This window comes from Anthonomus grandis, chromosome 18 (genome assembly GCF_022605725.1).
Source record: "Anthonomus grandis grandis chromosome 18, icAntGran1.3, whole genome shotgun sequence".
NCBI lineage: Eukaryota > Metazoa > Arthropoda > Insecta > Coleoptera > Curculionidae > Anthonomus > Anthonomus grandis.
The window spans coordinates 5,575,190-5,647,278 of NC_065563.1; the positions used below are offsets into that span (position 1 = coordinate 5,575,190).

A 72,089-nucleotide genomic window follows, 5' to 3' on the forward strand; every position below is an offset into this window, starting at 1 on the left:
ATATCCATTTTTCTACGCACTGACTGATTCCTCCAAGGCAATTTCGGTTCATGGCGTTGAATATAATGTTAGAATGTTAATTACACTGATTCTTTTATTTCATTCGTGACGGTACTTGTATTATTTTATTTAGTTATAGACGTTAATTTACTTGTTTATTTAATGTAATTGTGTGTGATCCGTGTTTATTTGTCAATATAGTAATTAAGTGTGTTTTCACGAGTATTATTCCTTGAGAGTCCTCCGACAAGTACGGAGGACTCTCTGAGGGTTTGTCAGCCATAATCGAAACACACTGTCTTTGCACAAAACTTTATTAACTAAGTACCTACTATGAAGTCACAAACTAACTGTCCACGAATAATAAATATTTTGAATAAACAAAATACAGTTGTAAAAATACAGAGATAAAAAAGATTGGCTTATCGCTAAACGCAGTGATCTCGACGGTAATGCAAAATCGTGCCTGCCTCAGTCCCGTGTGTGCAAGCAGCACTTCCACCACTTCGGTACTTCCCCGAGAATACATTCGGCATTCTCCGTGATTCCACCCAAGCTTGATAAGGCTTGACGTTTAGCAGCCACTACGACATACTTATTATGAACATGTCCGCCGAAAATTATGAAAGTGACTCTCCTACATGTATAAATCCAGTATTCCATGAGAACAACAAATACATTGTCCGTCACTATTTCATCAGAGACGCTGTTCGGAATAATGTCATTAACTTAAAGTATTTGAGTACAGACGAAATGTTGGCTGACATTCTTACTAAATAGGTTAAAATTGTAAATAATTCTAAATTAAGACTAGGGTTGGGTTTAAAAGTTTAGATTTTTTTTTGATCAAAGTATCAAAAAAAGAATGATTTTAGTATATGTAGCGCCATCTTTAGGTTAACTCTGATAATGCATATTGATGTATGGTGGGTTGCCAGTTACGCAGAGTACGTTCTTAATCTTACAAATAAAGTAGTCAGTCCTTGCTATTGAACAACTAAGCATTGTATTATTTCATCTTGTGCCCCAAATAACCTCACTTCAATATAAGACAAAAAGTGAATACAGCGATAGACAAAAAAAGGAGGCTTGGGAAGATATTACCAACATATTTGTAGGAGATGTTTCTTTAGAGGAGAAAAAGAAAACTGGTATATTAATTTTTCACTATTAATTTTAACTTTTTTTTACGTATTTTAGAGTAAATTTACCTATTTAAAAATATATATTTTTAAAATATAATTTCGTATATGTGAGGCAAAATTTTCTCACAAAGTTTTTTGAAAATTGCAGAATCTCTACATTTGAAATGCGCGCCAATGTCTACATAAGTAAACTGCTATCAGTTAAAAACGCTACTATCCGTTAAAAAGGCTATCGTTGATTGAATATTTGGAAAGATACGCAATCATGTGTTTTAAAATGTACCCAGTCGACTAGAATTGACTAGAATTTCTATCAATTGAGGTTTAGTTTCGTTTACTCGGTGCTGCCCTTAGAACATTGAAAGGCTAGAATTAGTAAACAACAACTTTGTTTGAGTCCAACATGTGCACAGAGGCAAGAGGGGTGTGTTGTTTACAAACATATTTGCCGATTCTCTGTTGTCAAGTCGACGCGAATTTCCAACGGAGGAAATTTTTTGCTATATTTTAACAACCATTATAACGTTAATTTAACTTATTTGTGTTGTATTTTATAGGAAAATTTAAATTAAAAAATATAAATACTACAATTAACCTATTTTAAGAATAAATATAATATCCTTAAGCAAAAAAGAAACAAAATTATTAACATTCTTATCCCTAAAACCGTTTCTAAAAAATTTGAAGCGACAACACCGGAACTTAAGCGCCTGAGCCACACGCGTAGTGTCATCTGTCAAACGGCTTTTTGTTTATGTTCGGGATTCGTGTATTTTCTTTAATTTTTTGGTTTCAAAAGGAAAAAGGCCACATTTTAGTGTTTTTTTAAATTGCTAGGATGGCAAAAACTTGTGTCGTTTGTGCCGCATCATGATAAAAAGGTGATTCAAACCGATCTTTTCACAAGTAAGTACCGATACTTTCATAACATCAGATCATGGGGTAACCATCATCATAAACGTAGAATAGGGGATCTTATAGATATAAACCTAATAAAAATTTGAATGTGAAAGTGTGTATAAAATACCAAAATATGTATATTTTTAAATTTAAATATATTTTTAAACATATTCATCTATCAATAGGCTATAAAAAATATAAAACTAGAATTTTGTCCCTGGTTTTATTGCAGGATTTTTATGTTTTTTTTGTTGTTTTGGCAGAAAGATGGCATAATACCCATATATCTATATATAGTTATGTTTTTTAATATAGACATTAGGTAGATAGATGAAATTACTTATTTTTTATTGCCTTTAAAGAATTTTGAAATTTATTTAGATATTGATATCTATGTATAGTTAATTTTGTCTTCGTACTTTACTTTCATATTTCACTTATATTGACTTCGATATAGAGTATCTTATCAAATTTATTTTAAAAAAATGCTTGATATTTTATAAAAGGGGAGCAGTAATATTGTTTAAAGTTTTCGGAAAAAACTGAAAACTTTTATGATATTATAAAGTGATTTTTGCTATTTCTCTATAAGCATTTGGCATCATTGCATCAGAGATGTTGCAAGCAAACAAACCTGCCCATAGTTCCACGGCATGCTACTTCTAGCCTTTCAATGTTCTAAGGTGCTGCTGAAGCGGCAAATACAGAAATCATTTATTTAAGCTGCTGTTGTACTTAAACCCTTAACGGCCTCCACAAATTTCCCAGCACGCCTCTGGGTGGAGGCGTGAATGAGAAATTTCTTACAAATTAAATTTAATAAAAAAATAATTAATTAAAGTCTAGTTCAGAGATCTATTAAAGTCTGTGATGTGTCGCAGGTGCCGCACTTGTTTAAATGTCAAAATTTTAGTTTATCTATGAAATCATTTTAAATATAAGTAAAACCCCTTGTTTTACACTATTTTTTATTTTTCTTTAGAAAATGTCTATTTTTAGAAAAAAATTATATCACAAGAAAATATGATTAAAAAATTGACCGCGGACTAAAATCCAAGCATCTTACAAAATATTTTAAATAATTCCAGCACTCACAGACTTCTCACCTCTTTTCAGCCACAAAGATAAAACATCTGCGTTCTGGCGATTCCTACTTTAGGCTGTGCAAGTGATTGTGTATCTCTCTCTATCCCACTGATTTTGAAGATTACGGGGCCGTACCCAAATAAATTTTTGGGCTGTTTTTGTATTACTTTTGTCGTGTTTTTAAAGAGATCTTTAAGGATGTTGGATGGGTCTATCACCTTTAATAGTTGAGAAGGGGGTCATGTGAGGCTATTATTATTTGATAAGTTTTGCCGGTTTTGATTTTTACACGTTTATGAAAGTAGACAATTTAGAATTTAGCCTGTATTCGTCTAAATTTTTTGCAGTTTTTACTGTGAGGAAGTATGCTTTTTATTTGTGTTTGCGGATTTGTTTTGGTATTATACCTAAAGACCTTAAAATGTTTCAACCCTGGGAAAATAGAAAAATTTGGCAAATGAAGTGTTTGTGCCGGCTTATGGAGACCGTGGGTGCAGAAGAAAGGCAATAACATTTGTGATGAAAACAATAACAGTGATCTGGACCGTGATTTAAACTTACATAGTTCTGACATTTCTTTTTCTAATGCAGTTTTAAAACGTAATTGTTTAAGTACAGACACCAAACAAATTTGTTTAAATGTCTATAACTGAGTATTATTGGATTGGTGGGCTGTATGCTTGTACTTGTCTAGATAAATCACTTGACTATTGTATGAAACAAATAACTGTATTAATTTAAATTGACAAATTAAAAAGAAATTATTGTTCTGACTTGTGCACACGGAAAGTCGTTGTTCTAGTTAATGCTTTCATAATAATTTTCGTAAATGCTTTAGTCTTGATGCTTTCTTCGCACTACGTACTTGGATGCTCGGCTCGAGAGGGTTGTTTTGTTAGGGGTCGTTGCTAATAGCAACGGACGGAAAACTGGTGCAACGTGTCGGTTGCAATGTTGCCGAATTTAATATAAAAGAATTTAATTCATAGTGTTTATTCACTAGCGTAAACATCCCCGGCCTTAAAAGGGGTGCACTTTCAACTCTCTAAAGGAAGAGGACAAATCTTCTGAAAATTCCTCTTGACACATCCAGTGCTTGTGAGAATGGAAGCAATGCGGGAAACTCCATTATCACCAGGATGAAGTTGGACGATTCGACCAAGTTTCCATTCTGTAGGGAGTGCTTGATCATCTTTGATTAGAACTAGAGTGCCCACAGACAACTGGCCTCGGCTAACTTTCCACTTCTGTCGTTGTTGCAATTCGGATATGTAGTCTTGTTGCCAACGTCGCCACAAATCTTCTGGACTAGTTGAAATCTTGATAAACGGTTGGCCTTGATGTCTTCCAAATTCTCGTCTGGAGCAGCTGTGAGAGGGCTTTCAATGGAGAAGTGAGCAGGGGTTAACGGGATTAGGTCATTAGGCTCAGATGAGAGTGGACAAAGAGGGCGAGAGTTCAAGATAGCTTTGATTTGAGATAAAGTATTAGTAAATTCCTCAAAAGTAAGATGCGCATTTGCAAGGACGCGTTTTAAATGATACTTGACGCCTTTAACGCCGCTCTCCCACAAACCCCCCATATGTGGAGAATATGGACAAATAAACTGCCAATCGACTCTAGTGGTCGTTCTCTAGTTGCAGTTTCCTTTAAATCATTTCGATTTAAAGCTAATAGAAAAGAATTGGTAGTTAAACTCCACACAAGTTCAAGGTGCAATGCCTTAATGGAGAAACACACGAATACTGATACGTAACATTTTTCTAGCTTACAAGCACGAGACTTACTCAATCCCTGCCTCACCAAAAACGAACCTGCATAATCAAGTTATAATAATCATAATCTGCACTGATATGAAAAGGTGGAAAGGGAGCAATGCGGTCGCGCGGTAAATTTGCCATGATTGGCTGTACAAAGGCAAGTTTTAATCTGAAGCATCTAATACATTTTTTGACATACTTCTAGCTAAATTACGTCCCGAAATTGGCCAAAATTCGTCTCTTATTGAGGGCAACAAACCCTGAGGTCCAACGTGGAATAATCTAATATGTTCAAGTAAAGAGCAATTTAGTGAATGGATGATTTGAATGTAAAAGTATTGGATTTTTGTCTAGTGAAAAATCAGAAAAACCTAATTTGCGTCCAACACAAATAAGTTTATCCGAATTTAGGAATGGCGTTAACTGGAGAATTTTACTCTTATCGCTTATAGAACGTTTTTCGTGTAAACACAAAAATTCGTCTGGAAAATATTGTCTCTGTACGGCTTTGATTAGACATTTCTTGGCAAGATTTAATTCTTGAATACTAAGCAGACCTTTATCTCTATCAGAATTAATCTTAAAGCAATTATTTTTAAATCGCAAGATATATGCCGTAACGTGAATTATACGAGAAAATTGTGAGAACCTTTCGAAAGAAAATGGGTCGATTTTAGTTATACCAGCAGTGATGAAAAATGTTTTAACTCTGGTACAATATCCACCTTGGTTAACGAAGTCGGCCATTCATCAGGAATGTGTTGAATATTATTAAGAGAGATTCCGTTACCCAATGGTGAACTGGCATTAAAAACGACACGAAGTTTCGTTGTTAAGCTATCCTTTTTCAATACTCCGTGATGAGGCATGAAGTATTCTATCTCAGAGAAACTAGTATTCAAATCCGTAACTGTCATGTGATTGAGTGATTGGTACTTTTAAATTAAATTAACATATTGGACTCTCAGAGACTCGTTTCTCAGGAGCCTTTTCTCGAGGTTGTAAAACACTTTCTCTGCTTACTACAGGACCAGCTGCGACCCACCCAAGTTCAGTTTTTTGAAGCGTAGGGCTGTACTTGCCACCTGACAATCGACTTGCCTTTAACAAACGCCAAAATAATTCACACCCAATCAAGAGTTCGATTGGACCTGGTTTGTTGAATGTCTTGTCGGCGAGTCTTGTAGAGTGTGTGGAAGTTTAAATGAACTTAGATCAACCTCAAAACCTGGAGTAATATTTGTAATTTTTGGGAGAATATAACATGTTAATCTTGCATTAAAATCAGTACATAAAGAACTTTTTTAGATCCTCTAATGTAGGCGTATTCAATGTAATCGAATTTTTTTCCCATTGGCTTACCGTATTTTGATCAAGCTTGGACGTCACCATATAAATTAATAATAGATCCCAAGCTTTAACTACTTGATTTAATTGCTCTAGCGACCTCAGAAGCTTTGATACATCATCTATTATTTTTCTAATTTTGACTGAGGATTCCTTTTGAATGTTTTCTAGTGTAAACAAAGCTTTAATATGGTTATGAATTAGTAATTTAGAATTATTGAAACGATTGTTTAAGGTTTCCCATGCTACGGTATATCCATTTGGCGTAAACTCAATTGATTTTAAAACTTGCGCTGCACTGCCCTCTAGAGAGTAAATAATGATATTTTTGAATTGCTGATAAGGACTCGTTTTCATGAACCAGCGATTGGAAAGTCTCCTTGTATTCTAACCATTCGTGAAATAATACATTAAACTTTGGTAGAGAAATTACTGGTAATTTAACTCCACCTAAATCAAAATTTCCATTGATAGGTGACTTATGACTAGATCTTGCAGTTGAATGCATTGAGTGTATTGACTCTGGGTCTTCGTTTTTAGCACAAAATGTATTTAAAATATTTTTTCAACTGATATAATTTCAAAATATGTCATATCAAATGATGCACGCTCTGCATATTGTTCATCTAAATGGCATATTGGGACATTTGCCTCGATTGTCTTGAAGTCTTATATATTCTTGATACACAATTTCTATTCGCGATAACCTCTCTTGAATTTGAATAATTTCTGTAACACTTAAAACTTGCCCTTGCTCAACGCTTGCCTGCTTTTACTCGATACATATTACAATTAATGTTAGAGAACCCTAGAGCAATCCCCTTTTTGTAGTGAATTTTTCTACTTCTCTCATTTTTATTTGTAAAATAGAACAATTATTAGAATCGTAACAGAAACTTATATGTTAATGCATGAATATCTTGAACCCTTACACTTGATGGAAATAGGAAAAATGTATACTGTAAAAAAATGGATTAGAAACGACTCACCACGTGTAATTCTTCTTGCTTGCCCCTTGCACTACTAGTCAAATAGCACCGGACAGGTGCTTATTAACCAAAACCCACGCTTGGCTGCTTGCTGGCGACGAAAATAAGCCGGTGTTTTGGAAGGAAAATTACTGGATGCACTGTTTTTCCTTTATCTTGTTGATGCGGCTCGTTAGGACTATAATTATTATTGGATTGGTGGACTGTATGCTTGTACTTGTCTAGATAAATCACTTGACTTTTGTATAAAACAAATAACTTTATTAATTTCAAATTAATAAGAAAGAAAGAATTTATTCTTCTGACTTGTGCACACGGAAAGTCGCTGTTCTAGTCGAGCTTGATGCTTTCTTTGCACTACGTATTTGGACGCTCGGCTCGGTTGTTAGGGGTCGTTGCTAATAGCAAAAGACGGAAAACTGGTGCGACGCGTCGGTTGCAATGTTGCCGAACTTAATACAAAATAATATAATTCATAGTGTTTATTCACTGGCGTAAACAATAACAATCTAAGGAATGATCCTCAGTTCACAAATGATTGTATTGCTTTGCAAAAAACAGCGTTTTTAACAGGGGTTCTCTATAGTACAATATGCTATTTTGTAAAAAAAGGGATTGAAGAAAAAAAATTTCGGGAGAAAAGATCCATATATTATTTAGATGAAACATAGTACGGTACACAAGACACGGCAAAAAAGGGTTGGACTAATAATTGTAATAAATGTGTCCTAAAGAAGTGAAAGATGGACTGAAATTGTGTAGCAAAAAAATAGAAGAATGCGATGTGAACTATCATAAAACCATGCATGCAGGAATAATAGAAACTCAGTTTGAGAAAATATTAATTCCAAATTTAAAGGAAAACAGTGCGATTGTTATGGATAATGCATCATACCATTCAAGGCTTTCTGAAAAAATCCCAAACACTTCTTCGCATAGGTAATGGTAAATACCAAATCATGGAAACAGTATGTAGTAGATATCATAGCTAAAAAGTATATCTGTTTGTATATACTGTCTATCCTCAAACTTCCTGTGTATTATTGTAAATTTAATTATTTAATCCTATCGAGTTGATTTGGGGACAACTAAAAAGGAGAATTCGCATGAAAAATAAGTATCCAAAACATAATAAAAATGTTATAAATTTGATTAAGGAGGAAGTTATGAATTAAGGAGAGGAAAAGTGGAGAAGTTGTTCCATATGGTAAGAAAATACTATTTTTATTAATTAAGAGATTAACAAGTTTAAAGTTTTGTATTTTTTCAGCTTACTGCCCCTGTTGTCCTTCAGCGACACAATAAAGACTCCTTCTTCCTCCATTCTCTGGGAAAAGGTCTTTTTTTGCTATGGTAAGAAAAATACTGTTTTTATTAAGAAAACAAGTTTAAAATTTTGTCTTTTACTCTTAAATTTAAAAATAATTTCTGCTGCTCGTGTATACTTTTTAAATCTGTTTTAGTATCCATATGCTTCAGTGCGAGATGAAGTTCGAATCCATAGCGGCAACAGAGAAATTGTTTCTTTCCTTAACGGAAGAAACTGTTAAAGAAAAAAAGCAAAAAACAGAGTTTGAAAAATTGTATTAACTCTTTGGGCCAGATTCAAATGAGTGGTTAAATTTATAAAAGTATTTAGTATCCTCACTGTAATTTTAGGCTAGCTTTAGTTTTTAGTATAAGTATTTATTTTTGTTAATTTTCATCTAATCTCTCCTATTATGCACAATAACTAAATATGAGGCAAACAAATTGATAAATATTACATTCAGGATGCAAAGTGTGTTTTTTCTATGAGCAAAAATAAAGTCTTTTAGACTCATAGATATAGACAGCTAGACGGTTTTTAATGTAAAAGTTTATTTAAAAAAAAATACTTTCAAATGAAGATATTGGTACTAAATATAGCGATGGAGTTTTTATGAGTAAGTTATTATAATAATATATCAATATGTAAAAATTAAAAAATAAACAATAATAAAGGACATTGAATGTGGCAGCCAAAATCCCAGTTAATAATAACCACCAAATAAAAATAAATCTCAATACCCAAAAAAAGGAAATATATAAAAGTTGAAATAAAACCAAAATAGTTTACCCTTTTGTGTCAAAAAGGAAATCTTTAATGCCTTAATCCACAGAATAAATGGGCCTAAGTAATTTGTACCACTCATTCTCTCATCACTTATCATAAACACCCCATTGATAATTCTAAAAACTAAACTTATTAAATTAACATTTTTGGTTAAACTGATTTTACGTACTTAAATCTTATCTTTAAATTAAATATTATTTTGCTGTCAACTATCCTTACTTTCTAACTTTATATAACTAAACCCAAAAATCCCGAATAATAAAATTTAAATACAAATACGCTTTTAAGTCGGACATGTGCAAATTTTCACGCTATGACTGGGACAGAGGTCAGACGTATAACAAAATAGTACGTGGGCGTCTGTAGTCAAATTTTACAAATGTATAAATTAAAAAAAAAATTTAAAAACATTTATTTCTTTAATGGAATGATTAAATATCTCTTGGAAAATTACTTTGTGACTCCTTCCACATAAAATTTTGCGATTTAAACAGGTATGCCATGTGATAATACAAGCAACACCGGCACACGGACTATTCGCGGCACATCAAAGATTCTAATAGATCTCTGAACTGAACTGAACTTTAACTTTTATGTAATTAAAGGCATTTTAAAGCATTTGTAGGTATTTAAACTAATTTTTTTTCTTCCACCCAAATATTATATAAACAATATTGAAAATGGCTTCAACTGTACGGAAAAAAATATAAAGTTTTCCAAAAATTGAGTAGTTTTTAAAGGCAACTAAAGTCTGTTTTAAATGAAAATCCCTTCGAAATAGGTGGCACAATGCATCTTGCCCACTCTAATTTATCAAGCCCAGCAGAACGAAACCCACCCTAACGACAGATTCAAAACAACCCGATTACGATACATTTAGCCCAAATAAAATTAAATCTCAACTTCTTGATGATGTCATATTAGTCCCAGGTAAACACCTGGGATAACACAAACAATACAAATTTGATAAGTACGGATAACATTTCACAAACGCTAGCAACACCACATTCTAGCAGCGATCTCGATAATTTAAATCTGTATACTTATATAAAAAGACTTGTCCTGACTGATAATTAACGTACAGCTCAAACGGTAAAACCTAGAAATATGAAATTTAGGGACAATATTCCTATGGTTATGTAGGCATCCACTAAGAAGGGATTTTTTTAAAATTTATCAGGAAGGGGTTGAAACCACCGCTTATAGCTTCATAGCTATAGCATAGCTTTACAACTATGTATTACTTTTTTTAAAAAGGGTGAAACCCATTATTTTTTTTTATTTTATTTTTTTACCTAATTTCCATTTTTTTGTTTTTTTTTGAAGGGGTTAAAGCCACCCTTTAAGATTTTAACATATTTTTTTTATCATTAAATTGATTGCGTACTATACCAACGTACTATTTTGTTAGACGTCTGACCTCAGTCACAGCCACTCAAGCGTAAAAAGTTGCACACGGCCTTAAAATTTATTTGTATTCAAAATTTTATTATTCTGGATTTTTGGGTTTAGTTTTATAAAGCTAGAAATTCAGGATAGTTGATAGCAACATAATATTTAATTTAAAGATAAGATTTAAGTACGTAAAATCAGTTTAATCAAAAATTTTAATTTAATAAGTTAAGAGAAATTTTAATTTAATTTAATTAGTATGAGAGAATAGATGGTACAAATTACTTAGACCCATTTATCCTGTAGATTAAGGCATTAAAGATTTACTTTTGGACACAAAAGGGTAAAATGTCTTGGTTTGTCTTCAAATTTTATATATTTGCTTTTTTTGGGTATTGAGATTTATTTTTATTTGGTGGTTATTATTAATGGGGATTTTGGTTGCCACATTCAATGTCCTTTATTATTGTTTTTTTTTTATTTCTCTATATTTAGTACCAACATCTTTTGATAAAAAGTCATTGACTACTTAATGACTATACAAATAAATTATAAAAAAATAAATTACTTTATCCTAAAACTACAGCGAGGATACTAAATACTTTTATAAATTTAACCACTCATTTGAATCTGGGCCAAAGAGTTAATACAATTTTCTAAACTCTGTTTTTTTGTCTTTGTTCTTTAGCAGTTTCTTCCATTAAGGAAGGAAACAGTTTTTCTGTTGGCGCTATGTATTCCAACTTCATCTCGCACTGAAGCATATGGATACTAAAACAGATTTAAAAAGTGTACATGAGTTGCAGAAATAATTTTTAAATTTAAAATAATAAATTTACAATAATTTTTTTTTAAATAATTACAACTCAGATGTAAAATACCCTTTTTCCTTTCAGTGAATTATAAAAGAAGTAGTCTTGCCTTTCTGGGGCAGGACAAGTGTGGCAATAATTGTAAAAAAAATAATTAAACTGGTTTTATCGTGTCTCTGTAAGACAAATCATGGACAAAAAACTGTAAAAAACAAAATTTTAAACTTGTTTTCTTAATAAAAATATCGTTTTCTTACTATGGCAAAAAGGGACTATTTCCAGAGAATGGAGGAAGAAGCAGTCTTTATTGCGTCACTGAAGGACAAACAGAGGCAGTAAGCTGAAAAAAAAACTTTAAACTTGTTTAATCAATAAAAATATGTTTTTCTTACTATGGCAGAAAAGTGACATTTTCCCAGAGAATGAAAATCATACATCAATCATAATTGTATCATACCATGTTTCAGCTAAATAATATATAGATCTTTCTTCCTCCCAACATTTTTTAGTTTTCTCCAAATATTCTGTACACCACCTGACAATTCCATTACAGCAGCTCTTTTGTTACCATTTTAAGCTTAAGTCCAAGTTTTATCAGGTATCTCCGCAAGGTTCAGACTGAGAAACATTTGTCCCTTGCCGATAAGGTGTCCTTAACCATCTCTATGGTCAGAACCTCATTTTTTTTGTATTTAGAATACACAACTTTTCTTAGCAATTTGACAATATCCGTGTCAAGTCCCTTTGATTGTCCTGCATCTTTCCTTTCTGCCTTTAATCACTCTTATTGTTTTCATCACAAATGTTATTGTCTTTCTTGTGCGCCCACGGTCTCCATAAGCCCGGACAAACACTTTCCTCTTCATTTTCTAAATTTTCCTGCCTATTTTCTCAGGGTCGAAACAAACCAAAACAAATCCACAAACACTAATAAAAAAAACACACTTCCTCACAGTATAAACTTCAAAAAAAAATTTAGACGAACACAGGCCAAATTCTAAATTCTCCACTTTCATAAACGTGTAAAAAGCCAAACCGGCAAAACCCATCAAATAATAATAACCTCACATGGCCCCCCTCCCAACTATTTAAGGGGATAGACCCATCCAACAACTATTTTAAAGGCGATAGACCCATCCTTAAAGACCTCTTTAAAAACACGACGAAAGCAATACAAAAACAGCCAACAAATTTATTTAGGTACGACCCCCTAATCCTCAAAATCAGTGAGTGAGATAGATACACAATCACTTGCATAGCCTAAAGTAGGAATTGCCAGAACGCAGGTGTTTTATCTTTGTTTAATAGACTGGCTAAAAAGAGGTGATAAGTCTGTGAGTACTGGAAGTGTTTAAAATATTTTGTAAGAGGCTTGGATTTTAATCCGCGGTCAATTTTTTGATATTATTTTATTGTGATATTATTTTCTTTCTAAAAATGGATATTTTCGAAAGAAAAATAAAAAATAGTGTAAAACATGGGATTTTACTTATATTTGAAATAATTTCATAGATAAACTATATAAAATTTTGCCATTTAAACATTTATATCATGCTACAATAAGTACGACATAGGCGCACGGACTAGTTAGTACGGTATCTGCGACACATCAAAGATTCTAATAGATCTCTGAACTTGACTTTAACACTGTAACGATATGGTGAATAAGCTTGAATTATTATTGAATGTCGACAGAGTACTATAGTAGCGCGGGGTGAAGAGTTTGTGTATGCAGTGTGACCCCTTTGGACAGGCTGAGATACAGCTCTAAAATCTTAAATAGAAAGATACATAAACAAATGATACATCATCTTGAAGCTCTTGAAAAATGCTTTCCAATGATACTATAGAAAATCACATTTTAGAAAATTCTTCTCTATTTATCAAGGAACCCACATTTTATATTATTATTTTATTAAATGTTCAAAAGGAATCAAATATTCACTATATATAGTATATATAAGATATAATATATTCAAATATACTGGCATGAATAAATCAAAAAGGTACTTGAATTTCATAAATTATATCCCTATAAACTGCAAATACTGCAAAAGGTTAAAATTAGTTTAAGTATTGAATTTATATAGGTAATGAAAAGAATAAGTCCTATTATATTCCGAACGCCGATTTTATATATTTCTGGAGAACTTAAGTTGTCATTTACTTTACAGTGTATTGCTTTCTTGGGGATAAATAACTTTTAACGACTTTTAACATAATGCCTCTCACTCCATAATGTTCAATACCATCAAAGAGGTTTTGGTGAGACACTGTATCGAAAGCTTTAACAAGGTCCATAGAAACCATTAGCACCTTTTCATTATCGTCAAGGTCTGGCGATCTCTGAGGTAAGCCACTCTATAGCATCGGTGGTCCCTCTTCCTTCTAAAAATCTATATTGTCTCGACGATAAGATTTTAGCTTGCTTGAAAAAATATATTAGTCTATCCTTTAATGCTTTTTTAATTATTTTGGCTAGATTATTAACTAATTGATCGATAACTTTGAATATTATTTCGTGATTCGGCCCTATAAATTGGAGTTATTAAGGAGACTTTAAAGTTTTCTGGAACCTTTTCCGTTTTAAAGATTGGAGTAACTATGTGTTGTAAGGGTAAAAGAATAGAAGGATGAATTATCATATCATGTTTTAAAACCAAAAACAACTTGGCAAAACATTTAGTAAACACTAAAGATAAAATACCGATAACACACCGATCTGGAGTTTACAAGTTAACTTGTTCCCACCCATTATGTGATATCTGTTATGTCGGCCAAGGGGAAGGAAAATTGAAGTCAGAGTCAACGAACATTTAAGACTTATCACGCGAAATAAAAATACTTTTATTAACAATACCAATTCTCCTTTTGCGAACCACATATTAGAGTCTGGGCATAATTTTGATTCGGGACCTAACACTGAGGTTCTGCATGTTACATTACAATTGGACTTGTTGGAAGCATTTTAAATAAATAGGGCCATAAACTCCCCAGACTGCACATGCATTAATGAGCAAAATAAGTTCGACAGTTTACGCTTTTTTGATTCAATTAGCCCTAGAAAATAACTTTTACCTTTATTGTTTTTAACTCTTTCATCTTATAACATTTGTATTGGTCAAAATTTAAAATCTTTTCTTTAACGCAACGCTAATATACAATGGTTCCTTATAGTACCTTCTTTAAATGTAGAAATCTGTGTCGTCCTAAGTATAAATTTTATATTTTAAATCGTAGATGTCCTTATTGTACTATGTTTTTAATTTTAATTCTTTTATTTATTGTTGTTTTTTTCCCGATAACGGGTAATTTTTGTTTTATTTGGTGAACGTATATGTTTTTTGTAATGTTCTGGTAAGTTCTAAATCTATATTGTTATAGCGAATCACACATAAAACACTATCGTTTTTTCAAAAGTAATATTATTAAGCCAATGACACGCTATATTCCGTATTCCTCGAGTATATCAGTGTTTGGTTTAAACAGATACAAACAACAAATATATATTTTTTTAATTGAAATAACGGTTCTTTTTGATTTGATACTTGAGTACGTTTAAATGAATGATTGTAGTTTATTTGAAATTAAGAGCGGATTCCTTAGCTAACTTTAAATAAAACAATGTTATGAATATAAATCCGAAAATGCTTTGATTCAAGATATGGGGTGTGCAGAGTAACAAAGGGTTAAAACTTCTTTTAACATTTTATACACCCTTTATCTTGAATATAAAGCATTTTCGGACTTATATTCATAACATTATTTATTTAAAGTTAGCCTATGCGAGTAAATAAGCTCGAAAATGTTATAAAATGTATTAACTATAATACCTCCACTATATTATGCAAAAAAATTTTAGGTAACCATAGAGATATAATAAATATACAGGTATGTAGGTAGATGTATATTTTCACAAATAAATAAGTAGGTAGGTATGTACGTAACACATACAATTATATAATATATGCATGCATAATTATAATAATACATACTTACCCTCAGTACGAAATACAATAAAAAACTATAAAAAATTTAAAAGAGCTTTATTAAAGAAACAAAAATTTAAAAAAATTAACAATTATTTTCCAATTTGGTATGTGAACTTCTACAACAAAAAACATATTTCTTTCTTATGTTTTGGTTATTAATCTAAGCATATTATACTTAATTGCTTACAACCAAGAGATTACTTAACATATAATATTAAAAAAGAACATATAATATTAATATATAAATATACATAACATATAATATTAAAACAGAAATTCAGAGGATTGAAATGCAATTCCTATAGATAACCACTATGTTTATGGTGTGTATTATCAATAAAATAAATACTAATAAACGTTTAACTACATGAATAAATCCAAGGTACATGATAAAATTATCTTATTACCTACCTTTAAAGACAGGAATTAAGTCCTTCATGCCCCAGGAATCTGACAGTCCATCTATTGTAAAAATTATTGCCTCCATTACCCAGAAAAAATCACCTGATTACCATGAACCGAAAAACAACCCACAAACACAAAAGCCAGAAAGCGAATGCGCCACGGGATCTCGGGATCAAGGGATCGGTCGATTGCGTCTTTAAAATACATAATAATGTCGAATGGATAGTATAACTGTTGAGCCAACAATAGTGTATCATTGAAAACTTTGCGCCGAATTTCATCCAATGGAATTTTTTATTGTTTCCGATCTCTTATAATTGGCATAAATAAGGCTAATAATTTAGCTGAATATAAAGCAAGATTTACACAATAATATATCTAATAGCTACAATACATGTAACATTTTGATTTAAACAGAACTATCGTTCCTTTAGCTATAGTTTTTAATTGATTTAATTAGATGCTTCATATTATTTTAAGTACAAGAGCTTATTAGGTGAATATTCTTTATATATAATTTAACAGTAGGGCAATATAATTTTAACAATATAATTATATTTAAATGAATGTGAGTCTAATGTTTGGTGTAATCACATTTTATTTGCACCAATGAGTGTGCTCACAATAATAGTACTATTGTTTAAAATACTTTAGTGTTTTTTCTGTGAATAAGCTCTTTTTTAAAACTGTCTTGAATTACCTGTATTTTATTTTAGTAACTGATGATGGCTGTTTACACAGCCGAAATGCATAATACATTTACCTAAGTGACCTACATGCATTTTTCTTGGAGATAAAGACTTCCCCTATTTGTAATCTTTATATACACATTCTTCTACAAAATATGGACTTCTATTCAACCATTATATTTTATAAATTGTATTATAAATATCACAAATTAATTATGAATTCATTAAATGATTTTATTGTTTTGACATAAATTTGAAAAGTGGTTTGTTGATCTTATTAGAGAAAATAGATACATTATTTGATTTAGTAATTTTTATTGATTTGAAATATTTCTTTCTTATCGCTTATTTCTGATTTATCCTTTTTCAAAAAATGTTTACAATTGTTTTCACATATCGTTTTCTCTATTAGGATTTTTGCGAAATATCCAGAAACATTACATTAGAACACGTTGCCAAATTTACGGTTTTATTTGAATTATTTGATATTTTTAGATTGGAAGAAGTGAAATTACTCATATTGCTTGTAGATGCAATTACGGAATAACAATAAGTTAAATTTTTATTGGCTTTAATATCTGAAATTAAAGCTTCACTGGTCTGACTGTCATCCAATTGTGAAAAGTTTTGGACATCTTACTCTTATTACAGAAAATAAATTCTCTAGGAGATCTTAGTTAAGGTGCCTAGTTAAAACATATTAACAATGAAAGGAGTTTGTCAAATATTCAAGTAAAACAATGACTGAATTAAGGATTTAAATAAATCCTTAAATGCAGTGAATATTTTTTTTACTAATTTTGAATACTTTAGTTGAGCTAACACTAATAACTAGGACCAAATTTACATAAAAAAGAACTTAAATCTGAATTACTTTAAACAATCCATGCACGATCAACAAATCATTAACTACCTTAATTGACTGGAATACCTAAGTATAATTCATTCTTTATAAAACTACGTCTGAGGTACTGATCTGATAGTCAATTACATAGTTTTAAATTTGCCTATATTTTATTTCGTAAACCTATATATTTTTATACATATTGGGTGAAATTTTATAATAAATGAATTTCTCTATTTAGTGACAAAAAAATTAATTATATATAAACCCTTTGAAGGCACATTTCCGTACATTTCTTAGTAGTTTTGTTTGGTATGTTTTTACGTAAATGTAATTTTTCAAATAATTATTTTCTCATATCCATTTATTATTTTTTAACAGTGTATCCCCATCAAAAAATATCCATATTTCAACGCGTTTGAATCCACTCAAACGGTATTTGATTTAGAACCAGAATTCACTCAGATTTAAAGTAACTTACATTATTGTTTTTGTTTCTTTTTATTTTGAATTCCTTTATAAACACCACTTAACTGTGTATATTATGTAAGCGAAGCAGCTTTTAACTACGCTACTAAAGAAATATATATTTCTATGAACTATATTTATCACCCAAAATGTCCACAAAAAAATTAAATAATCTTTCGAAGTAGACCTGTCGAAAACATTAGTAGATCATATCATAATAATAATAATGATAATCAGCTCAAAGCGCCCGAGTTTTCAGGGCCGATGATGTAGAACTAACGCAGGATGATTCTAACGCAGTGGCTGGCAGTTTGGCAAAATTCTCAGATTTATTTTGACCGACGTGACGGTGTCGCCATCCCATTGTCAGGCACATTTTCGTCCATAAGGTTGCGCATCTTCTCAACGCAAATCTTCTCAACGGTTAAAACCGTTGATTTAATATTTGAGAAGATGCGCAACCTTATGAATGAAAATGTACCCTCAATCCCGAAAATGGGATGGCGACACCGTCGCGTCGGTCGAAGTGACCCGAGAATTTTGCAAAAGGCGTGTGCCAGCAGTTGTTGCGTGAGCAGCGTGCCGGTTTTGCATAATACGACCTGAAAACTCGGGCGCTTTGAATCTTGGCACTTGAAAGCGGCTTGTTAGATTTTTGTGTACATTTTGTATCATAAACAATAAATTATTATCTCTAGAAGAGTAATCAAAATTTGTTTCTTTAGCATAATACAATTATGCCAGCGATAAATCAAAATGAGATTAATAAAAAAAACATAAAAACAATGATGTGAGTTTTGTTTAGGTTCCCAGTTATTAAACAAATTATACTTTTTGAGTGGATTTAGAACTGTGGTAATATGGATATTTTGTTGATGGAGGAGACGTTGCTAAAAGATAAACGAATATGTGAAAATCATTTTGTAAAAAATGATATTTACATAAGTGGCAAAAGGAAACTACTAAAAAAAATGCGGTACCCTTATCTTGGAAAAGTAAGTATTCTTGTACTCTTTTTTAATAAATGGTTTATTTATTATGGCATTTTTATTAAAGATATAATAAATATTAAATTCTATTTAATTGATTAATACAGGCTGTTTGGTTTCCATTTTCTGTTAGACACTTTAGCCTTTGAAGGTGTTTCGAAAATCGTATTATTATTATACATATTTATAATAATCGTAATATATTTTTTTTAATAATTAGATATAAACAGTATCAGTTAGATAGCTTATTTCTAAGCTAATTAGCTTTTACAAAGTATTTAGCTTTACAAAAGCAAATTTAAAACTATTAGATTGAGTATTTCATGGTGCACCATTCATTTATTATAAATCTTAATTTCTCATCAATTTCAAAGAGAATCAAATTACACACGTTTTTGAAAAACTGAGAACTTACATTTTCAAGTGATTTTTTCTTCTATTCGATATTATTAACATAGTTAAAATTATTTATTTATTTGAATTGAGTGACTAAATATATAATTAAGTAGCTATAGATATAGATAAAAATAATACATAGAGTCTATGTTATATACAAAAGCAAAGTTTGAAAATACGTATAATAATATAATTTAATAATATATTTCATTTTAAATGTAAATTCATTTTAAATTTGAAATATCGTTTATTAAAAGTAATTTTAGTTCTTATTACTAATAATAAACAAAGTACTGAATAAATTGATTAATTTTTTAAAAGATTGAGTTTACCTGATTGTGTAATACAGGTCTTTAGAAAAAGCTTTTATTTGTAGATACAAATGTAATGCCTGGCACCTCGCAAATTCAAGTTGATATTTTGCAGCATAGTCCAAAAAATGGTAAGTGTTTGGTAATTTTTTCCAAATTTGCTTTTGTTTGCAATAAAATCTAAATAAGAAATGAATTTCTTGATTTTAAGGGAATACATATTTTTTTTAAATTGGTAACACTTGATCTATTCCGGTCTTCAAATAGATCAAGCATATGTCATCGAGTGAGAATATGTGAGATTTATGATCAACCATAAACCATATGTTTCTAAATAAAGGAAGTTAAAATTTTCTTTTAAACTTTAGTGTTTATAAAGAATTTGAATATTCTTTAGCTAATTGTCTGATAATAATTCTAGACGTGTTATATTTAGTGATATCGGACAAATTTAGCTTTAACTGGCGGGTTGTAATATAATGATAGAACTTTTTGATAATATTGTTTTTTTAAAATTTAAAATTTTTTAATGATAGAACACATTTTTTTTCCATTTAAGAAATTTATTCCTAGTTATCTGAAAGCTGAAGAGAATATTTGTGATTGACAGAATTTTGTCAAACATAAAATTAAACATCCTCCTGTATATCTAAATTGACGTGTTTTTTTTAGGAAGCTTTTTTTTAAGAAGTTATTATAAGGATGGTTGGTTTTGAAATGAAAGCACTGTATAGCTAACTTTTTTGAATGAACCCTTAATGTTTTAGAAAATGGATAAATTGTTTTATACTTCAGATAAACAATTAAAAACTTATTCACGAAAAGGCTTCACGAAGATGAGATTGTCGTTGACCAACGTGAACAAGTTAAACTTGTACGTTACAGTCCCTGTTAAAAAGTTGACTGTAGATTATCCAGATACCCCATTTTCCACAAAATCTAATATTAAGAAAAAACATCAAGAGTTTTAAGTGTTAAGTTAACTTCATTAAAAAAAAGTTTAAATGTCAAAAAATCAGTATTTACGTCTTAAAAAGAAGGCAAATCTAGTGTCTAAAAAACTTTTTGGGCAATTGACTAAAAGGAAAAAGTACTGCTGTAAAAACATTAATTAACATGCAGTTATCTCCAACGAGGAAAAAAGCGACATTTGGGACTTTCTCTTTATTATAAGGCGCCTGGATGTTTTAAGAGAAAAATTGTTGTTTTCTTGTGTTCGTACGATTTAGTCAGGGCTTCGAGTTCTAAATCTAAAAGCTGGTTTGGAAAATACCTTGACAAAGAAATTGAAAATAAAGGTCGAAACCATGTCTAGGAGAGAACGAGCATGTGTAGTCCTTTGTGATGACATTCTTTTAGAGCCTAAGTTACAATATAATAAATATTATGATTTTATTGAAGGATACGAGGATTTGGGATTTCTTTTTTCGATTTTCTTTCTTGGGCCAAAAAAACGAGGTCGCTAATTTCGCGTAAGTTTTTTTTGTTAGAGGCGTGTTCAAGAATTTTGGAAAGTTTCGCTATGCTATTTTACTTCAAATGGACCAATAAAACATAAAAATATGCTGGCACAAATAATACCATATGTTATTCGTGGTGTAGAAAATGTACAACTTTTCCCAGTCGATCTAGTTTGTGATAAGGGCACCAACAATAGGAGTGCGTTTAAAATTTTAGGCGCAACAGAAAGAAATCCCATTATTACCATTAACAGTTCTAATGTGTTTACCTTGTTTAATGTTCCTCATTTACTAAAAAGCTTAAAAAATAATTTCATGAATCCAAAGTAAGAATTTCGAATAAATGGAATTTCTGCATCTTGGCAAGATGTTAAAACGTACTTATTAGATAAAGAAAGCAAAACCACAAGAGCATTGCCGAAAATTACAGATATCCACATAAATCCCAATACTCGGAAAAAAAATGAGAGTTAAACTGGCTGCCCAGGTTTTTTATGTCCACAGCAAATTGATAAATTTTTGCATTTATTAATTAAGACTGATTTATAACAACCTAAAATGAGAATCCCAAATTCTTATTAGAAAATCTTTAAAAAAATCTAGTTATAAACCTCACAGAAAATTATATATATTATTTACAAAAACCAATCCGATATCTTAAAGATATTGTCTCTTCATGTCTATGAGAGCCAATTTCTCTTTTCCTTTCTTTTACTTCAAGGAAATTTTAAATCAATTTATTATATTTATGGTCTTTAGTGTTTTGAGTATTTTCAATAATTGTTTTCTCATGAAAAAGATAAAAGTGAAGCCTAAAAAACCATGGACACATGGCCTTAAAACCTCATTAACTAATTTAAGGTTTTTACACACTTGAAGAAAATATACCACTAATGTCTAGTTTCATACTTATTCTGATACATGTAGAAAGATTTATAGGAACTCAAAACGAAATGCTAAGTTATGAAAATAAAGTCCATAAACCACGCAATAAAGTAAAGGAAAACTAGAGTATTATTAATGAACTCAGGGGTTTTTTCTCAGTCAGGTAAATTTCCAATTAATGCAGATAATCTTAATCAGTTCTACTGCTCAGAAGCAGCGAGACTGAAAAATCGTCAAATAGATCCTCTATCGTGCACTCATAATATCTCTATATACCAATCGTTTTATTTGATACATATTGATCTATACGAAATCAAGAAACTGTAAAACGAAATAAAAAAAGACCTGGGATTGATGGACTGTCCATCAAAGTTTTGCAGAGTTTACCTGATTAAGCTCTGGGCTCAAGGGTACATGCCATAAATGTTTCTTTTGATGCGGCAATGTTTCCAAGTAATTTTACGGTTGCCCTTGTGATAAAGGGCCTCTTTTTAAAGAAGTGAACCAAATGACCCTATAAATAACAGACCAATTTGACTTTTGCCTTGCCTGTCTAAGGTTATTGAGAAACTGGTCATAGTACGAATGGTAGCTTTCCTAACTAAAAAAAAATAACATATTAAATGAATGTCAGTTTGTTTTTCGAGAGCGCACGAGCACGAGTAATGTTTTCATTCCTGGAGAGATTAAATTTGAGCCTGAATGAAGGTCACTTCTCTAAAAACTTTGACTGTGTCAACCATGGAATACTGCCTGGTAAGCTTTCTAGATATGGGTTTAGGAGAGTTGCTCTAGAATGGGTAATTTTTTTTTTGTTTGACAGATTGTTTGGTCAAATGGCACTTTGTCTGAACTTTGTGTAGTAAGCAGGGTTCGGTTCTCGGTCTTATTTTATTTCTATTGTATATAAATGGCCTGGCGTCTCTCCAGATAGGAGGATTCTTCACTGTTTTTGCAGATGACACCACTATCTTATGGGCAGACAATAATAAAAGCACATTAACAAGAACAATTTCTGAAAATTTATTATAGATTAAACAGTGCTTTGATGCTAATCTGTTGTCTTTAAACATAGATAAGACTAAATTGTTAAGTTTTTATGTTCAGACCAGTTCATGATAAACAAAGAATTGCAAGTGAATAATTTTAACAGATTTCTTGGATTGTTATCGATCATAAACCTAAGTTTTGTGGAGATATGTCAGGATTGAGGCAAAAACTGGCTAGACGATGTTATGCTTTATTATTAATGCGATATTATTTTTAACTCGATGTTTGTTTTTCAAAAACGAGCCATTAAATATATGTGTACAGGACATGCAGACCCCTATTTAAAGATACTTTCCTTGTGTTGCTTGTTTATTGTTGAGTCTGCTTGCCTAATACACAAAAAAATATAAATCGTATCTTCAAAATAATGGCTCTTTAAAACATTATATTATCAGAAAAAAAATACAATATTCCAATGCGCATCCCGAAAAGTGAACTAACAATAATTCTCTTATTTACTTGAGCATAAAAAATTTTAATCATTTTCCAAATGTCATACAAGTCTCTAGAAGTTCTCCTTGCTTTAAAAAGTCCTTAATGAAACTTCTTAAAAGCAAATATTTTTATAGCCTTAGAATTTTTGAACATAGTTGGGAATGGGCCAATAGGATATAATTAGTTTTTACTAAAGATGTAAAGGTTAGAATTTGTGATATTACTCCAAAAAAGTCGCCTTGTTTTGAAATTTAAATTAAATTTTGTGTTATTGTTGTTTATACTAGTATGTGGAACCCACTATTGTGTATTGTTTTTAAATTATGTGTTAGTAATATGTCGATTAATGTGCCTATTTTACATTATTAAATTTTGAATTTTTTGAAATTCGAAATTGTATTTAAAAGAGCGAGAGGTATATAATATTTTATAGGGATATTTCCAATTACTCACTAGAAATTTAAGATACCTCCTTGAAAAAGTAATTAAAAGGGTTATTCAAAACTGCAAGTGGCCATTATGGCGTCGATAAAAAGAAACAAAGTTAATTATGGCTCTCTAAAGACGGAACGTCGTATTTAAAAGTTAAAGATGTTAACTTATAAAGGAGAAAAAGTGGTTAAAATAATGTATTAATAATTTTATTTTATATTTTCAAATAACGCCAGAAAAGAATAAAAAACGATTTTGACAAATTTAACTTTTTTCCTGAATATTCGGAAGTATTTGGCATTTTTCAAATTTTCAGATTGCAATTATTCAACCATTATATTGCGCAACTTTCGCTTAATTAAACCACCTCGTATCTCCAACCGTTTCCAAGATCCTGATACTGCTCATCCTTATTTTGGACATCCGGTATAACCGAGATGACTCTTCAAACTGTTAAACAAAATATTTGTTTTTTTCTATTTTTTATAGTGTTACACCCTTATTCAAAACCTTTTAAATTTTGCGATTTTAATTTTATATTAATTTCAGTTAAAGGTATTTATTTTTCAATATTTTTGTCCAAAAAAATGTACTTCACAGATGTAACTAGGCTACACAGTTTTTGAGATATTGGCTGGTTTCATAAACCCGTATTGTCAAAAATCACATGACATTACGGGCTACTTTTTGCAAAAAATTATTGACTCTAAAAATCTTTAGTACCGCATAGAGATATTAAATCTTATTAATTATTTAATTTACTCTTTATATTTACGTGAAACCTATCTATATCCTAAAAATCTTACCCATATATTTTGTGTATATTAGTTTTTAGTAAATTTAAAAACTTTGCACTCTTGAACACAGAATAAAGAAAGCATCATGTTGGAATTAAACTTTTTATTTAATATTTTTGTTTAGTTGAGTTTTTGTTTTGCTTTGATTTATTAATTTTTGTCTCAAAAAAGGATTTTGGTAAGTAATTTATTATTTGTTAATAAAATTTAAATTGTAAGAGATTTCAGCACCTTCCAATACATTACTTGACCACCTAAATTACGCCATTATAATGTGTTGTTATTCGATTTATCCAATTATTTATGCGAGATCACAGCGCATTTAAATATCGCCTATAACAAAATAAATAAAAGCGCCGTTATCATCATCGCCCTTGTCTTAAAAAAAAAATAACACGGCTGACGGCCGGGCGCCCCAAGATTCCAGCGTCGTTAAAAACCTGACTCAAAAGTCCACGCAGCTTAAATAAATCGTTTCTAGATTTGCCACTTCGCGGCAGCATCACACGGTGGACGAAACTGAACGGTAATCGATAGTCGACCGGGTACATTTTAAAACACGGGATTGCGTATCTTCCCAAATATTCAATCAACGCTTTCATGCACAGAACACAAATATAGAGAAATGCGTGTTGCTAAGGAACAGAGAAATTCCATTAACGTTGTTGACAAAGACGGAACAACCATCTTGGGTGGCGTGTGGCGGGAAATTTAAGCCTGATCTATTGCGCGATGTTTCAATTTAAAGTAATTTGCAGAATTACAGAAGTTGATGCGTTAACTGACGAGTGATGAGAGATATATTTATATAGAATTTTATTTTATTTTAAAACTATTAAAATATGCTTATCAGTTTAGAAATACCCACATTTTATTAAAATTATTAATTTTAAGTGCTAAGAAAAAAAATTGCATCTCAGACATCCCTCATCACTTTATTTAAGAATTAACACATCAACTAAAATATTTGATTTAAATTTAGTTCTCAAGATATTGCTTATTTGGGACATTTAAAATATTTAGATATATATACTTACCAAGAATTATAAATTGGCACGATAGACATGGGAACAAATTTGAAATTAAAAAAAAAACAAAACTAAACTTTTTTAAATATTTTATTTTAAGATTAATTAAAATAAATTTAAGGGCTTTAACATGCATAAAAATAGTTACAATATATTCTAAATTAAATACTGTAAACTGTAAGTATAGTATTAATAGGACTTTTTATGTAAAAAATGGAATTGTGGCATGTATAAAGCATATTTTAACTGAAAATCCTAATAATTTCTGGATTTTCAGAAAAAATTACCTGTTTTTTTTTGTTTTCATAAGAGTTAAAAACATTATAAGAAACATATAACAAACATATGTAAATAATAAAATAATATATATCCACATATGGAAAACAAAGTCTAAACTCTAATAACAACAAGAACTGAACCTATTTCTTGAAATAAATCTAGCTTCTCATTGTAATAAATTAATTAATAATGACTGGATATAACACAAATACATACGTACAAGTTAATATGCATGTTTTTTTTTATTTTTTTGTTTTTTAGTATAGGTACGCAAATAAAAACAAAATACAACTTTTGATTTTTGGTTAGGCACAATCGGGTGAAGATGTCACAAGTTAGTGGGGTTGTCTCCAGTAACTATGGAACATGAAACATAATAAAACAGATTAAGGCAGTATATTCTGTATTCAATATTATATCCTAATGATCCAAAATATGTAAGTCTATATTATTAGTAAGTATTGATTATCACAGTAGTTATGATCACAATTAAGGTTCTAAATAATACTTTAAGGGGTTTTATATTAGTCTATAATTTTACTTTAAGCAAATAACATGACTTTAGTTATGAGTCAGTAAATAAAATAGGAGTATAAAAAGCATAACATTTACTATCAAAATGTTGCAGGTAATTTAGCTTAGGTATTTTAAAAATATTTAAGCAATAATTAAAATAATTGAAATTTAGCGATTTTCAAAAAGCTGTATTTATTAGTATCATGAGTATTGAATGATGATGCTCAATATTTTTGTTTTTTTTTTAAACATTTTAGATTGTCAAAACTTTTTTTGTTTTTTAGAATGGCCAACACTTAAAGATTGTTGTTGTAGTCTTGAAGTTGGCTTTTCATTTCAATCCTTTAAATATTTATAATTTATTAAGCTAGTGTTACCTTGAACAATTTGTTTCACAATGTCATGCTGATCACAAAAAGAGAAGTCCTTAAAAAATTTTTAATAAACCAACCAAAACTTTTTCTCTAAATGACCATGGTTATCCAAAAATGTGTATAACTTAAGGTGAATTAAGTCGAGTAGGGAAATCAGTTATTGAGAAGGATATGTCAATCTGGATGTCATCATTTTCTTTAAACTGAACAAATAGGTGTTTTGTTTCTAGTCCATCTGAATTAACTGAAATATAATTTCTACTCCAGCATTCTATCTAAGTCGCACAGGATTATCAGGGTTAAAATCAGAACCGGAAAAGTGTTTGGAGCAAACTCGATAATTGGTGACATTTTTAGCCATACTTACATGACAGATCTTCCTCCAAGATATTTGTAAGGATGCATTCAATGGAAATTTTATGGGCAATTTCTAATATACAGACTAGTGCATAAAGTAGTTTGCATGAATAGCTTCATCTAGATGAAGACAAGGAAAAGCAAATACTAGACATTTTTCCAGTGGAGGTCCAAGAATTAAAAATGAATTGTAAAAAAAATTTAAATTGAGTGACGTAGATATGTCCAAAATAGTATTAAATCTATAATTATACCCTGGAAAATGATAATACATCCAAGATGCACCTCAACATTATTAGAAAACACTACAGTATGCCATAATTGAAATTTACCTATTTCCTACTCTATGTAGTTGCACGATGATTTGATGTTGGCACGTTTGTAAAATAATTTATCAACCCATGACTCAAAAAAAACTACAAAAAGCTATAAAATTACTTAAAAACTTTACATTGGAAGGAAATCATGAGGCTTGGCTATGGCTTGTTTTCTACCCAAAAAAGACAAACGTCAAATACGACAGTTAAAGTGTCACTATTGTCATATTGGATGTACGTCAAAAATTAGTCAATCAGAATCAATCGGCCATCTTGGGTGGCAGACTATTCCGCCCCGCCACATTCAACCTTCATACCGGTGCTTTCATGTTCAAACCTTAGTTTTAACTGCGTTTACTAGATGTCGCGCCATTTACTATTTGTTGATTTTATTACCATAACTATTGTTTTTCACGTAAATATCACAGCTATGTAGTGAGTAAATAATTTTCAAACCGAGGGGGTTTTAAAAAACTTTTATTATGACAGGGTGTGACCGACTTACAAGACATAGGAGCAAAGAGTTGTTAAACAATAGGTTATATGAGAATATATAACCTTAAAGTGATTACAAATCATAATAAATTGGTTCTCTCTGGCCTAGGACGAAAACAACAGGGATGAAGGGCTGTTTTGGGATTTACCGTTGGTAGGGTTGTTAGCTTCTTCTTCTCTCTTTTTAATTATGAGTTCATATACTGCAAAGGCAATTGTAAAAATAATTAGCAATAAAATAATAATGTTGAATAATAGTCTTTGGACATGGTTGAAATTAACGAAATCTAGTTGAATAGCATCGTAGTGAAGTTTAAATTCAATAATGTCGAAACTAATTTTTGGTAGATAGAAAGGGATGCTTTCCACAGTGTCTTCCTTGTTCATTTAATTGTAATTTCGACCCTAGTAGACTAATACCACAATTATAGGGTATAAAAATTAGGCTCGGTTCTGCCACAAAGAGGGTTTCTTTGTTCTGGCACAGCTTCTGGATTTTAATCTTGGTAGAGGTAGGTATTACCAAAATATGCTGATTGGTAATAGGGCGTATAATTGATGTGGTTACGTTTACATTGAGTAGTTGGCATTTCGCCTTCTCAGCTTTCTTGATGAGGGTGGTAACACAATCATTTAGTTCTGGATTTAAGGCATCTCGGCATATGTAGAGGTTTTCGATTTTGGGATAAGCTTCATCTTGGTATTGTTGTGAAGAAGTGCCCATCAAAAGGTAAGATATTTTATCAGTACCATAAAGGGTAGATAAATTTGAAACTATTAATCTGAGTTAAGAAGCTGACAGTATTGAGCTGTGCAAATCTTTGACAGTTGATAACTATATGGCTTATAGTTTTTGCAATTTTAGGAGTATTGAAATATCAGTTATTGTTTTATTCATTTGATTTCCAAATTGATTAACGTGTGCCTGTAAAGATTTTTTATTTTGATTTAATATGCTTATAGTTTTGTTATCAATTCTTTAGTTAAAGACATTTGCAAATTTAATTCCCTTTTATAGGTATTTTGATGATTACGTAATTCTTGTATAGCTTTTTCGCTCTCTCCATCGTCCAGAGTACCAAATAACCATTTTGAGGTTTTTCCTACAATGTTTAATAGTCCACGTTACGTTCTATATGGTTTGATATTATTTAATTTAATTTTTATTTCATTAATTAAATATTTCGCGTGCGTAAGCAAATTAAAAGTATTTATATGATGCATTAACATCAAATTGATTATATTGGTATTATTGCATGAAGCATCTAAAATATTATAAGCGTTTTCTAAATTACTAAGTTCTAATACTAAGGGTTCTAATTCTATAAAATTGATAAGTATTAAGTCATTACATAGTATGTTTTTACATATATTAAAAGCTTCAATGTATTCTGGTGTTAAATTTAGTGTAGCTCCCTTTTTAGACATCTTGTGAATGGTTTGGTTAATTTAGCGAATCCATTTATAAATCTTCGGTAATAACCTAGCAATCCTAGAAAAGATTTTATATTTTTTTTTGCTGTTTTTGGAATGGGACATTTTTGTATTGCATCAATTTTTTGGGGTTTGGTTTTATGACATTTCTAGGTATTACGTGTCCTAAAAATTCTACTTCAATTCTAAGAAATTCGGATTTGTCTAATTGAATTTTTAATTTTGCGTCTGTATGTTTTTTAAAAACGTATTTTAGGTGTTTTTTGTGTTCTTCATGACTATGGGTTCTTTTATGGCTTGTAGAGAACACGATTATATCGTCCATATTAACTAAGCAAAACTTCCCTTGTATATCTCTTAGAATATTATCCATTATTCTTTGGAAAGTTCTTTGGAAAGTTTTTTAAACCAAATGGCATTTGAACATATTGGTAGTGTCCATTTTCTACTGTAAAAGTGGTCTTTTCAATTGAGTAAGGAGACATTTCTATTTGATGAAAGCCGGATAATAGATCAATTGTTGAGAAATAAGTACACCGTCCTAGTTTATCTAAGATATCGTTAATATTCAAAAGTAAGTAAAGGATAACGGTCGTCTATGGTTTTAGAATTTACATTTCGATAATCGTCTACTATCCTCAATTTTTGTGTTCCACTAACAATCCAAATTGGACTACTGCACGGACTTGAGCTTGGTCTAATAATATCGTCGTCTAACATTTTATTTATTTGTCTTTGTACTTCTTGTTGTGCATAAAAGGGTATCTATAAGATTTTGTATGTATGTTGATTTCGTCGGTGGTTTTAAATTTCGTGCTTTATTTTATTAGTAAAAGTTAATTTGTCATTTTCTTTGTAAAAAATATCTGGAAATTCTTTTATTATTTTAAAAAATTTACTTTTTTCTTCAGGGTTAAGAAGTTCGTGTCGGATAAAATTATTTGTATCGAAATTGGGTATTAACTTATTTACGCTATAAGGTTTATTTTTCGAATTTTCGATATGGAAAAATTCAAAATTTTCTTTCGGGAAATTAGGTAAAGTATGACCCTATAAATAAGTGGTTCATTTAATTCTATTTGAACATTCTTATCAGTGTAATTAAAAATGTCAACGCGTGCGAATTCATGTCGTGCTGTTGTTAGTGTCTCGGGAAAGTCTGTGAATTTCTGTCATTTGTGAACTTGTGAAGGGCTGGTTATCTGACAATGTTCATTTTCATTATGATTTTTATTTAATGTTAAATCATTAAATGATGAATAATCATAATTGGGGTCATATTCGGGTTATTATTACAATTATATGGTTCATAATGGTTATTAAGTTCTTGATTAATATTACCAAAATAATATTGATCTTGATTGGACATATTATCAGAATAATAGTCGTTTTGAATATTATCAGCATGATATTCTTCCTGCTTAGGATACATATCTTGTTTATTCTCAAATTGGTAAAGTTCTTCAGATATAAAGTTTCTGGACCTGTTTGTCTACAATGATTGATTATTATTATTATTCATGTTTTGAAAGCTTCTTTGAGAAGGCATGGTATAACTTGTCCTTGCATCTGAAATGGGGAACCCCCAGTCTCGGCTGGTCCGTCCAGCCCTGTTATCTAGGCGTAACCTTCGGAAGCTTTTGTTTATCAAGTTACGTAGTTGCCATTTGTCACAAAATTATAATCCCCTGATAATATAATCTCTTGTTTTGCGTTTTTTTTTAATGTCTTATTTGCTTTTTGTTACATCTTGTGCCTTCCCCGCTCCTCTGCTCCTTATAGTAGAATAATATATTTATTTATTTGCAAAAGAAAAAAAAACCTTTTTTTATCTTTTTTTCTATCTAGGAAATTAAAAAATTTAAACACATGCCTAATTTGAGGTCTAGTAAAATGTTTCATTTCATTAGACACATTAATTGTTATTAAAAAAATATCTATAATTAGTTATATAAATTATATTATAACTTTTATGTTGTGTTTATAAATTGGATTATGCATTTGTTAAAATGTTATATATTGTATTGTATTGTAGATATTTACTTGAGGTCATAAACGAAACATGTAAAAACCTTAAACTCCTTTTAGTTAAAAAATTCTTTTATTTTTATGATGATTTACTTTAGTTTGGCTTTAACCGTGTTGACCTTAAAAAAATTCTATAACTCTGGACTAAAATTAATTAAATGTACAAAAATAGTATATATAAAAACACTTGTGTTTTAAAAAAGGACAATTCGATACGTGATTAAAGCCAAAGCTACAGATTCATGTAAGATTCTCTTTGTTCCTGGCAAAATTTTAACATTACCTTGTCTCTTTATGAAACAGTATCTTTCATACACAAGAAATATGGTGGCAGTTTGAGTCAGGATTTGTCTTTTTACTCCACAAGGCAGACAGGGCGCCATTGCCCATTCCCAGATCGGCCCTGGTGCATCTGTTGCGTATAATAGTCCTCGACTTTTTAACCATTTGCCTATCAGAATAAGACAGATTTCTCAGGCTCATAGATTTAAAAAGGAAGTCAGGAAATGGCTTGTCTTAAGACTCTATTATGATATTGAAGAATACTATAATGATATCTTTTAATGTATTTAGGTTCTCCTGCTATAAGTTTGATTGTGTTATTTTTGACTTAAGTTTAATCAGTACTTTATTTTTTCATTTTAATTTTGTTTTGTTTTATTTATGTGTTTATTTCATATATTTTTTGATTCTTTTTTTTTATACAGCTTTGTTCACAACAACAAATGTTTAGAACAATAAAGCATATTTTAAATGTAAAAAAATAAAAAATCTCTCTATTTAATAAACGTAGTAAACAAGGACTTTTTAATGGTTTAGGATCTTAGAATCGATTAATGGAAATCTGGCTCAAGAATATGCGGAAAAATATGGCAAAACTCTTTCAGAAATACTAACTAGTCAAAATTCACTAAAAACTCTCTTGAAACGCCAAATTACTTTAGCTCAAAAATGTGTCTACAATTTTGGAAGCGTAAGTAAAAATTTATCCCACAATCAACAAATCCTAGAAATTTGCATTAAACAATTAGAATTGACAATTAAAAATACACATTCAAGTAGTACCACTTTTTGATACCCCTCCTTTTTATAAATATAATAATAAATGCATTAAAAAATATTCATAACGTTCTGGAAACCATCGAAATCACTATACTTTTTTTAAAACTATATTTCATAACTCAATTATCGATCCAAACGATCTTAATGCAGATTCCTTTGGCAACCAGCATGATGATCACTTAGTAATTTCCATTGGAATGGTCGATTCATCCATGGTGCCAGAACTGGGATATCTGGTGAATAGCCGACATTCCGGCGTATACGTGATGTGGCGTTTTGTTTGGGATATGCTATTGGTAAACAAACATTCATTTTCTTAAACATGATTTTATTACGGCCCATAAAAGTTGCAACAGGAAGCCTATAGTATCGTTTGCATATGTCGCAAATATGCAACTTATTAATTAATGAACAGCCGGGGGTATTCGGCCAGTCGCCGGTTTACTTTACCATCTTATCATAGAGAAATTGGAAATCACGTTCGCCGCACGAACGGCCGACGCCTTTCATAAAGTTAACGCAAAAAAAAGTGAAACCGCTTATGTAACCTGCGTAATTGGACCCGTTTGCTTGTTTATTATTGTGGAAAAATCGATTAATTTTAATTTTGCTTAAGAGACGGACCGCGAGTTTATAAATACATCTTGGTTATATGTGCCGTCTCTGCTGTTCAACAATTTTATTGATTGCATTGAAGAGTTATTTTTCTTACGTAGTTTTGCTCCCTTTAGATGAGGAGCGATACTTTATTGCAATCGTTCATGACTTCTAGGAAATTGCAAATAAGAAAATAGAAGGATTTGGCTAATATTGACAGATTTTCTTTATGGTTTAGGGCGAGTTGCGGATATTATGTTATGTATAGGGTTGGGTTAAGTTGGGTTGGTCAATTGAGTTGCCCATACTTTATTTTCGTCGTTTTCTGAATAGTTAAAAATATTTAATAATAATGAGCCGAATATTACGTAATGTAGGCGTAATTGTATTAAATAAATTTGCGGATGACAAGGCAAATGTTTTATGTTACTATTTTAAGCATTGTCCGGAGACCTCTCGTTGATGATGAATGAACGTTGATGATGTTTTAGCGTTTTTCTTTTGAATTTTATGGACTATTATAAATTTGATATTGTTGGTGTCACAGAAAGATGGTTGAAAGATTGTTGAAAATATATAATCCTCAAATTATAAAAACTTTTTTAGGGACAGGCCAAGAAGGGCGCAGGGTAGAGATGCTCTTCACGTTAATAAAAAAAGTTAGTGTAGGTATGTAATACGAATGTCTACAATATATAGATTATGATAAATAGGGTCTGTAGATCTAGAGATCTACCGGAATTGAATAATATCAATTTTAACAATTTTATAATTGTGGTAATTTTATAAAAAATATTTGGCAAAATTCTAAAATAGTTTAAAAGATGTGAACTGAGAACTTTAATCTTAAGCGAATAGTAACAGAACCAACGCAGATAAGCCTATAGGTATAGAATACAGAAGCCCTAAGAGACTCGTTTTTTTAGAAATGCTTGTTAGTTTTGAAAGTGTTTCAGATCATAATATAATATTTACAAATGTCAATATACCATGTGGTCATAATTTAAAAAAAACAATATTCTACAGAGATGATTATTACAACATATTAATAATAATCTTTATTTAGCATAAATAGCTACATAAAAAAAAACAAAAATTTCCCCGAAAATCAATAAAAATAAAAATACACACAGCAATAATTTTTATACACCTGATTCAATAACATATTTTTATCTATAAGAGTACCATATACCTAAGCAATAAATGTGTCATTGTAGATCGTAAACCCATCGTATATTCCGGTTTGTCTAAATACTGCCCCGCCGAGGATTTACGCACTCCGCCACCGAAGCCCATCCAGAAGTTATTAAGAAATACCACAAATTAATATAAAGCGCTCGTACCAAAATTACAATAAGAATATAAATTATATAATTATTAATATACCTTTATAAATTAATTAATATACGCTTATTGTGTAAAAATATAACAGATATAAACAAGTCATTGTTTTCACCCCGCTACAATATTTATCATCACATATACTTTCTATAATAATCCAAGCCACATACTAAAATTAAACTTAAAATAAGTGTTAAAAACTAAAATAGTAATTACAAACAATATACTATGAAAAATAAACAAAATGACAAAAAAAAAGTAGTCAAAGGTAACAAAATCCTAGAACAATATAATTATGTAACCAGCCTTTTGAAAATATTTACAGTATTACAGCCCCTTACCCTTAGGCTTATTGGTAATCTATTTAAAATCTTGTAAGCCTCTCTATAGAATGGAATTTAACATCTGGTTAGAGTTACACCTATCGATTAGTATAGAATTGTTACGATTTCGGGTTTGGTAGTGATGAACATGTCTAAAAAACTTTACCTTAAAAATATGATGGTCACATTTTATTTTTATTACTTTATACAAAAACACGTAGATGCTAAACATAATTTTTTGCTTAACACACAGCATATTTAGGACGTTATGCATCATTATGATTGGTGTATATCTATTATATTTCAAAATATTTCTCTTGTTGTTTTGTACAAAATTGTTGAGCAAAATTCAAGGTGCGGAGCTGCAATGCTATTATACAATAATAGTTTTGTAGCCATTGTTATTTTCCCACTCTTGCAATGAAACTAATTTTTTTGGTAAATTTTTCTACTTATGTAATTAGCATGTGCATAAAAATCAAGTACAATTAAATATTACTCCTAAATATTTAATTTGGCTCTTATGTTCTATCTTTTCATTATTTATTACAATGTTAAAATCTATCTGTGCATTAAATTGGTCCTTTTCCCAAATAAATAAAATTTTGATTTTGTTGTATTAAGACAAAACTTACGGTTGATTGAATATTTGAATAATTTTTTCAATAAATATTCAATCAATTACTGGAAAGCCACATTATTTAAGACCGTATTAAGAATTCCTTGCATTTCAGTTAGATCTCTCCCGATTAAATAAATAATAGTGTCGTTCTATTAATCTAAAAAGCTCTATTTTGCAATCACTTATAACATTAATGATATCAGTAATATATAACAGAAATGGAAGGGGACCTGATACAGATCCCTGAGGTACTCCATATTCCTTTATTAGTAACTCTAACACGCTATTTTTGTGACCTATTTTGTAAATAAGATTTAAACCACATTAAAACTTTTTGCCTAATACCCATCTTTTCCAATTTTCTTAACAGATTAGCCCTCTTTACAGTCTTGAATGCTCTCTGAAAATCCAGAAACACAGCCAAAATAAGGTTGCCCTTCCAGTTCTTTAGAGAAAGTATCACATATATTAATTACAGCAAATTCACATGAAAACCTGATTGATTTATTAGGAAAATATCATTAGAATCACAGTATTTTTGTAGTTGCTCTTTCACAGCAAGTTCTAACACGTTCTCATAAATCTCAATGGTGTTTATCGGTCTAAACTCATTGTAAGATATAGTATTTGGTACTTTTGGTACCGAGATTATTGTTGACACTTTCCAAGCCTCTGGAAACACTCCGCTTACATACGTCACACAAAACCTTTTTTGAAATTCCATTTTCTGCCTCCGAAGTTCTTCATTTCTTTTAAAATTATTTTCATTTCAGCTAAGGACATTTCTTTAAAATTTGAGAACTCAGAATATTGAATATTAGGGGAAATAACAAAGGCTTAATAAAAGAGAGAATAGTTTGGAATACTGGTTATAACATCAACAATACTATTTATAAAATATTTATTCAACTCTGTTGCAATTTGTAAATGATTTGATTATCAAATTTAATTTCGTTTGCTAATAAAATATTTTTTTTAGGAATTACCTTTTTTTTCACATTTCACGCGATTTTTTTTTATTTCCATCAATAACTTCTGTAAAGTATTTATCTTTTTCATTTTTAATTTGATTAACAAGTTTTGCATTCTTTTATATTCCCTCCATACTTCATCACTTTTTTGTACAACAGCCCTAATATATCAATTATCTCCTGCAGTCATTCTCTCCCGAATGTCAAATGTAATCCAATCTTTTTGCAAATATTTCTGCTTTTTTAACAATGTTTTATTTAGATACATATCATTTAATATATTTGTGATATTAACAAAGATATTTGCCAAAATATTCACATTCCCACTATTATTTGTCCATTCAGTATCGTAAAGGTAATCATGGAGTTGGTTTAGATTGTAGATCTTCATAGATCTACGATTAATAATCATATGGCAGTTTTTATTTAATTTCAGCAGGATGTACAGGCAGAATACAATGATTATTTATCTTGGGTGTTAAACGAACCTTAAATGACAAATTCCCATTATTGGTCACAATATAGTCAATTAATGTTTGACTTCCACCTGCAATACGAATAAGCGAGTCGACAATTTGAGAAAAGCCATTTGAGTATATGGAAGATAAAATCTTATCACCGTAAAACGAAGGTTTAAGTAAGTCAAAATTAGTATCTATTACAATAATGTTGACACCCTCAAATGCACTAATCTGATCAAGGTAATCATTAAAAAAGTCCACAAACTTCATCAACCACTGCATTTTCCGTTTGAGGTGAATGATATATGAATTTACACTTCACAAATCTTAAACACTTCACGGCATTTAATATACACAATAACTAATATAAATAAAAACAGAAATCTATTTAATATAATTAACAATATCTTATCAAAAAAACATGCACCATTTTATTATAAAAATATAAATCAAAATCCATTTAATCCGTGGATCAAAGACTAAATAAGTATTAAAAATAGAACAGAGATAAAGTTAAATTCTATAAATGACACTACAAACCGGTGACGAATTTTGGACTCCAGCAAACTACTCTTTTTACAGGACACTGATAAATTGAAAAATTATTTTATAAACTCAAATAACACAAGCCTAATGTTAGTTTCAGAAAAATTAACTATAATAAACTTTCAATCAAATATATCATGACAATTTAATACCAAGTTTGCTTAAATTATCATTTATCGTGTAGATAAATAAATCGTTATAGATTTGGTTAATAAAATTAAGACAAATGCGACCGGAGAAGATAATATTTCTATTAAAGATCTTAAAATCTGTCTTCCTTACCGTATAAACGCTCCATTTATTAAAATATATGGGCTAGAATAAGCAATAAAGCGTAGTGTTCCTAGGTACAGAACTTATCATAATTTATTAGAAGCGACGAGCCTATAACAACACATTATAGGCTCGTCGCTAAGGCTCAAGATATAGAAAAGTAACGCTTCTTCGACCAATATTTTTGCAAAATAATTGCAACGAAGAAAAGGTGTATCTAGTCTTATGTTGAATTAGATTTTTAAATTTTACATACATTACGGATATATTTAGTATGGAAAATACATCATTTTTGAGTGTTACTTACAAGTATTACGGGCTTAAATGTACAAAAATAAGACGAGAGAAAACTAGATTTATTCATTTACAATGGATATTTTATCAATCAGGAATAATTTTTAGTGTTTGAGAGCCTACGCCTATGCCACTCCTTTTTTTGCTTATTTTTCCAAGCGTATGAAGGCTCTTAACTGACTTTCAAATTTTAACTGGCTACACATTGAAATTCCCAAATTTTTTACTAGATCGGAAACGTTTACTTCTCGTCTCCAATCTTCTTTCAAATTCTTTTATTTAGGGATTTACGTGAAAGATTAAGACTTGAGATTTTAAGGCATTAATTAAATCATGTTCTTGTAAGTATATGAAAATATTTTCTGTTAAAATTAGGTATTATGTTATTATATATAAGTTTCGTTTGTTAAATTGTTAAAATTTAAAGTAAATAAAGTTACCACCATATTGAGTAATATCTATGAAATTAAGAGATTTTTTCATATCCGCAACAAATATTGAAAAAAAAATGATGACAGTATTGAACCTTAAGGTACAGCTTTTGTTATCTGAATGAAATTAGATTTTATTGCGTTATTCTTTTATTATATATAACCACCGAGCAATGCCGATATAACTCTGAAAGAGATTAATGACATTTAAGGAAAAGCTAATATAGTGCAACTTGGACAGCAATAGTTTATGATCCTATCCTATCCTAAGGTATCGAAGGCTTCACTATAGTCATGCAGTGTAAGACATCTCAATATTTAGTTTTATTAATTTCTTCTAATATCATCTGTAATTTTAGCACATCAGATATATAGTTGTGCTAAAGCTTTTGCTAAAACCAGATTGGCAATTCAAAATTAAATTATATTGTAAGAATATTGTAAACACTGAAATAATAAATTAGATGACTGTTTTATGATTGTTTCAATTTACACTTAATCAACGGGAAAAATGCTACAATATTTCTTCACAAATTCATTTATTTGATTAAGTAACCTAAACTTTGACCTATTATTTTTGACTATAAGTTTTATTATGGCCTTTTTCCAAATATCCGTATAAAAACTTTCTCTAAAATGCATGAATTTATTATGTTAATTCAAATTCAACTTTAAAAAAAAATTTCTTTTCAGCAATTTTCTTTAGTTGCCCAATATATACATATACAAACTACACAGAAACAATTTTACAAATATATGTCCGAAGAAAAAAAGGACTACAGCACGACCATAGTGGCCGATAACTCAAAATACAGAAGCCATGTATATTTGTGCGCTGTATTCCTGTGTAACCTAAATTATTAATAAGTTAATAATAATTTTCGAATGGCTTAGCAAATGGCAGAAAAAAAAGGTAAAAGGCTTATTAATAAGAAATTGCTTAGCGTTTTTTGGGAAACTTTTATAAGTAAATTCTTTCACTTCATCTGGTAAATCATTCTATAATTTAATCCCTATGTATGTAAAAGATGCAGTGCAATGTTGAGGTACCCTGTATTTATTAACAAATCTTGTATGATGCTGTTGTAAAAATGGATTAAATAACGCTGCAAAGTATAAGGGCTGTCTAGTTTTTACATTCTATGTAAAAAAGTACAAAAATGAAGTTTTTTATGGTAACTCATATTAAGGATATTTTTATTATTTAAATAAGGTGTAATCTGTTCTCTAAATGGAATATTGTAAGAAAAACTCATACAGCGTACACATACGCATACAATTTTTTTTATATTTAGTATATATATAATTAAGTTTTTTTTAATATTATATAAGCAATTTTTAATTTATTATGAATATGTATTTGAAATGTTAGCGAATCCTCAAAAAGTATACCCAAATTGTTCACCTCTGAAACTGAGTCCAAAGGCATATTATCTATTAGTGGAAAAAATAATCGCCTACTTCTCTCAATCTGATATTAGGCATTAAAAAATTACGTACAGAAATTAGAGAAGTTTAGTTTTAAGTTATGATCATTGGAGAATTTAAAAAAAAAAGTGTATTAAATTTCTCAATATTTTCATTTATATTATCAAAGAAAAAGAAGTGTATATTTGAGACTTATCAGTATATTGTTGAATTTTTTGAGTTCTTAATGGAAAAGCCAAATAAGAAAAGGCCCATTGCTCATATCTGCAACCTATATGGAAAACAACAGAGGGCCTAAAGTTGAGCCTTGAGGCCTATGGTCATTTGGTACAAATTCAGATCGAACCAATCTCTTATAATTTCTACACAAAAGGATCTATCTATTAAATATTGTTCGAAAAATGTTACAGAATTATCAGAAAGTCCATAGAAATGAAGCTTGGCTAATATGGCTAATTATTGCTAATCGTATCGAATGCTTTGCTGAAATTAAGAAATGCTGGGCAAGTTATCAGTTTTTTATCATCACCGTGATGAATACCATTTAAAAGATCTACCAAACAAGTAGAAGTGCTGTAACCAGATCGAATTCCTGATTGACATGATGAAATAAAATTTCACGTGTTTGGAAGTCATTAATATGTTTTACAAGAAGTTTAGAAACTACCGAAAGAATACTGATCGGTCTTAGACCCTTTAATTCTTTGGGATTCGTATTTTTAGCTAGCATAACATATATATATTATATGGACAATAACATTGATTTGAACGATAGAAAAAGAGTTAGTCATCTGCAGAGTTAGGAGTTTGAAAATTAGATGAACAACAATTGCAAATCTGTTCTGGATCACATAATTCATTGGAAATTTTAACTGTCTTATTCGATGATATATTTCAGTTTTTAGCATTGTTGCATAAATCTTTTCCTTTTTTTATAGAAGATTGGTTAAACTAAGTAGTTTTCTCCCGTGCAATAGCATGTTTTGTAAAATTTCTTAACTGTCTATAATGTTCTAAGTTATTCAGGGTTTTGTTTTTTATATATTTCTTGTGTGCCTTATCCATTAAACGTTTTATGGTATGAATTATCCAAGGCATAAATTTTTTATCTTTAACCATTTTTTATTGAAGTGAAGCGTGTTTTTATCTGTAATATATTATTTATTAACTTTAATATATTTTTATTAAGAAGATCTAATTTTGTATCAATATTGTTTGTGAAATAAATTCCGTTCCACTCGATTTGCTCAATATCTCTGCAAAAATCTTCAAAATTAATCTTTTTATAATTACGGTATTTTAAATGTTGTACTTTGTTTTGTATTTTTGGAAAATTTAATATGGCGTATACTAAATTATGGTCGGTTAGGCCATAATCACATCAATATGACTTGAGCTGTTTGTCAATAAATTATGGTGTGTATGTTCAGTTATTAATTATTTTAATTTAAAGATATTTAAAATATTTTTAAGGTTTATCGTATTCTCATTTTCAATTAGTAAATTAATGTTTATATCACCAAATAACAAAATATAATCGCAAAGCGTCATTGCTTGCTCCAGTACATTTTCTAACGTATCAAAAAAAGTGAAGGTATTTCCAGAAGGTGGTCTATATATATCATCAACCCACTCATATGTTCAAAATCTGGAGAATTGACATTTTTGAATATTATTCGAGAAAATTGTAGAGATTTTTTTATATACAATCCAACTCTCTCTCCAACTCTATCCTTTCTTACCAATTTATAGCCCGGTATATTATAAAAATGACTATTATAATTTGAAGACAACCAAGTTGCCGAAAGGCAAAAGAGTCAAAACAAAAAATTGCCCAGAATATCAAACGCATAAGAAAATCATAATTTTTGAATTCATCAAGGCCTGTGTTTAAGGACCTTACGATCAAATGAGCAGAAACAAAATTATTTATCTTGATAAAATTATTATCAACTAGGGTGCTACGTATATCACCATCCTGCAAAAAATCGTGTTCATCCATCAAGAATCCCTATCAACATCCCTCCGCCTCCCCCACACATCGCTACTCAGCCCAAAATCAACTTATCCATCAATAATATTAAATATATATAAATAATAATAATGAACACTAATTAATGCCCATCACACTGCATCTGATTAAAATTTTACCAATTTAAACATAAATTATGATAAGTTCTGTAACACTACTTCTGTAACCTAGGAACACTACGCTTTATTGCTAGTACGCTTTAATACTTATTTAGTTTTTGATCCACGGATTAAATGGATTTTGATTTATATTTTTATAATAAAATGGTGCATGTTTTTTTGATAAGATATTGTTAATGATATTAAATAGATTTCTGTTTTTATTTATATTAGTTATTGTGTATATTAAATGCCGTGAAGTGTTTAAGATAGCAGTTTAAAGCAAAGTCTGTTAAATTCATATATCAATCACCTCAAACGGAAAATGCAAAGTTTGTGGACTTTTTTAATGATTACCTTGATCAGATTAGTGCATTTGAGGGTGTCAACATTATTGTAATAGATACTAATTTTGACTTACTTAAACCTTCGTTTTACGGTGATAAAATTTTATCTTCCATATACTCAAATGGCTTTTCTCAAATTGTCGACTCGCTTATTCGTATTGCAGGTGGAAGTCAAACATTAATTGACTATATTGTGACCAATAATGGGAATTTGTCATTTAGGGTTCGTTTAACACCCAAGATAAATAATCATTGTATTCTGCCTGTACATCCTGCTGAAATTAAATAAAAACTGCCATATGATTATTAATCGTAGATCTATGAAGATCTACAATCTAAACCAACTCCATGATTAACTTTACGATACTGAATGGACAAATAATAGTGGGAATGTGAATATTTTGGCAAATATCTTTGTTAATATCACAAATATATTAAATAATATGTATCTAATTAAAACATTGTTAAAAAAGCAGAAATATTTGCAAAAAGATTGGATTACATTTGACATTCGGGAGAGAATGACTGAAGGAGATAATTGATATATTAGGGCTGTTGTACAAAAAGGTGATGAAGTATGGAGGGAATATAAAAGAATGCAAAACTTGTTAATCAAATTAAAAATGAAAAAGATAAATACTTTACAGAAGTTATTGATGGAAATAAAAAAAATTCGCGTGAAATGTGAAAAAAAAGGTAATTCCTAAAAAAAATATTTTATTAGCAAACGAAATTAAATTTGATAAGCAAATCATTTGCAAATTGCAACAGAGTTGAATAAATATTTTATAAATAGTATTGTTGATGTTATAACCAGTATTCCAAACTATTCTCTCTTTTATTAAGCCTTTGTTATTTCCCCTAATATTCAATATTCTGAGTTCTCAAATTTTAAAGAAATGTCCTTAGCTGAAATGAAAATAATTTTAAAAGAAATGAAGAACTTCGGAGGCAGATATAAATTAGCATTAAAATTTAATGAAATATAAAAGTGTGTGGATGAGTGATTTATTTGATCATTGACACATGTAATATCATAATCATAATAGCTCTATTTATCTCTAAAATTTCTTTAACTTTAAAAATATAGAGTTTTGGTTTTTGGTAAAAGTGGCTCGTAATTTGAGTTTCACACCAAAGGTTCCAACCATAGGAGTAAATAAATAAAAGCTTATTAATTAAGATTGCAATAAAAAGTAAAAACTACAAACTAAATAATATTTTATAATTTTTGTTATATTTTATCTATATTATATTTCTATTTAGTTCAGTTTTTCTTTCTACTAGTATTACAGTAGCAAAAAAATATTACGGATTATGAATTATAGCATCTAGTTTCTATTAATATTGGTTCTATTATTGGTTTAATTAGTTTTAGTCTTTATATAGCTTCACAAAAGTAAAAACTCCAAATCACTCATTAAACATATATATGATTTTTAAAAAGCTACACTTGTTTCGCTCCTATCGGAACATCATCAGACCTAAAAAGAAGTTAAATTTTGTATAGTTGTACAAAAAGAACGCTTATAAATAATATTTTATTATATTAGGAGAGAAACACGTATAGCTTTTTAAAAATTATACATATATGTTTGACAAGACACTGACGTGGAGTTTTTACTTTTGTTTTGTTTTAATGTGTGGTCTCTTAGAGAATTAATGGATGATATGTTTCGATTTATATTGCTTTACTGGATCATGTCACACTCGGCTAATTTATATACATATAGTCGTCTGCTATCGGAGTAAGTATAAATTATTTTGGATTTGAATTTTGATCTCACTTTTCACTTACATCCGAATAATAAATCTTTGACTTGACTCAGAGTCTCTTTCTTACATGGTGAGGAAATTCCCATATGTATATGGGATGTCGTCCAAATTCTTTTTTGTCGATAAGTGTTTTATTTTTGTAATTTTACCTATGAAATTTAAAAACCTGGTAAGGATTATTTCATTATTATTATATTTCCCATCATTTTATTACCCAGCCGTTGCATTAGTTCATTGTCTAGATTTTTATATTGACTTCTGATGATGAACAAATATTATTGTAGGGGCTTGATAAAATTAAAATTAAATTAAACCAAGAAAATAATAAAATTTAAGATTTTTCACAAACTGGAATGGTAAAATCAGAGTAAAGAGTGGGTCAGTTTTGTGGGATTCTACTGCATTTTACTCTTCACTTGCATCCCGTATTGCTTGGAAAATATTTTTTTGTTACGATGCTTTCTATAGTCGAAGAACAGCATTTAATAGCGATCGGCCGTGATTTGTGAGACCTAAAGGGGTATTCAGGTCAAGACGTTAGTAAAAATTCAATTTTTTGGATTTCTACCCTGCTTTGTTTGGTTCCCTTTAGACGAGGAACATCATTTTATTGTGATCGTTTATGATTTGGCGGAGTAGAAGGGAAAGAGAATTAGGCCAAATAATAAGTAAAAAGTAATAGGTTTTTGGGATTTTACTACCTCTCAATCTGAACTTACAACATGAATTTCCTAGAAAACTACTTTTTCTTATGTAGTATTACTCGCTACAGACGAGAACACTTTTTAATAGCGGTTGGCCATTATTTCTGAGACCTAAACGCAGGTTAAAAAGCAGGTAAAAAATATTTTTTTTTGGTTGCTACCTTATTTAATTTGTCATTTAAGCCCCGGATCGCGTAAAAAAGTAATTTTTGTTACATTGATAGACGAGGAACATCTGTCTATTGCGATCATCTGAACCGTGGGAATGAGATAAAAGAAAAAATGAGGACAAAAAGAGGATAAAAAGTTAGTTTTCTGTAGTTCTATCGCATCTCATTACTTAGTTCCTGAATTGCCTGGAAAAGTAATTTTTCTTACGTAGTGGCGCTCCCTGTATGCAACGAACGCAATCTTATTTCAATCCTTCATGATTCGTGGGACTAAGACTCATATCTAAGTAGTCGAATTTTTTGACTTCAACTCCAAGCATTTTACCAAGTTATCTTCGGCTTTAATTAATTACTTATTACTTTTTAATTAATTAATGAAAATTAAATTTTTTGGGGCATTCTTTGAGTGGCTTACTGATCAAAAGCATCGGGTTTGTGTGGATGGTCTTCTGCATCGCGATCATTTTATATATTGATTTCATTTATGCGCCCCTCCTATTCAGCTTGAAGGACCCGCCCACAAATGAAGAGAAAAAATTGAAAATATTTAATTTTCATTATAAAAAACAAATAGAGAAAATCTCGTAAAAGTCCTGTTTAATGTTTGATGTGATTTTTTTGCATGCGATTACAATTTTTAAATCGATTTTACTTTGCAGGGTGTCCTTGCACTGTGTATGTTAAACCACTGAAAATTACATTATATTTGTTGTACAATACAAGTCTGCTTTTTCATAGTATATCTTTTAGTTATTTATTTTATTTGCTGTGTCTGGGTAAGTTAAGTAGTTATTTATTTATTCTAAGGTGATATTTAAAGCCTGTTTGGTAATGATTATGTTCTAACTGACTATCTAATTTCACTTATAATAATGTAAACTTTCGACATTTAACGTATTTGCAATTCATCTCGGATTTAAAAGTGAGTTCCTTAAATGGGTTATAATTACAATTCCAAAATCGTCATTTCTCGCGATAATTCAGCCATCACGTATCCCATAGATTTTATTGTCGCACCTTTTTTGTTGTAAAATCAGTTTAGTAATTTCGATTTTTATTAGATTAAATTCATAAGTTTTAAACGTTAAGAAAAAGATAAATTCATAGTATTTTCAGTTTTTACGTTTTTCGTAATAATTAATTAATTCCTTCAAGGGTTTATTATCAGTACTAGTATTAAAATCAAAATCATGATTAGAATCACTATTAGTATCAGTATCAATATAAGGAAAAATTAAATTTAACCAATTCTCAAAGAAAATCTCAGTCAATATATTCATATTATTGAATTACTAATTAAACCAATTTATATCGTGACAATCATAACAATTAGATGTTTCAGTCACTAACGCTTTATAATTACACTAACAATATCAACTCTTAGTACTGTTTAATCATTTCTGTCTTATGGCTGGAGAATAATAACCTTTCACTATTTTATCTGAATGATCCAAAGTAATACCTAATAAAAAACCCTCAATTCGAAGAAAAAGCTGCCAGCAGCAGTAATAATGATTAATTGATGATTGAAGCAACTTCATAAGCTAACATGACAAAAAAATTAAAGTTAATCAATTCCTGATTAAATTAATTTCTGAATCAATGTAATCAGATAATTGAATCAAGTTTTCTCCGATAAAGGGGATTCATAATTCAGTTGAATCATAAAAATTAAATAGTTTAGTCGATGATACTGTAGAATCAAATAATCAATAAATTTTTGTTTTTTCTTTTAATGATTTCTTTAATTTTAAAGTGACATGGAAGGGTCATTCTGTTTATCAAGATATCTAAATGAAATATCAATAATGGAAGAAAGGGTCTTATTCTGAGTCAGCAATTATAATAATTTTAAGACCGTAAACAGCTCATTCGAGTCATATTATTAATTAGCTTCGGTCTGTGACTATTAAGAATTGCAACAAGGTAATTAATTCTTGGGATGTCTTATTAATTTTTATGATTTTAAAGTGATCTGGATTAAGAGTCATGATGCTATTTTATCAGAATGAAAAAGCTGAATGAATCATCAATTTAAAAAAAAAAATGTTTAATGGTGAGTCGTCAATTATAATGATTATTTAATGAATTCGAGACCTTTAAGTTAAAATTAAAAAAAAAAAATATTTTATTAAATAACGAAATTGGGAAATTCAATTTAATCTCTCGAAATTCGAAAAAAATTAAAAATAAGAACTAATAAATTAAATAAAATAAATTAAATAAAAAAATATAATATATAAATTTCCGTAATTTTAAGGAGTTAATCAATTCTCGATTAAAAAATGATTCGAATCAATTTAGAATAGAAAACTTCAAATCAATTAAGTACAATATAGTAATAGTAACCAAAGTGAAATGACGCCAACAAAAAATACTTAACTTATTTACGAATATAACAATATTTTTATAAATATTATATTGAGATTCAAGATGATCCTTTATACAATAAGGTTCCAGATTAATAAGCAGTTATCATACTTCGGTTTTAAACTTTTTAAAATTACGTAATATTTTTAATTTATTTGGAAGCTTATTAAATGTTTTAATACTCATATAAACAGGATTTCGTTCAGTCAGAGATAGTCTATATATAGCAAAGTTTGAACAGAATAGAAAAGAAGAAACATTAAACATTATAACAAATAAAAAACTCATCGACTTCATGAATGAATTGATTTCCGTGAATTTAATCTGTCTTGAGAATCATTATGTTGACTGTTTAGGAATCAATCATCAATTCTGGATAAAATTTACTTTAATCAATTCTTCATAAAGATTGACAATGAATATAAATGTTGCTGGGCTTTTTTGTCAGGTTCTGTAATTTTAGAGCAATGGGAGGCTTGAGAACCATTACATTAACTATTTTTTCTAAATCACAACGATAATAATGAATAACCAATTACAAGAAAAAACTTTTTAAAAACAGCGTTGAATTTACATTATTTCAAAATTTTTTAATTTTTTTTATTGATTTGTGTGATATTAACGCAAGAATAATTACGTCGACCATTTAACTTGAGTGAATCATCGATTCTGAAAAACATTCGGTTAAACCAATTTTCAGTTTAAAAAAATCATAATCAATATAATCATATTCTTCATTATATTGATTATATAATCATATTATTATTTATGAACCAAGGGATTCTTTCTTGAGACATCCTGCAGATAATTCCAAGAGAGATGTTTTTGTTTTGGAAAAAATCATTGAAAGTTTAAAGTTTAAGAAAAATCCGTAAAAAATCCATGAATTCTAGAGAAATCATCCATTTTTTTGGAAGAAATTTGACACGCTGCAGATGATTCTCATAGAACAATTTTTTTTTTGGAAAAACCCTTGGACAAATTTTAAACCCATAAAAAATTTAGGAATTCTAAGGAAATCATCTATAATTTTTTTCGGGAAACTTTTGAAAATTCAAATATCAAGGAAAATGCAGGAATCCATTGCTGAAAATTCATGTTGATCATTGCCATAGAATTTACATTATTTCGGTAAAACTTTTAAAAACCATAAAAAAAAATTAAATAAATTCAGGTGCTGAGAAATCCTGTAGATTATTATTGGACCCAATTAATTTTGAATCGGTTAGCTTTTCGACTATGCTACTGTAATAATTCTTTTGAAAGATATAAATGGTTTTATTATTTCATGCAGGTTTTCTATACAGACTTGCAGATTTCTCTATACATATTTCCTACAATTGTAGGAAATATGTATAGAGAAATCGTATAGAAAAAACGCTACACATGGTTTAATTAAACCATGTGTAGCGTTTTTTCGGTTTGTTAGGTGTGAATTCAAATAATCGAATATAGTCAATTAATTAATTTATACACTTACACTACTACACACGATTACTTACTACTACTCGAAATATTTATTTTCACCATATTTATTCCCAACGATTTATATCTAATTTAAATCTCCCGCCAATATTCCTATCTTAACTTCACTGAACAGACAACTGACAACTAGCAGCGATGTAACTCCTTGCATACTCAAGAGAACGCTGTTCCAGAAAATTCTCGCCAACCTTGGAGACGTCCTGCGGTGTACCACTTGTGTAGTTCCGGAGAATCAGCTGGTTTCTTGTTATTTACAATATCGTTACACGTAAAATGAATGGATCGATTAATTTTAGGTAGTCCAAACATGAAGATTATTTAAATTTTAGGCAGTTTAGTAATTTTTTTTAAATTCTAGGCACAATATGCAGTTTGATAATTCCAGGTAGTCAAGCTTTAAAGAAAGTTCTTTTAATTCTATATATTGTGATGGATTCTTAAGAATTTATATTAAATTTTAGGCCATAAAACTATCTTTGATCTTTTCAGGCAAGGAAGTCATCTTTTTTTAATTTCAGGCATATAGATGATTTTATTTTTTTCTTATTGCTTCTTATTGCTTATAAGCTTTACTTCCTAAAGGAAGTAAAGCTTATAATTCCGAATTGATCTAATATTTTTAGGCAGTCCAACTATGAATTTTCTTTTAAATTTCAGTCAGCTGCATAATTTTGTTAATATGATAAAAGTATTTTATTCCATGAATTCCTTAATTTTAATAGTCTAGTTTAATTTAACGATACAAAAAAAATTTAGGAAATTTTAGCATTGTTAATTTACGTATGTCACAAAACAATCTGGTACCTGAAAATGCATTTTATCCTGCGGTTGAAATTCATATTACTCAATAACTTAAAATTAAGAAACAATACTCGTATAACTATCACAAAAATAATTTTTTACCACTGTATGAGTTAGTAAAAACATATAAACTGGTCTGATTTTTTTTAAAGCGAAAATGTGTGATGATTGTCCTCAGCAATTTTATGGAATAATGTATTCCTTTTTAAACTAAGTAAGTTCAAAATATGTGGTTAGGGAAAAGTCATTTAAAGTAAGGCATCCATGTTGGTACTCACTGGACTTGGTACATAAAAAAAATATCTTCACCAACTAATACATAAAAATAAAGCTAATTCTGTACAAAAAAATATGTACACCAAGAAAAATACATATATATCACCAAATTAACTATAAATACAGGTTTACAAACAAAATATCGAAGAAAATATTAATTCCGACCCCAGCTCCTTTTGGGAATTTATACGCTCCAATTCTGGTTCGAGTGGATTACATCGAGAGATGCATTTCAATGATTCTGTCCTCAGTAACTCTAGAGATATTGCAAATGCTTTTGCTAAGTTTGTTCAATCGGTCTATCAAGTCTCAGAAAACGCATGCAGCTACAGGGCTGCTCCTGATTTCCCTCTCATCACTCTGCTTCAATTAACAGAAATTGATGTTTTCAATACCATTCAAAGTTTAATACCACAAAAAAATACAGATACCTGCTTACATCTACAAAGGCCTTGCTGAATTTCTAGTAAAGCCCCTAGTTTATATATTTAAATAATCGTTATCGAGCATGAAGGTTCCTGATGCACTAAAGACAGCTCTTGTTATACCAATTTACAGAAATGGTAAAGTCCATGATGTAACAGATTATTTGTAACCACTTAACTTCCGAACTAAAGCCTAAGATCTCATCTCTATCTGAAACATCTCTCTCGGATAAGTATACTGCCACTTCTGGAGTATCACAGGGAAGCAACTTGGGTGACCTCTTATTTAAATTATTTATCTAGACGGTCTAGCTAAATCATTGCTTTTCTTTGCCGATGACTTTAACATTTTACAATTTCAAATATACAAGGCTACAGTGACTAAACAACAATTGCAGCTAGTTTCAAAATATTAAGAGGCCTTTTAATGGAAAAAAATTCAACATCATAACATTTTCTAGGAAAAACAAGATTATTAAGTTTAGTTACAACATTGATGGTATTACTTTGAATCGTTATTGCGATCAATTAAGGAGTAGTGGATCAGACTGATATGAAGTTCCACTCGTACTATATTTTTACAGCCAATAAAGCATACAAGCGTTGATTGAGAATGCTGGCCTATTATTCAATCAACGATACAAGTCTCTGGGATTCTTTATTAGAAATAGTAATAAGCCTTAAACTTGACACAAGTTGTGCACTTTATAATTCTAATAGTGAGACCACACTTGGAATGTGCTTTATAACTTTGAATGTCTTTAGCCTAAATCCTCATAGATTACATTGAGAAAGTTCAAAAACGGCTTCTGAGATACCTTTACCACAGATTAGTTAATATAACCAGATGCAAAAGAAGGCTTCGCACCACACAGGCCCAATGCTTCGACCTTAGTTTTTTAACTAGCACTTAGCTTAGCACTGCTTGCATTTACCGATTCAAGTTTTATGAAAAAGATGTTATGAATAATAGTGATTAATTAGTGGAATTTCAACCATATTAAAAAGAAGGTTAAAAAATATCAAATTTTGTTAAAGTACAATTATTTTCCTACAGATTTTAAATATAATGCAAAATGCTTTAATAAAAAGTACTAACTTTAAGCATGCTCTTAGATCCGTTTACCTTTTTATTAGAGTAAAATTGACGTATGTTTTACACTAACAAGTAGCGGATTACTTTACGCTCTAGTCCGTGCAGTATTTTAGTGTTTGAATATATTTTTGTTAAAAAGTTAATATTCTTCATAAAAAAATTGGTAAAAATTACTAAATTTAAAAAAAATTTTACCAAAACCAAAGTTGCCAAATTTTATTTTAAAAAAATATATATAAGGGTGTTAAAAAAGATATAGGGGTGAATTACTTAACTCTTTATATAAACATACATTTTATTAAGAAAGTGTTCATTTTTAGACCCAAATTTATAAAATTATGAATGATTCAATATTCTTAACTTTCTATTTGTTTTTTGCGCTTTGGTAATATTTCTTAAATTGCGATTTAATTTTTTTAAAGTATATACGATCCTTAATCTGACAAATAACTTTGATAAAATCTGTACATGGACGCGTAAAAGTAGTTTTGGACATTTCATTAAAAATTTTCCGTCAAGATCGAAGTTACACAAATACAGGGAGGCAAAGGGTGGTGGCGCTTTGATTGCTGGTCGTAAATGGTTTAAAGTAAGGTTATTACAGACCAGTGATTCAACCCTGGAACACATCTTTGTGCTTCTATCATGCAGTGACAAGAATATCATTTTTGGTGCATTGCAGTGACAAGATTATCAATTTATGAGGAATTTGTAGAGACAAATTTTATTCTTGGATCTTGTGAGTATTCATACTAGTTGTGATATTCTATTGTGTGGTGATTTAAATCTGCCACATGGGATGTGAAGGAATTCTGTTTTTCTCAAGTTTGTCAAATGTCGAAGTCATATATGCCACTGAAAATTTGTCACCGGCAACAAACCATCATCCTGCTTATGAAATAAGTATTCCTGTTAATTGTGATTTAAATCTTAAGTATGATGTTTAATATTATCATTTTGTAAACTATGATTTTGTTGCAATTCATAATTACCTTGCTTGAATGAATTGGGATACTGCTTTAAATCAAGAAGATATTAATAAATGCATTGATATTTTTTGCAATGCTCTATTTTGCTATTGAGATGTTTTGTTCCAATTAAACATTTTAAATTATCTACTTGGTTTGGTAAAAAATTGCAGAATCTTGTTATTCAAAAAAAGATTGCTTACACAAATTTAAAAAATAGTAAGGATCCCATGGATTATGTTAATTTTTTAAATTTGAGGAATAAATATAAAACTTTTCGTCATGAATGTTTTAGGTCATATATTGAAAGATTAAAAACTGACATTTCTCATGATCCTTCTTCATTTTGGAAACACATCAATAAATTGCGTAGGTCTGATTCATACTCCAATAGCATGCATATGGAAACCGAGGCTGCTGGTAATGGTCAAGATATTGTAAACTTATTTGCTAGGTATTTTGAAACTACATACAGGCAACCTATCAGCAAGGCTCCTGACTATAAGTTTGAGTACAGTCTGGATTTAAATCGCATCTTTTTTTCTTTGTTGGACATATTTGATGACATTTTACGCCTTCCTACCAAAAATTCTTTTGGCCCTGATAGTATCGCATCTGTTTTCCTTAAAAACTATGTGTGTACTCTAAGTAAGCCTTTTCAATCTTTGCTTTTTCCTGATTATTGGAAGATAAGCTTTTTAACACCAATTCATGAAAGTGGCGATACTGATAATAAATAGAAATTGCGAACTGATATAGAGGTGTGTGTATTCAGTCTGTAGTACCTAAGCTGTTTAACAGGTTGTTTTCTGTGCGATTTTCATGGCACTGTAGGCGATTGCTTAGTGAACATCAGCATGGTTTTTCTCAGGGTAGATCTACGGTGACTAACCCGTTGACTTACCAGTATGATTTGATTGGTGCTTTTGAGAGGTCTGTACAGGTCGATAGTGTGTATACAGACTTCTAAAAAGCCTTTGATAAGGTTAGGACCGGTCTTTTTTAAGTTGTTCATAAGAAATTGAGTGATGTAATTGTTCATTCAAAGTATTTTGCTTTTGCTCATGATTTTAAACTGTATAAACCCATTGAGTCATATCTTGATGCTGAGTTACTTTAATTGGATTTAAATAGTGCTGCTGAGTGGTATAATAGCAATAGTCTGGAACTGAATGTAAAGAAGTGTGTATGCATTTCGTTTAGTCATTCTAATAAAATTATTAATTATCAACACACAATCAACAATAACGAACTCAGGTCAGTTAATACAGTTAAAGATTCGTAGTCTTGGTTTTATTAATAGAAACTGTATTCCCCTTACTGTTTCAAATTACTTTATTACTTTTTGGTACGTTCCTTGCTTGAGTATGTGTCTGTAATTAGGTCCCCTTATTATGATTCTCATATTGAACGCCTTAAGGCTGTACAAAAAAGATTCTTAAGATCCTTTGCTTATAGAGCTGAAGTTAATATTTTTCGTAATTATTACATCGACTATAATGCTATCAGTGTACAATTTAATATCCCTAATCTTAAAATCAGGTGGCATTATTCTAATGCTTTAACATTTTATAAGATCTTAAATAGCTTATATCATTGTCCTACTTGTTTTTAGCCTTGTTGATGATTGTTTTTTCAGAGGTTTTATCTTTGTATATTTTTTTGTAATTCTAGTATTATATTTGTATTTGTGGCTGTTATATTATCTAGTATTTTGTATTATCTATTATTGTTTTTGTAAACTGGCTCTGTCGTATATTTAAATAAATAAATAAATAATTTTTTTTCAGAATGTGAAATATTATCGAAAAATGATAGAAATATTTTTTATAATTTATAGATAAATTAGAAGTTCTTCGCAAGGAGATTTTAAGCTTCCAAATGCCCTTTTGTTTGCGGTGAAATTCTTAAATTTAAAAAATAATTTATTTTTGTCTACTGTCTGAGAATCTGGAAAATTGTATATATTCTTTTTTTATTAAATTAAGTATCCGTAAACATACATAAATGTAATAGTGAAGAAATAGTTCATACTTGCAGTGGAGTCGTAGATTAAGGTAAAATGAAAATCCTATAGTCTCCCTCCACTTATTTATTAATAAGTCTTTATAAATTTCAATATACCGTTAGCTTATATCCGTTGCTTTATAACCGTTGCATGTCGCTCACACAATTGATAAAAACTTCTATTCAAAGTTCTACAGAAGATATTGACTGTGACATGCCTAAGGATAACATGATTAGGTTATGTCCCTCGAGAGGAAACTCCACTGTTGAAGCATTTCCAATTAGAAATATGTTTTTAACAGTCAAGATCACTCGGTGAGCTGGAAGCTGAAATACGTAACAGCAACATATTATTAAAATTTAGTTGCTTTGCAATCTCAACTAAAATTTTCATTATGCTTTATTTTAAAAATAGATAAATAAAACTATTACCTATCTACAAATACATTTTTATTCTCAGCAAAAAATATAATTACTGAAAACATTTGCACAATCAGTAAACACTTGGGATTCCTGCATATTACATGAATATTGTATTGTATTATAACGTAACTAAATGTATCAACTGAAGTGCAATAGGCACGTGAGGTAGAGGTAGTGAAACGCGATTCTCTTTGGTATCTTTCCAAATCCATTCTGGAAATCAAATTCAATGTTTCTTTCTTTGCCATGACTGATAAATCAGGTGAAAAAATCATAGATGTGTCAGCAATGCTGGCAAAAAATGTTTTAATTGGATGGTTCATCCTTACATCTAATTTTTCCTGCATAATACTTTTCTTCTTTCTTGGTGGCCTTCGTTTATATTCATATGCAAATATTAAGTTGGATAATTTCTTTTCGTTATTGTATTCTCTTCTCCACTATTTACTATTTTTTCACATGGAAACGCCTCTTCTGTTTCAGTTAATGTTTGATTAACTGAAACAATTAGTAATTTCTGAATTGCTTGCGTCTGCTTCCCCAACTACTGACACATTGTTTAACTAGAACTATTAACAAGTTCTAGAAAAGCATATGATATGAGCTATTTCAAATAAAATATATGTATAAAATACATTACATTCTATTAGACCTGGTTTGTTCTAAAAAGTTAAGAGCATTCATGGACCTCGTGTAATTATAGCCTTCGGCGACGAACCAGTGTTCTGTTTCATATTCTTCTTAATTTTTTCAATAGACATCTTTCAAACTATTCCACCGAATTTTGCATTTAGTGACTAGAAATAACATACGAAATGAAAAAGGTTCAAATTAGTTGTTAATGTCGGCATCAAAATTATAAAATACACTATTTATAGTTATAGTTAGGTATACATATACCATCGCGCCCAAAAATAAAAAAACACATACACACAATTTTACTACTTAGACTATTATAATTTGCCTGTCATTGAATATCTAAACTATTATTACCAGTAGTGTAACAGTAAAAGTTTGTTAATTTTAAATAGTAATATCAAAAGTACAATGAAAATTACCGATAATTTTTGGGAAATTCATTTTAAGTTGAAAAATATATACAGACCATCTCATGGCAATATTAACCTATACTATACTCAATATTAGGACATTTTATATCTTGGAGATTTGAACATTTATCTATTACAGTCTTCCTCATATATAAAAAAATTGGAGTATTGCACAGGTATTTCAATTAAGTCAGGTTATTAGTAAGCCAACTGGAATTACTCTTAATTCAGCAACATTAATAGATCTGATCTTCTGCAATATTAAAAATGTTGAATCTTCTTGAGTAAAACCTCTACATTTGTATCAGCTATTTAGCTGATCGTCTTGCGACTTATATAGACCTAAACTTTTTAATTAAGCAGGTTCAAGCTAAAACGGTAAAATACTAAAAATATGAAAAAAATATTAACCTGTATAGTTTTAATAGAGATATCTCCATAAGCCCCTGGGAGAACATTATTCATATTCAGAACATCGATGAAAAAATATATTATCTAAATACACTTATTATTAATTTGTTTATTATTTATACTCCCATTAAGACCTTCCAACATGATAACAAACATAAATACCTTGGATAACAGAAAACATAAAATTTTTAGAAAGATTAAAAAACAATGCTTTAAGACTTTATAGAAATTTTAAATCATTATAGCACTACTCTTATTATAAGGAACTAAGAAACTACACTTCTTATGCAATAAGAACCAAGCGAAAGGCTTACCTAAAAAATAAATTCTCCTACTCTACTTCTAAAGAAAAGTAGGCTGAGCTAAATAAATTAAATATTAAACTGGGCAACTAAAAAGTATTTCTCCTGAGTTTGTTAAGGATTTAAATAAAGTAAATTTAGTTTTTCTTAAATTCAGCTTAGCCTACCTATCCGCTTGATAATGATCTAAGTGAATTTTATAGAACAAATACTAAACCAGGCATTGCGAATACTCTCCGTTTTGAATATACTACTTACTCCTTAAGAAGTTGAAAGAATAATATATATTAAGAGCAGGGCGTTTGAATAGGACCATATATTACCCATATCATAAATGTTTGTCTTGAAGTCAACTTATTACAATTTCCTTTTAGCTTAGAAACATGCGCATGTTATTCCACTACCAAAAATCGATAAACCCATTGACATGAGTCATCTACGTTTTGTTAGCATACTTCCATCTTTATCGCAAATTTATGAGAAGGTTTTAGAAAGGCAAATAGGGGGTTTTGTTGACAAATATAATATCCTTCGTTACAAACAGTCCCGGTTTCGCCCTGCTAGATGTTACAGATGCCTTGATTAAAGCGGTAGACGATGGCCAAGTTAGTGTTCTAATTCTCCTCGATTACACTAAAGCATTTGATATGCTAAATCATTCTATTCTCCTCGCAATATTACATATGTCGGGTTTGGTGACGAAAGACTTATATAATCTTATTTGACAAATAGGTCTCAACAAGTTCTTTACCAGGATAAAATATCTGATTCTTTCTTGGTTTCTAGATATCTTATTAAACATAACATTAATAGAATAGACAAAGTCGTTAAGATATCTGATTATTATCTTTTCTTATAGATATTTTAAGGATTAATAAATATATATAAATATAAATTTTCATTATAGTAATTAAGACAATTTGTAAAAAAATATTATTTTTAGATCTTTTTATTCGCAATTTAATAAATTATAGCAAAGCTGATAAACATATTGAAAATTAAAATTTTTGTAGTACTAATACTAAACTAAATCGAACATTCATAATTTCATTAATAATAATTCATTCATAAAATTTGTTAAAATCAGTTCCGCATCAATGATGTAATTGTCAACCGGTATTTTTAAGCTTATACTGAAGGGAACGAAGCACATGCGCCAATTAGATAAATACATTTCTGCTGTTCCGTATGCAGAATTTCTATCTTAACCTCAAACGTAACCTAACCTAACATTAAAAAAAACATTTGCACATGTTTTAGAACTTCTTTTCCTTTTGCGTGCTCCCGGCTCCGATTGTTCATCTGAGTATTTTGGTCGTGTTTTGTTAGTTATTCGAAATTTATTTGTATTTAATTGTATAGATATTAGTATGTTTTTGATTGTGTAGTGAACTTTATGCAGTTAAGACGACGATTTTAATTGTGTACTCCAAAGTTATTGTAAGTAAAAATCTTCATTTTTAGAAATAATTTGAAATACTACATGCGAGCTAAAAGGGTGAAATGAAACATGTAAAGATAACTCTAGCTCCGACTCTTAGAACTGTGTTCACAACATATTGTGGAAATCAGTGTTGAAGACTTGAGGGAAAGTAGTCTAAATATTCTATATCATAAAGTTTTTATTAATTATATTTGGAGTTCCTTATTTAGTTTGTTTCTTAGTAGCATATTTAATTTAATGTGATATTTATGTACTTCATGTGATTTTGTATAGTTCTAGTACAGTTCTGTTCCAATCATCTGTATGCCGATGACACGCAGCTCTATTATTCGTTCTACTTGAGTAAACTTGAAACCGCCATGGATCGTATTAACCAAGATCAAGTATATTTCAAATCTCTTCTAAGCATCAATTGAAAATAAACCCCAATAAATCTAATAGTATGGCAACGAAATTTAGTTTTAAATCCTCTAGATCTGCATATAGATAACACTTGAATTCCCATAGTCGCACATGCTAAAAATCTGTGTTTAATTATTGACACTGATTTGCGTTTCCGTGAGCACATAACCTTAAAACTGAAAAACATATTCTGCTCTCAGACGCATATCTACGGCTAATCTATGCGGTTCGTCGTCATCAACATATTTCACCCTTCCTGCGTCATTCTCAGTAGCTTAATATGTATATTATATCCAATTTCCCACAATAAATGTCACCTTCACAAAGTCACCCAGTCCTTGGTTCTCACCGGATCAGATAACACTTATCTAAACCAGATAAGTCACTTCCCAGACGCTGGATCAGCAGACACCCACACACACGATCAACTAAGATGCCTGTTCCCACTGAATCGGCATATTTTACATATAAATAGGAGGACAAAAAACCATTGTAAGGAATTAATTAGATTAGACTCTTTAAGTTAAGTTACGATACTGTAATTTTTGAAACTTATAATTTTATATAATAAAAATATTTTTTAAAAAAGGTAATTTTAAAATCAGTGATATAACAATTGACGCAGTCGACGGTAGGATCTGACAACGTTGCTAGAACACGAGCATTTCTAACTAGTAACGGTGGATCCCTATCCTTTAACAGAAAAAGAACCATAAAAGAATCCCGAAGTCATAATTCTTCAGGTCCTGACGTCCTCACTCACAGCGAACTACGGAAGGAACACCTGGTGAAGCCCCTGGTAGTTAAATCGGCGTAGAGAACAAGACGATCAACTAGATGATTTCCTTACTGTAAGTACAATATTGAATCATCACGTGTTTGTGTTTTATTGTTTTTATAATTTTATTGATTGGAATATTTAATTAAAGTTAGTCAAACTGCACGACTATTTAATATTTATGATTTGATTATTCTGTTAATCAGAAAAAAGGAAACTAAACTTCAATAAAAGAAGTATTTATTTTTCAGAAAAGATATTAATTTTACACAAATAACAATACATTTACCTGTAATAACAAATAACATTTACAAATTACTTGTAAATTTACTATCGATTTATTGATCACCATGACAGACAATGATAATAATGCTGCGAATAATTCTGCAGAAGTAGAACCATATAAATTATTAGAAATTTTCTCAATAATTTCTGAGTTTGAAGGAGATCAAATTTTTCTTCAAACATTTCTTAATGCTTGCGATTGTGCTTATAACATGTCCACCAGAAATCAGAAACATCTATTAATAATTCACATCAAAAATAAATTACGCGGAAGAGCAGCACAGCTAATAAGCTCTAGAAACCCTTTGTCATACTTAGAAATAAAGCATCTACTTAACTCTCATTTTGGTGATACTAGATACCTATCCTCACTTATTCAGGACTTGCAACGCGTTAAACAAATACCAAACGAATCTCCTTTAACTTTCCTAAATCGTGTTCAGACCTTAAATGCAAAAATGCATGCAAACATTCAGAAATCCAATATGTCAACTGACGAAAAACAAGCACAAATAACCCTAATCGAATCAATGGCACTCAGTACCTTACTAACAGGATTAGAACCCAGAATTGGTCATATCATTCGAGCAAGTAACCCAAGAGATCTTTTAGAAGCCCAGGTTCGCATAAGACGTGAACTTCAACTGTCTTACTTTGAAAATCAAAAAGCTGTTAAACCGAACCCTCCTAAACCAATGTCTAATCAACCAATAAACAAAAGATCCAATCTTCAAACACCCAAATGTCATTCATGTGGCCGCATTGGTCATTATGCTAATGAATGTCGCTCACAACAACGACCAAATTATTTTCAAAATGGCAACAACAACAATTTCCAAAGGCCTATTCAACAAAATAGACCCAATGAACAAAGACCCCACTTTTCATCTTCTAACCCACAACCAAGTAATTTTCAATCACGTCCTTCAGTAATACAAAGAAATCCAAATTTATCCAACTATGAAAATAGCTACCCTAATAATTATTATCAACCACACGATAGACATGATTTTCCCTCAGAATTCAACCAATACGATCAATCAACAGATCAAATCGATATCCAAAATTATCAGGATTTTCTATCGCTATCCAATCAAAACCACCCACCAGACCTTACGTCCAATATGACCCACGAATCAGAAAACCAGTCAGAAATGACAGAAATCCAAGACCAAATTCAGACATTGAATCTAGACGATTTCGACCCGTTACTGAATTTCCCGGAACAGAATTTTATGTAAACCCCCTTTTAACAGTTAATCCTAAAAACTTATACTACATTACAGACGCGACAAATGCCTTTAAACTATTATTCGATACAGGTGCAGGTATTTCAATATTTAAAGAAAATGCCGTGAAAAATTTTAAACAACGTTTTCCCGAAAAGGTTTCTATCCAAGGTATTACCGCTGAAAAACTTCTTATTACAGAATCGACCCTGGTACCCTTTAAAGTCGGAGACCCACATAAAGTCTATAGATACAATTTAGATATTGATTTTGACGGAATCTTAGGTCTTGATTTTTTGGAACATTATAAATGCACTATTAATTTAAACAACAAACAATTAATAACTTATTTTAAAACCGTGCCACTTTACAAAATTGAGAAAACTACAGAACTTAAAGAAGAACCCTCTAAAAGAAATTATCCAAATAAAATTAATATTCCAGCCAGAACAGAACAAATATTCAAACTTAAATGCAATCTCTCAAATACAGACGCTATTTTATCTAGACAAGAAATCGAAAAAGTCCACATCCCTAATGCTTTAGTTCACATAAATACAAATGGTGAATTTTTTACGTCAATAGTCAATGCTAATGCTATCCCCAAAAGTATAGAATTTTCCGATATCCAAATTGAACCTTTTGTTTCACATACCCTATTAAACTACAATACTTCTGAACTTCAATCCAATTTTCCCAGCAATCGAATTAAAAATATCAAAAACCAACTTCGCACAGAACATCTAAACGAAGAAGAAACTGAACTTATTACTAATCTTTGTCTTGAATACGAAGACATATTCTATCTCGAAGGCGATATACTTTCTTTCACTAATGAAATCAAACATCAAATCAAAACAAATAATGCCAGGCTCATTTTCACTAAGTCCTATAGATACCCTCACGTCCATAAAGAGGAAGTAAAATCCGAAGTAAACAAAATGCTAGATCAAGGCATTATCAAGCCCTCTATTTCCCCATGGTCCTCCCAGTTTGGGTTGTGCCCAAAAAAATAGATTCTTCTGGAAAACAGAAGTGGAGAGTAGTCATCGACTACAGAAAACTTAATGAAACTACCGTGGATGATAAATACCCACTACCAAACATCTCCGATTTACTTCATTAACTTGGAAAGTGTCATTATTTCACTACACTTGACCTCGCATCTGGTTTTCACCAGATAGAAATCGACCCCAAAGACATTACGAAAACAACATTTTCAATTGAAAACGGTCATTATGAGTTCATCAGAATACCGTTTGGTCTTAAAAATGCCCCGTCCACCACAGGAGGATATTGTCCATGACCACTCGTCATGGACAATATCCTCCTTGGCATTTTAAATTAACGCTGTCTTGTCTATATGGACGATATAATCGTTTACTCGTCCATAATTCACGATCACAATAACCGACTAACCGATGTTTTTAAACGCCTAAGGAAATCCAACCTTAAAATTCAACCAGATAAGTGTGAGTTCCTTCGAAAAGAAGTAGCTTACCTTGGCCATTTGATAACACAGGAAGGAGTAAAACCAAATCCCGAAAAAATTAAATGCATAAAAAATTTTCCTAAATTAAAATCTCCGAAAGATATTAAGTCTTTTCTTGGTCTTACTGGCTATTATCGACGGTTTATCCCAAATTTCGCCAAAATTTCTAAACCATTAACAAGATTACTCCAAAAGGATGTACCTTTTGACTTTGATGCAGATTGCAGACATGCTTTCGACGAGCTCAAAAATGCGTTAATTTCAGACCCAATTTTAATATATCCAAATTTCGATGAACCATTCCTTCTAACCACTGATGCGAGTGTATATGCAATAGGCGCTGTTCTATCTCAAGGCCCCGTTGGCAACGATTTAACCATTGCCTTTGCGTCAAGAACACTATGCAGTGCTGAAACAAAGTATTCCACCATTGAAAGGGAACTCCTTGCAATTGTGTGGGCAGTAAAGCAATTTCGTCCATACTTATATGGAAGAAAATTTACTCTCGTCACTGACCATCGCCCTCTCACGTGGCTCTTTTCAATTAAAGACCCCGGAAGCAGATTAGCACGCTGGCGTTTAAAATTAGAAGAATATAACTACAAAATTATTCATAAACCTGGAAAAGTAAACAAAAATGCGGACGCCCTTTCTAGAATTAAAATTAATCATTTTCAAGATTGCTCAAATTTTCAAAAGAAGATTTCAATTTTCGCTTCAAACGAAGACGATTCTGACTCAACCCCAAGTGCTGATGAAAAATCAGATGAAGTAATAGTAGACGATAAAAAAATATCTGGAGAATATAATAATTTTGCCCATTTATACGAAACAACATCTTTAATTGACTACTCTAAAATCGAAATTTCAAATGAACAACTTTTAGAAAATACTCATTAAAGAATAGTCACCTTTTTTTGGCAAAACAAACTAGAAGAGCTTCATCATAAAATATTAGATGATATCTTTGAAGAAGACGCCAACTTTGGAGCAAACCAAATTAATATATTTTCTAGCAGATTTGTCAAAAATCGAAATTATTTAATAATTCCCCTTCCTTTCGACACTGAAATGGTAGTTCAGCATTTGTTTTACGTGATTTATACGGGACAAAATAAATTTGATATGTCAATCACTTATTACGTCGAAAACCGCCTTGAATTTCCTATTTTAAAAATTTTATCTTACGTTTTCGCCGACAAAGACTTTAAAATCAAAATTAGAATAAAAGAGAAATACAATCGGCCAGGTCTTTCAAAAGACGTTGAAAATCTTATAAAATCATGCGAAACCTGTCAAAAAGTTAAAGCCTGTAGGAAAAACCTAAACAACCCTCGATGTAATAACCGAAACTCCTAAAACACCATTTGAACGTATTAATCTCGACATTTATGAATACCCAACTAGAAATTACGCACTGACCATAAGAGATGAACTCACTAAATTTACGCAGGCATACCCTTTAAGTGACAAAACTGCCAAAACAGTCATCAACACCCTTCTATTATTCTTTCAACATTATGGCACTTCCTTAAGGATCCATGCAGATTATGGCCGTGAATTTGACAACATCCTTTTGAAAGATCTTCGCGAACTCTATGAGATAAAACTAACATTTTATAGTGTAAGCCACCCTCAATCCAATGGCTCAATCGAAAGATTCCATGCTACTTTAGGAGAAATGATTCGGGCTAATCAATCCGAAAATCCAAACGATCACCCTTTCAACATATTACCATATGCTGTTATTGGTTATAACAACACAAAAAATAAAACACACTGATTCACACCATACGAGCTTATTTTTGGGCATACGTCCTCCAGACCTCCTGAAACTATCTATAATGAAAAAACTTTAATATCTATATATGTACGAGACTTAAGCAATCGAATGTAATACTTCTATAAAGTTGCACGATCTAAAACTGATAGGAAAAAAGAAAAAGCTAAGGAACGTTTTGATCAACATCTTCCTCGAAACCCTCCAAACTATCAAGTAGGTAATAAAGTATATATTAAAGAATATCAAATTGCAAATAAAGCAGCGAATAAGTTTAACGGACCCTTTGAAATTTTCGAAATTCTTAAAAACTCAGCAATTGTATTAAACCCCCAAACAAATCAAAAATCAAAAATAAATTTTGATAGAATGAAACCCTATCATGAGTAAATTCTCTTTCAGACTCTTCGGACTGTTTTCAGTCATCCTTTGCCAATATTCCATAACACCGATCAACAATACCATTGGAATCTTCTTTCATGAAGAATCAAAATTAAAAATTTCTAATAACAAATGGACCCTTTTTGTTTATAAAGATTTAGAACCAATAAAAAATACAATAGAAAATAATGACAAAATACTAAACAACCTGTTAAACACCCTCGATGAAGACGTACCTCGAATGTTAGCTTTTAAGACCAAACTCACGTTAGTCTCCTTAGACAAATATCAAACTCCATAAATCAAAAATACTCAGACATTATGGTTGACACACGCAAATACATTTTTAGAGAAAAACGTGGAATAATAAACGGTATGGGATCAATTTGGAAATCCATAACTGGAAATCTAGATGCCTCAGACGGTGAATATTTTAATGAATGGATAGACAAACTAGCACGTGACGAACATGAACCAGAGAACCTGTTAAAAAATCAAATTTCCGTAACAACCTCAGTAATAAAGAACTTTAACGCCACCATCCAAAAACTTCAAGTTGACGAGGAAACATTTAATAAAGATATAGAGGAAATTAGGAATTCAATAATGGATATTTCTGATCAGCTTAAATACTACTCATCTCAAATCGCAATTTTAAACATTTGTGAATCATTAACGGAGAGCTATTAATTTATTGAAAACTATCTTAATGATGTCATAAATGCAATCACTTTCGCAAGATTAAAAATACTGCATAGTTCAATCATCACCCCGCAAGACTTAATATAGTCCTTAAAGCACATATCACGATCATTACAAACCAATAACCTTCCATTACCAATCTACATTCTAGTGTGGCTCAATATCTCGATATAATAGAACTACAAGCATACCAAATAGATTCTAGAATAATTTTTGTTCTCAACACACCACTGGTATATCCTGAAAAATATACTTCAGTACTTTGTTTAATTTGTATCCAACTCCAATATTGGATAGTCGAACAGGTCTTCACCATATTTTAACTACATCATATAAACACATTGCGCGAAATGATGATTCACTGTTGTATGTAACAATCCGGAACCTAGGAGCATGTAAATCTCTTGGAGGAAGAACAAAACTATGTTCCAGTATTCTTCCATATCCAATAGACACAGACGCCATCTGTGAAGCCCAACTCATCAGACAACTAAGTCATCTACCCAGGACATGCCAGACTTCCATAGTACTTGCAAAAGATTACAACATCCAAGAAATTAGCCAAAAGTTATGGCTAATAGCCGTTGCTGACCCTCTTCCCATAACAATCAAATGTGGTACCAGAGACATCGTCACGAAAATCACTAACAACAATACGTTCTTGAAACTCCAACCTGAATGTAATGCATTTGTTGGCAGCACGAGAATCCACGTCCAGAAACAGATTGACGCACATGACAACATCACCTATAGCAGTTATCCAGTTATTATACCCTACAGCTGCTGTGACCACTTACCAGGAAAAATACATTTGCCCGATTTGAAACCACTTAAACTGAATAAATTGAACGTATAGGACCTCAACATAGCACAACATAAGCTAAACCAATATTCTGACAAACTGGACCGACTCATAAAGCAACCCTTTGTTAACAAACACATAAGCTGGTTTACTTTTGTAACAATAATCTTGAATGTAGTATTGCTCACCCTCTACATCACCTGTAAATGCAAAAAAACGAAGAAATCTCAAAATAGGAATCGCCACTTCCAGCGATGACTATCCTCCTTCACCACCTAAACATCCAGGCAATACTTTTACCAGACAATGGAGGAAGATCCTTCCCAGAAGAAGACCAAGCATCCATGTTGGAGATCTCGTAGAAGAGGGAGAAGAACTAGAGCTCAACCCGAACAAACAGATGTGTTAAAAAGTTGCTGTCACACATCAACTTTTTTCTTAATGGGGGAGCTGTTATATCCAATTTCCCACAATAAATGTCACCTTCACAAGGTCACCCAGTCCTTGGTTCTCACCGGATCAGATAACACTTATCTAAACCAGATAAGTCACTTCTCAGACGCCGGATCAGCAGACACCCACACACACACAATCAACCAAGATGCCTGTTCCCACTGAATCGGCATATTTTAAATTTAAATAGGAGGACAAAAAAACCATTGTAAGGAATTAATTAGATTAGACTCTTTAAGTTAAGTCACGATACTGTAATTTTTGAAACTTATAATTTTATATAATAAAAATATTTTTTAAAAAAGGTAATTTTAAAATCAGTGATATCATGTATAATAGAAGGAAATTATAATAGACGGTTTTTGTTTTAAAAACAAAAAAAACACAGTATTGATTTGATAAACTTGAATTTAGGGCCGATAGTCGTTCATTGCTTGTTTCAAGCTGCAGGGTTACAATACCGAGATATCGAAAAGAAATTTTTAAGTTTTTCATATTTTGTAGCTAAGTCAATTTTGAACTTTACTCATTAGATCTTGACCAATCTCTATTCACCTTCAAAATGAAATGTAAAAATACCCTGCTTTCTGAACAATTTGGTATGATCGGCTATCGTGTCTCGGCTATTAAAAATGGAAAAAAAAATCCAGAGCAGAACATTTGATTGCGCAAATTTAAAATCTAAATAGTGTCATTAAAAGTTTTGTTTTATTATTTATATTTTTATCCTGTATGTCTCTTAGATATCTTATTATGTCTTTTTGTAATTTTTTATTGTCTTTAAATTAATACCTAGTTATAAGTTTTAGTATAGATTAAAATAATTAAATTAATTCAGACTTAAACAGTACCTTGTAGCTTTGTAAGCCATAAGGCGTCTGATAGCTATGCTGTATTAGGATTGGTTTCAATAAACTTATTTATTAATATTATTATTATTATTATTATTATTACATATAAAATAGAAGGATTGTGGTTTAGCTTATACAAGGTGTCCGAGTCAAAACAGTCCACCCTTAAAATCTTGAAAAATAAATTGTTTAGCCAAAAACGGCCAAACACGTCATATTTAATTTCAAACTAAATTAAATATGACAACATAAACTGTTTACACTTGATAACGGTTGGAGATACTTACCAACCGAAACGTCGTGTTACATTAAATAAATAAGACAATGCAAGTTCGACAAGATGTTTTCACGTGGCAATGTTGCTTTGCCTTAAGCTTAATATGTGTCATGGATCGTTTGCTGTTGCTCTGGATGTGCCAAGCGGTGTTGCCGGGTGCACCTGTTTTTCTTGCAAATTGCGTATGACATAATCATAAACAAATTAATTGCCCAGTTGTATTTTTAGCATTAAGGAATTTGATTTGGTCGACTAACGCTGGTTTATATAATTATATAGGCTTATATAGTACTATATTTATGTGGCCATTGGACTTGAAAAATCTCTTTGAATTATTATGTAACGTTTCTACTTCATAACAGGGTAATTGTTTATTATTAACATTTTTAAATGACTGTTTTGTTATAAGATATAGAAAGAATGTTCTTGGCATGTACCAGTGGATTCCTAGTATTTCCTACAGGGTTGGCTTTCTCTAGTAAATATTGGGCAACTTAATTCCGTATAAATTATTTAAAACCGATTCAAAATCGCACATATTAAAAGAGAAAATTCGTGCTCCAATTATTAAATTCCGAACGAAAAGGCGACATGCGGCCACAATACTTGCATTTTTTCGTTTTTGTCTATAACGTGTCCTAATCTAGATTATTAAGAAAGTAAAGCAAACCGACCAGTAGCCTTTACATAAGTCACACAATTCTTTCAAAAAAATCCCCATGTTTTACTATGGACAATGCGAGGGAGTTTTACGACTATAAATAGTATTAAGTGGTTCAGTTTTCTAGCGATTATACAATATAATTCATATTTTGCACTTTGGCCGATTAAATTCCTTATTAGAGCATAAAGTCTTGAAGTTCTGAAGAGGGCTATATATGCTCGAAACGTTGATTATTTATTATTATTTTCTAAAGGAAAGACGTTATTGGCTTTTTTAGGTTTTTTGACAAGTGGATCAAATTTTGCAAAATTTCTGAAAGTTGGCCAAATTAAAAAAAATATATTTTTTTTATGTATTGGGCATGAGACCTAAGAAACTAAGTATCATGAAAAAAGTCTGAATTTGCCATAGGAAAGAAAAAATATACATTATTTTGTGAAGACAATTGATTATCTCAAATTTAAAAAAATACAATTTTTTGAAAGTCCTTTTCTCAAATTGTATGGGAAATGATTTTTAAATTATTTTCGCAATTGATGCTGCATTCGAATATGAATTAAAAACTATTTTACATGCTTGTTACAAAAATTATGAGAATAAATATGGTGTTTTTTCGTTTTTGACCAGTGAACCAAATTTTAGAAAATTTCTGGAAGATGGCCAAATTAAAAAAAAATTAAAATTTAATGTGCTGCGTATGAACAGGTAATAAGGAAAGTTTCATAAAAAAATCTGAATTTTCCATAGCAGTCAAATAAAATAAACATTTTTTTTCGAAAGGGAATTGATTGCTACAAATTTTTTCTTGAAAAATTCAATTTTTTTAAATATGTGTAACACTGTGGGAGAACTGTTTAAATAGAAGTTGTGTAGAATTATCAGAGCTATTTTTTGAAAAAGAAATTTTGATTTTATTTACCATACATTGGAAGAAAATAATCCAAAAGAACTATTTTATCAAGTTGCATAAGCAATTTTTTTTTAATTATTTTTGCACCTGATGTTTTATTCAAATATAAATTTTAAAGTATTTGATATATTTTTTTTTTAAATGAACATGAAAGAAGTTATTGACAATTTGTGTTTTTTGACCAGTGGTTTTGGAAAATTTCGAAAAATTGACCAAATTAATTTTTGTTTTGCTATATATTAACCTTGAAGAGACAATAAGGAAATTCTCAATTTCTTATAAGAAAGCCAACACATTTTTTTTTTTACAAGAAAATTGATTATTTCTTTAAAAATCACGTTTTTATCAAATTTGTAAAACTGAGAGAAAAATGGTTCAAACAGAAGTGATGTGGAACTATCAGGGCTATTTTTTGAAAAAGAAATTTTAATTTTAGCTTCCATATAGTGGGAGAAAATCATGAAAAATCATTTTCTCAAATTGTATGGAAAATTTGTTCCAAATTATTTTTATAATTGATGCTGCATTCGAATATGAAATAAAAAATATTTCACATGTTTTCCACCAATGAATACGAGCAGTTATTGACAATTTTTGGTTCTTTGACCAGTGGACCAAGTTTTGGACAATTTTTGAAAAGAGCCAAATTAAAAAAATGTCTTGCCATGTATTGGGCATAAACAGGCAACAAAAGGCATAAAAAAGTTTCAATTTTCCATAGAAAAGCCAAGGAAACCATTCTCTTTTGGAAAAAAGGTGATTATTAAATATAAATAAGATTATAAAATTGATTACTAACAAGTTTTTCTTTAAAAATCACATTTTCAAAAAATGTGTAACAGAGAAAAATGGTTCAAATAGAAGTTGTGTGAAATATATAAAGCTATTTTTGGAAAATGAAATTTTCATTTTATTTACCATACAGTGGAAACAAATTATACAAAACGTCTAATACATAAAATACCATTTTCACAAATTCTATGGGAAAGGTGTTCAAAATTATTTTTGTAATTGAAACTGCATTTGAATCCGAATTAAAAAGTATTTTACTTGTTTCTTTAAAAATGAACTGTAAAGAAGTTATTTGACAATTTTTTGTTCTTTAACTAGTACACCAAATTTTGGAAAGTTTTTGAAAGTTGGCCAAAAAAAAATATTTTCCATGTATTGGGCATAAAAAGAAAACAAAAGTACTTAGAGAAAAACTCTATAGAAAAGCCGAGAAACCATTTTTTTGGAAGAAAGGTGACTGTTATGTATTGTGGATGTAGATACTAAATTTGTCCAAATTAAAAAAAGTCTTATGGCAAAAGTCTCAATTTCCATAGTAGTCAAATGTTGAAAATGAAACTTGTGTGATACTACAAGAGCTATCATCAAAATTTTATTTGCCATACAGTGATTGAAAATACCAAAAAACCTTAGACAGTACGCAAAAAACCAACCACCTCATTAAAACGATAACGTAGCTAGCCTTACATATGCGAAAACTCTTTACTTTCTCTCCCTATGGAGTAGTAGTAGTTCGCCAAACGCGTATGGTACTATATTAAATGCCCACCCACCGCATCTATAAAGCCTTACGCGAAAATCGAAAAGGTCCACTGTCCATTCCGCCTTTACCGCTACAAATACTCTTCAAAGACTAAGAGGACGTGCTGATTGACTAGTCTTGTTAGCAGCGCTCTTGTAGTCTTTTCTTGTAGCCTTTCTTTGTTATTTTTTTCTGTGTGTGTCTGTGCTAGGATATTAAACCAATATGTATAAAATTGCGGTAAGTCTAAGAATTTGTAGTTTATTAAAGATGTGGCAACTGTTAAAACCCTTATAACCCCTGTTATAAACTTGAACAAAAGAAATGGTGAATGCGCTAGGACGAGTTCGAATAATTAAAAACAGTTAACGAATGCAATAAATTCGTTTTACCCATTCCAGTGTTGCTTAACTGGACTGGAAATGTTTATTTTAACTATATTTAGAAGTATGCTTATGCTCCCTAGAATGAATGGAATAGCACAGACGTTTACTTCAGAGAAAATACAAAATTTTGTTTTGCACTTTTAAAGTGGAAAACTGGAATGATGCTCACAGACAAAACAAATACAGTTTTTCCACGTTGTTAGTATTGATTTTTGGTATTGGCTTAGTTGGACAAATAATAATAATAAGGGTTAGTTAGGATTCCTATCTTTATTATAACAATAACAATATCTTCAATATAACAATAAAAATAAAATGGGAAATTAAGTACCGGGACTAATAAATGAATAGCCGGTGGTCTAATGTATATGTATAAATAGCTACGTTTGCAACGCGCGGATCTATTAGCTCCATCGATCAAATCAAATGATTTTAAAAACGTTATTATTTTTTAAAAATAATAAAAATAATCTAATAAATTTTTTTTAAGGCTTACGCTTGTCCTTCTCTTGTTCTTTATTTCTGTGGACAAAAATAAAAACCTCCTAAGCTAACATCCAATAAAATATTAAACTTATCATTTTCGTAGTTTAAAATAGGTCCTAGGTGTTTACACTGAAAAAAAAAATTAATCTACCCTGTTTGGCAAGCATCAAATTCGGGTATCAAATTTTAGTACGCTGCCATTTACACCGAAAAAATAGTCCTCATAACTTCATTTGATCCAAGTATCAAATATTTGGTACACGAGTTGTAAACGTAGCTAATAATTAACTACGAATACCAAAAAAAAATTTTTTTTGCAAGAAAATTTATTATATATATTTTTTCTAAAAAAAACACATTTCTCAAAAAATATGTAACACTAAGAGAAAAATAGTTTAAATAGAAGTTGTGTGGAATTATTAGAGCTATTTTTGGAAAAAGAAATTTTAATTTTATTTACCATACAGTGAAAGGGTTACATGCATAATTTAGGTTGAGAAAGGTGGTTATGTTGAAACCTTTAAGCTAAAGACTTTTTACAACCAAAAATTCCTTTTTTAAGATTTAAATAATAGTATACCGACCGCGCTCTACTAATCCCGCGATTTACACGGTATTTTAAACGGTGCGTGAAAGT

General features: G+C 30.2%; 1 protein-coding gene across 1 annotated transcript in view; it reads left to right on the plus strand.

The window, feature by feature from the left end:
* Positions 1 to 70,630: 70,630 nt before the first annotated feature.
* LOC126746758 (endocuticle structural glycoprotein SgAbd-8-like) overlaps positions 70,631 to 72,089 on the plus strand; it is a 10,638-nt gene continuing 9,179 nt past the window's right edge. Inside the window, exon 1 of the mRNA XM_050455093.1 lies at positions 70,631 to 70,820. Coding sequence (XP_050311050.1) covers positions 70,806 to 70,820 — 15 coding nt within the window. The 5' untranslated portion in view covers positions 70,631 to 70,805. The remainder of the gene's footprint in view (positions 70,821 to 72,089) is intronic.